The sequence below is a fragment of the Serinus canaria genome, chromosome Z (assembly GCF_022539315.1).
Source record: "Serinus canaria isolate serCan28SL12 chromosome Z, serCan2020, whole genome shotgun sequence".
Taxonomy (NCBI): Eukaryota; Metazoa; Chordata; class Aves; order Passeriformes; family Fringillidae; genus Serinus; species Serinus canaria.
Window position 1 is genome coordinate 68,259,021 of NC_066343.1, and position 60,948 is coordinate 68,319,968.

Consider the following 60,948-nt stretch of genomic DNA (forward strand, 5'->3'; position numbering starts at 1 on the left):
AAAACTGGGATGTGGGATCTAAGGTTTCTCCTTGCTTTGCAAATTGAGAATGATGACCAGCCTGGTTGTTTGAGAGATGCTTTGAGGAAAAGCATAAAGGATAGAGCTCCTTGCATTGCCTTTTTGTCTGATGGAGGCTATTCTGCCATGTGAGCTGTGGAGTTCAAGATCTCTGCATGCTGCTCCCTGCCTTCTCCCTATGAAGGGTGGTACCCTCTGTGTGTCCAAAACTTAAAATCTTCCATCAGGATCTCTGGGTCTCCTCCTTCAAAGCAGACTCATGGTTTGACTGCATCTTCTGGCATCTTCCCCATTAACCAGAGTACATCAAGGGCTGACCAGTCTTTCCCATCCAGCAGGGTGATTAGGGTAGATTTATAGCAGGCTTCTTGCCTAATCCCTGGTTTATTTGCTGGCAGAAGAGCTGTAATTCAGGTAATTGCACTCCTCCTGGTTTATGCCAGCAAAGCTTTCCCACCTACATTTAGAGACCTGTCTGAAGTCGAAGAGCAAATGCACTCAGGCCTTTTGTGTTGCACATTAAGGTGTAAAAAAGCACTGGCAAAGAAAGAAGGAGACAAGAAAGGAAAGAAACTCCTTTCCGTATATGAGCTTCATACCTGGTGCTCATAACTCCTCTTCTGCAGAGGAGTTCTGAGCACCATGTATGAAGCTCATACATGAAGCAATTTTCCACAAGGTCTGCCTAAATAGGCTGCCTTCAGTAGCCTTGTTTCTTCATGAGCAATTGCAACTTTTTAACATCCATGGTTCTTTCCTACCAGTCCTTACTGGCTACTGGGCTTTCATGTGTTCAGACATTGAGATTGAGATGGGTTGCTTTTATCTTGAGAGACAAAGCCAGCTGCTCAGTCTCCAAACATGCCCTGGGCACAGGGAGCTCAAGGTTTCCCAAGTGTGAGGTATCCTCTGCAATGGATACCTATTTTCTATTATTTTTTCCTGCTTTTCCTATTATTTGCTGCTGCTTCTGACTGGTACCTCCTTTGTACAGGGGTGTTCTTCTCCCCTCTGGAGTCTGGCAGCCCCACCACTCCTGAACCCATTCCTGCAGAACAAGGATTTTGCCCTTTTTCACTGTGCAAGGAGTTGAATCACACCAGAGCAGTAAGAAGCCTCCCTGTTAGATTTACTAGAGTCAGTAAGATGAAATTAGGGAGCAGGCTTCCATTAACCTGGTTAATGGCTGCATTGACTTCAATTCCTCAGAGAGCAGGTTTAACACATCAGAGTGATGCTTTATTGCAAGTATTTTATTAGCACTTTAAAACCGCTTTTGAACTTGGCTAGTATTGTGGGTGTATAACAGTTGACTGCTCCTGATGTCATGGGAGGTGCTAACCTGGGTTTCTGTTGGCTGGATATTCTTCCAGAAGTGGTTTTTTTACACAAAAACAGAATGAAAATACACCCCCCCCTCCCCCCGCCCAAACCAAAGCCAAAAAAATGAAAAAGCAAACCAAAAACCCAACAAATGCAAATGAAAAACAAAACCACAAAACAAAATGCTGTGGGAGGAAGGTTATTAAAATCAAAAGAATGGGGTGTGATCTCCCCTTAGGTGTGCACCACTGTCCCTGACTATTGTATCCCAGTGATACAATATTGCCTAAGAACTCCTAAATACATTGCATGGACTAAAAAGACTGGCAAAAATGTTGAATTACTTTTTTTTGACCTTCCTTGCCTTTCAACCCAAGCTGGATGCTCCTGAACAGCACTCTGTGAGCAGTGGACAAACAAAACCTAAAAAATGAAAGCTGAGGTTCTCTGGTCTCATCTGACCTGGGAAAAGAAATTGGAAGGAAAACTGGCAAACAGCAGATGTGAAAGTGGCGTGATTAAAAATTGTATTAGCTACTACCACAACAAAACTCTGTAGTGTCAAGGTACTTGCCACAAAAGTCTGGGTGAGCGTGACTTGAACTGGCTCCTTAAAGTCAAATTCCGTGGAGGGATGTCATGCGTGACACTGTATTTTTGTGTTTAGTGGAGTCCACTGGTGCAGGATGGAATTGAACACATGCATATCAAAGTTCAAACCTGTCCCTAAGTATCACTGTGCTCTTTTAATCTGCTGAGGGTTAAGTTTTCTACTGTTACGCTGAATGAAGCCAAATAGTGCTCACAGCTCATCTGATAAACAGCTGTAATGGTCCTGTGGAGTGGCTTCGGGGTATTTTTGCATGGCCCATAGACTCCTTTCTGAGGAAAAGCTCAGAAAGCTACTGCCAGGTGTAGGATGGAGGAGAGGAGGATGGGGAATGACCTCCTGAGATAACCTCTTGAGAAATGGCAGACCTGGAATTCCTCCTGCTCAAGGGAAGACCTTTGTGGGTGATCAGGGAGGTGGAGGTGGGAAAATTTTACTCTGTGGTTTCTGCAACCAAAAGGTTTGTGTATAACAAGCCAACCACCATCCACCTGCAGAACTGCCAGTTCTTACAGAGTTAATGACACAAATACCTTCATCACTAGGGATCACTGGGGGGAACACCACCAAACTCAGGTTTTGTGGGCTTGTCCCCTGCCTGGTCAGAATAATGTGCTGTGTGGCCTTTGAGAGGCAAACACCATGGCCATGAAATCTCTCCAAAGCTTGGTGGGGTTTGTTTGGGGAAAGGGAGAAACAGGATTCACCCTGGTTATTAACTTGCATTTATTTGCTCAGTTGGAGCTGCTCTTCCCTTGGTGGTTTGGGCATAGCTGTTTCTGTTTGCTGCCAATAAACAAATCTTTTCTGCCTTTGTCTTGGAGTCTCCTCTGCCATGGTTTCCCAGCTCAGTGGGGACATTGTAGGGGCTGTTCTGACTGCACCCAGTAGAGAGCAGTGCTGGCTATGCCTCCCTCACCAACGAGTTCAGCAGGTTCCTTTGTTCTTTTTACACAAGGTCCTTGTGTTGGGCACCTGGTTCCTTGTCAAGAGGCACGTATTCACAGAGTGTCCACCTCATGAATCAGCCTGCAGCCTCCCTGGCTACTCCTTTCCAAGCAAGCTGAGTGCACCTTTTGCTTTGTTAGCAATTCTTTAGTTGTCAAGGGTATGGGAGGGGATGAGTTACGTATGTTTTGCCTCTGATTTGGATCGTGTGTTGCTCAATGGGCATGTCCAGTGTTGGCTGAAGAACAGACAAGAGCAAACCTGGCCACCTTGGTGCCTTTTTGGTGGCTTATCCTGTAGGAGTTGATACCACCTCTGTGGCAATTGAGTAATTCTGGGATGATGGAGTACACGGAAGTAGAAAGTCTTTGTGGGGGCGTAGTTATGGGTATGTGGTCAGAAGAAATAAGTCAAGCCTTGATCCCTAGATTTGAGCATCTCATGAGCAGGCTGTAATCTCTGTCCTAGTTTAAGTATCTGCCAATGTGGTAATTCCAAGTGATAATACACCAAGGGTCAGTTCAGGTGGAGCTGGTGGGAGATACAAGCAAAGAGATGATCAGGTTTAGAGCTCTTTAAATTACATGTTGCATAGTGGAAAGACTTACCAAGACAGAAAGCCTGCAGCTGGATGACTGATGAACTGAATTGCTGAGTTAAACTGGTTTGAGTTGTTAAGGGTGACCATAGGAATAAGGGCTTTTAGGTGCAGTTGGGAAGAGAAGGATTATCCAGCTAGAGTGACCATCTTTAAGCAAGACCTTCCTTAGCTACTAGGAAACAGTTTTATCACCCCAAATAAACAGCTTTTATCTGCCAGAGTGTTTGGTTTGCTCCACCCCTGATCTTGGACAGAAGGCCAAGACTGGCTGTGCTGGTGGACTCTCTTGAATATGGACTTTTTTTGATGGAACCTGGAAAGAGAACTCCATGAATGGCAGGCTGAATGTGGCCTTCTTCAGTCACAGCTGTAGTTCCAGGCATTAACAGAATTGTTGCCTACCAATCTACGAGCTACTGTGCCAAACAATTATTAGTCTTTTTAACACAGTGGTACCCAGATCCCTCATCAGCACAGCTGTACTGTGAATATCTCAGACCAGGATGATATCTGGCTCAGCCTTCTCACCTGGCATCTTAAAATTAGATGTTTGAACAAAGAAAGCCAGACTCCTGTAGATCCATCTTGCTTTTAATTTTAGCCCTGTTTTTAGTCCATCCTGCCAGGAGATAGATTTGTCTATGCCCTTCTTCCCTTCCATCTCTAGAGATAATGCATAGATACTTTGACCAAAGATAGCAGCTGTGGAGGCTTTGAGTCGTGAGTGGACTATGATGTCCCATGAAGGTGTAAGGAGAGCAATTGCAGGCATTGGTCAGCAGCTGGCCCTGATGTGAAACAGAGAGGGTAATTTCAATCTCTTTTTCTCCTCCTAGCTCTTTGGCTGTGGCTCTGTTGCGCAGATCATTCTCAGCAGAGGGACTCATGGAGGTTTCCTGACTGTCAACCTGGCCTTCGGCTTCGCCGTAACGCTCGGCATTTTGATCGCAGGACAGGTGTCAGGTACGTGTGCTCCACGTAGGCTCAGTTTCACTTGTGTCAGTGGTTGTGCAGGCCTGCTTTTCCCGTGTGGCACTGGTTTGGAAGCTGGTGCCCCTGGCACAACTCTAGGAGCTACATTCTGCCCATAAGAGTACACTAACCACCAACTCCTCTGCAGGCGGACACCTGAACCCAGCTGTCACTTTTGCCATGTGCTTACTGGCCCGGGAGCCCTGGATCAAGCTACCAATTTATGCCCTTGCACAAACCCTGGGGGCTTTCCTTGGAGCTGGCATAGTCTTTGGGCTGTACTATGGTAAGTGTGGAAACCCTGTGTCTTTTTTGAGGTGAGACTACCGTGTTTGTGACTCACTGCAGGGAGGGAGGTTTCTGCATCAGAGAGGAGCACTTGCAGTGCAGTATTCCAAGAAACCTCCTTACTGTGTTTGTGGGATGGCTTTCCCATTCTCATGATGATGGGTTCAAGCCTCCTTAAAGCAATCTGAAGGCCACCCAGCATTGTCAAAGTGCAAGTCTTTGCCCTTGAGTACAGAACACTGGACCTCTGGATGGGCTCTTTTGTATTTACTGGTCTTCCAGAAAAGTCAGTGAAGCACTAGCAGTGATGAAGGTTTTATATCTGTTCACTGTTCTAGAACCATTTTCTCATTCTTGGCTCAAAAAATGGTCTTCACTGTGATGTCAAATGCATTGTCTTGTGTTAGCTTCAGATAATGTGACTTCTGGCAGATTTTGCTGCTTTTATCAGAGTGATTCCATCCCTTGGAAAGCACCTTACAAATCCAGTTCCTCATGCCTCAACTTCTCCTGTGTGCTTTTCATCATGTAGCAAGACCTTCAGCGGGCAAGAACTGAGTTTTTATGCTGGGCCTTGCTGTTCCCCTAATATCAAGTGTGACATTTGGACTCATACTTTGCCTCCTGATTGTTTCTGGCAATAGGAGTGATGTTCCCTGTATCTGAGTGGAGCATCTGGGTCACTGTTATTTCCAGCTGGAGGAGGAAGCTGCCACCCCAGCACTGGCTGGAACTTCTTTTCACTTTAGGAAGAAGCAAGGAGACCTACCTTCCTCTCAGTAAACATCAGGGCCACAGTTCAACACCTATTACCTTTCTTGTTTGTGGATTGAGGCCTCCTCTTCAAAAGGGATTTAACCCCATTTTACCTACCTAACCCATGGAAAAGCTACATTTAGAGGTGCCTGGTTTTGTTTCCACTCACCATGAAGGAAAGATAGACCATCCTAAGTTAGTTATTCAGCTTCTAGTGGTAGGCAAGGCACTGTTGGCCCTAAAGACAACCTTGGGAGTTATAACTTAGAAAAGTGAAAGGACAGCCCAAATCCTGTTTGCTGATCTGTATCACTGTGACATGTTTTCACACCAAGACTGATACCACAGGTGTTTGGTTACCTTTGGGAGAGAGTTAAGTCACCTTAGTGTTTGCTTCTTGACTCTCTTTCTTAATGCCTGACAAATAATTGTTAGGAGCAGGGATTAATGCCATCTGCTTCTGAGCCTGACTGGTTAAAAAGCTGGGGTGGATGATGCCCTAAGTTTTCCAAATAAGTGTTTGCTCTAAAGCAAATGTTTTTTTTTTTTTTTTCTCCTCTACCTCTAGATGCTATCTGGGCTTTTGACAATAACCAGCTCACTGTTATAGGAAAGAATGCCACTGCTGGTATTTTTGCCACCTACCCATCTGAGCATCTGAATGTTGTGAATGGCTTCTTTGACCAGGTAAGAGGGTGCTGGGAGGATGAAAATGCATTTGAAGAGGAGTCTTTTGGGTGGGTCTGGGCCTCACCCTTAGTTAGAAAATGAATTGCAATTTAAAGATAAGATTTCCAGAAAGGTTTTTTGGAGTTGACACAGATCTCCACTAGCCATAGGAAGAGCAGGGCCAGAAAGGACCTTACAGCCAGAAGGCTTGTGCCAAGGCATTAACAAGTGTTACAACACTGGTCAGGACACCAGAGAAAAGAATGCCATTTGTCATAGTCCCTGAAGAGCCATAGTGTGAGGAATGATAGCTCTTCCTCACTCTCACTCTGGTACTGTGGTGGTGGCACAATCCAGAGGTCAGCTGGGTGTGGGGTGGTGGTTGCTGTTGAATGTGACTGTCTCCTAAACTTGCCATCAACCACAAAAGGGACAGCTTCTACCCAGCCACGGTATGTGGGAAGGAGGCTTAGGAAGATGTTTCCAGCTTTTCTGGCTGCCTAAAGAGCTATTCATAACCCTTCTGGGGGTAGGGAGAAATGTGTGAGTTTGACTGAGGTTCTGGGCTGACATGAGTGTGCTCCTCTCTTGATAATCTCAAGAGAGAAGCACACTCCACTCTTTTATTCCTATGGCTGCTGTGGTCTGATAGTGTCATGGGATGACTTGGTACACCTCTTCCTTGTAAGAGAATTTCATCCCAGAAGAGTTAAATAACTTGGTTAGAAGACTAATCTGGATTAAATTCTTGTTTTCCTTCCCCATCCCTCTCCAGTTCATTGGCACTGCCTCCCTGATCGTTTGTGTCTTGGCGATTGTTGATCCCTACAACAACCCCGTCCCCACCGGGCTGGAGGCTTTCACAGTTGGATTTGTTGTCCTTGTTATTGGAACCTCCATGGGCTTCAACTCTGGCTACGCTGTCAACCCTGCCAGGGACTTTGGGCCTCGTCTCTTCACAGCCATTGCTGGCTGGGGCATGGAAGTGTTCCAGTAAGTGCTTGACGACAAAAACCTTGAGCATCAAGGGGAAATAAATTATGAATCCAAATAGATGGTAGCTCTGGCACTATAAAGAGTCTTGGAAGCCACAAGGCATCTTTGGATTGTCTAAATGTTGCTAAAAGACCCTGTCTGCTTTTCGGCTTCTTAAGAAATTGTGGAAGCTGGGCAGCTTCCAGTGGTGAGAGCAAATGACACAACTTTGCTATCAAAGAGGAAATCTAGAAGCATCCATGAGAATTTCAGTTGTGCCTTGAACATGAGCACATCAAGATTTTTATTGTAACACCAGGTCAAGATTTTTAAATGGTAGAAAATGAGAAGTGTTTGTTATTTTTGGAGACAATTAAGAGAGCCATGTTATCAAGGGTTGCTTTCCTGCAAGCAGTGGGAGGGAATTGAAAGTGCCTAGTGTAGGCACAACAAATGCTTCTCTCCTTTCATGGTGGAGAGACAGTCTTGGAAGTCCTGAAAGTAGCTGCTCTGAATTGCTTGTCACTGGGATTTAAAGTGCTTGTTTGTGTGTGTGTGTGGCAAGGTTTGCCTTGGAAGCTCTGCAGGCGTGCAGGTGCTGCTGTCCTGTGCAAGTGGGCGGTGATGGCTGCAGAGGGTCAGGTCTTGCATGGCTCCAGATCCAAGTGCAAATTTCCCGACACTCAGGCTGCTCTTCTTACCTTGTGCACTTTATTTTTGTTTTCCAGGGTTGGTAAGCCGTCCCACTGGTGGTGGGTTCCAATTGTGGCTCCTTTCCTTGGGGCAGTCGCGGGAGTGATTGTCTATCAGCTGATGATTGGATGTCACGACGAGCCTTCTCCACCTGCCTCCGAGCAGGAAACAGTCAAGCTGGCTAACGTGAAGCACAAGGAGAGGGTCTGAGGAAGCTGCCACCCAGATCTGGCAGGTATTCATTACTCAGGACTGCAGCTGGCAAAAAGAAGTAAAGAAGAGCTTCAAGAACAACAGGAAGAGTTTTTTACCTGTCTAGTAATTTTTTTCTTTTCTTTTGTATATCCCTGAAACATTTGCTTTTGACATTTCCCTGTGAGCTTTCCTCCAAATGCAGTATCATGTAATCTTTTCCTAATAGAAGGGGATTGAGGACTGTAGGAGTCAGGAGAGAAGTGGGCATTGCTGTCTAACACAAATTGGGTGTTCAGGAATTTGAAGCTCTTTTGAGCTGTGTTGCTGACATTGCCTGTGACCTTGGCAAACTGCTTCCCTTCAAACCTGCGTTCCAATCCGTAGAATGGGGATCATGCAAAACTTAAATTGTTTTGCTGGCATGGATTGGAACCTCCTACATCCTGGAGGAAATTTGCTTGTGATTCTGTGGATCAGATTCTGCTTGATGTTGCTCCAAAGTCAGTACCTTGACACCAGGAATTAACTAGTCTAGAGGATTTTTATTAGTCAAACTTTCATATCTCTTATGAATTGCTAGATATTGTATCAGTCAGCTGATCCATAATGTGAGTGCAGAGTGTAAGAATGCATTGGATTTTCAATTAATACTAAGAAAAAATGTTTACAAACAAGCACATCCTGGTGTTACAATAAAAAATTTTAGTATTGCCATCTCATAGAAGATCACATGTAGGAAATCCTTATTCCAACCAGGGCTAACCTAGACAGAAATCTTGGCTCCCAGAAGCAGCTTTTCTAATTAATCAGCTTTGTATATAAACTGCAAGCAGCTAATAGCCAAGATCCAGTGGAAACACAGTGTTGCTTAAGTTGTGTGTGTTCACGTAAATTCTACAGTGGTGTTGTTGGGGGTTTATTTTTGTTTTTTTAGTAGATTTATATATAAATATACTCCTTAAAGCTGTTACTAAATACCCAGGTTGGGATGAGTTCATGTAGAGATGTGCAGGAACTGCCAATTCTCTATCAGCTTTGAGATAATTTTGGGTTTTCCTGGGATGGTCTTGGATTATGGAATTGGGGTTTGTGGAGCACCTCCTTTTCTACCTTGCAGAATAACTGGGATATCCCTGGTACTCATGGCTGAGGGACTGAGGTGAGGCACCTCCTGTATTAGCAGTACTGGCATCTCAGGGGATCTCTGGCTCTCCCAATGCCATATTATTACAAAGTATTTGAAAAAAAAACCATTATTGGTTGTGAAAGAATTTGTAAGTCCCATGCATTAGAGAAACTTGTTCAAAGCCTGTTTCTTTAATGTGTGAATTCATTAAAAAAATGTATCTTTATACACTTTCCAGTCACTAAAAGGATGTATTCTTTTTTTTTCAAAAGGAAAAAAATAAAAGGTCAATACCCACACTGTAAAATGCTAGTGTTGGTTGTATTTTTAAGCAGCTATCAAGAAACTTCACCATGAAAAGGAAGTCATCTGTAGCAATAGCTTCCTCAAGCCCTTTTCCTCTTCAGCCTGAGCAAAGGGGAATTAACCCTTTCAGTACATCTACATGCTCCATTTGTGTTTTATGCCTTTCCCTTTCTGGGTGTGATTTTGAGGCATGTGGAGGAGATGGAGTAGCTGTGCTCAGTATAGTGACCATGGTATGGGCTGGGGGTGAGATTGTCCTGCTGTCAGGCACCTTATTCTTAAGGCAAAAAAACCAACTGGGTAAGTATTTGTCCTTCACCCTTTGTACAATTTAAATTCCCTTACTCTTCTTTCACTTAACATAGTTATGAATGCAGAATCCTACTCTGCCTTCATCTACTGTCCAGCCCCATCTAGCATATATTACACAAATCAACTTTGTTTTTCTATAGCTGTGCCAGGCAAGGAAAAATACAACAGACCTGAACACAGTGCTCACAGAATTAGACAAACAACTTACCTATAAATAAAATTCTTGTTGCTCTTTGGCTGGCATGTGTATTGCTGTATTTTTCCTGTATTAATTGTGCTGCCTTAAAATAACTCATCACTTCCCACATGATGCCATACTGAAGAATTCAGTAAGGTCTGGATGAATGTGGTTTCCGACAATTCACCAGCTGGGAGTCAAATGGCTTTTGGAAAGAAATTTCCCAGGTTTGTTTGATTTACTCTATGTGCAGACAGCACATTGTTCTTTTCATTTCTATCATGAAAGTTTATCCCTCAAACTCTGTGTAGCAGCCGTGTGTATTGCTGTGATCAACTAACATAGCTGCAGAATTCAATTCTCATTTCTCTTCAGGACTGTCTCTTTTTCTACTTTTCCACCACTTTGTATCTCCATCTTGATCAATACATGAAAGTCCTGGCTGCAGATCTTAAGGCTTTTGATTCAAAGTGTAGTGTGGGTTCTGTTTGTTTGGTCTTTCCCCTTTGTTTGTGGTTTTTGTTGTTGTTGTTACATTACTTACCAAATTACTCTTGCTTTTGCCTGACATGTAGTAATCAATGTTTACTATATCCCTGCCTTACTCTTGCATCAATGATGCATTATTTCCTTTATTAAAATGGCAATAAAGTGTCATATCAGTTTCAGGTTAAGTTTTCTGTTTTAACCACTGTGTTAAGCTTTGGCTTTGCTCTTGGAGAAGCACCAAGCACTGCTGAGTAGGTCTATCAACATGAGAAAATGGGGAGGCAGTGGATGGGGAGCTATGGAGAACACAGCTCTCAGAAGGATCTGGTCCACAGGAGACATGATTCTGTCTTTGCTAGCCATGTAAGGAGGGCAGTGCACAGCCCAGTTTGACACACCAGATTTCAAGAGCTCCAGAAGTGTTATTAAACTGTGGGGAAGGAAAGGTGTTTTCCCTGGCAGCAAACACTCTTAAATTGCTGCAAGCTGTGGTTCTGCTTGTTTTCAGTTTAGCTGCCTTGAGAGACCTTCTGGGTGTTATTCACCTGGCAGACCCATGCAAATCCAAACATTTTTCCTTTTTTTTTTTTTTTTTTCATCCATACCTAAATTTCAAAGGCAATGAATCACACTGTAGTGCCTAACTGGAGAGGTAAAACTCATCCAGCAAAATAAAGTTATCTGGGTTTTAGGTCAGGTGAACTCCAGCTGTCAAGCTATTGAAGTATGCTTTGTAGGAAGAAATAAATCTACAATTTAAACTATTCATGCTTGACAGGGAGAGTAATTTGTTGTTGGAACAAAATGCTAAAAGGTGTTTTGGATTCTCTATTGTGTGAGGTTTTCAAATTAAGACTGGCTGTCTTGCCAAAAGTTCTTTCAGTTAAACTGCAAACTCCAAGTCTCGCTGGAGGAAATTCCCAGACCTCTCCATTACAGGAGGTCAAGTTGACAGGATTTGTCCCTTCTGACCTAAAAACTTATGAAATTTAAAATGCAAAATGAAAGTGGCCATATATTCAGTTCCTCTGCATTCTTGTCTGGTCTAGGATTATTGCTGCAGGTGCTTTGACATTTTTGGTATATCTTGGGAAGCTCTTCCCTCTCTGTTTGCTCTATTCCATCTGTAAAATGGCAGCAGCAGTGCTGATTTCTTTCAAACCCTGCTCTGTTTCACCTTGTGGGAGCATGAACAAAGGCTGCTTGGCATTGCAGTGTGGATGAGAGAATAGTTTCCCTTTCTGCAGCCCTTTCATCTCAAGCTGAGTTTCAGCTCTCCATTTCGCAGTGGTGCCTGCTGGGGATGCAGGAGCTGGTTGCATTTGCTGAGCAGCTCTAGACAGGTCTGGTGGGGCTGTACCAGGGCAGGTTTCCACATGTACTCAAAGCAGATGAGCATTGACAGATCATCTGCTTACTGTCTTTCCCTCTCCTCGTCACCTACACCTTGGTGAAGAAAATAAGTGAATGGGAGGAAGACAACAAGGAGAATGTGCTCTCAGGCTAAAGATTTCTAAAACTATAAGAAGACTTCTGAAACTATGAGAAATATGCTGCCTGAGACGGTGGTTTTGTTGGTTGTAGGATCACTGATTGCCTTAGCCCTTTTCAGGGAATTTGTCCAGTTCCCAATTAATACAGCTCCTGCTTTCCCTCCTCCCCACTTGCATTCCATTAATTTCTGCTGCTGGCCAGGACCCAGCTTAATGAAACCTTTTGGGATCTGAGAAACTTTGTCTAAAATGTCCATCACTCCTCTACACTTCGTCTCAAATGAAAGTGTCTTTGACTTTTTTTCTTGCTGGCATGAAATCTTTCACTTAGAGCCCAGACACAGCTCATCTGTGTCTCAGTCCATGTGTCTGGCCCAGGACCTGCATGGCTGTGTGACACCTGGCTTTGCAGCTGGTGGCACAGGAGGGAACGGGCTCCCTTTGAATGAAGGCAACCACCCTGGCCCAAGGGCCTGGGCTTTGGGATGAGACCTTCCTTCTGCCTCCAGGACAGCTAAGAACATCTTACCTGCTGGCTCTGCTTGCCCAGCAGCCAGTGTCGTGCATTTCCACAACAGTTGCTTGGGTATTGGGATATGGTCCCTCTCATGTTGTACTCTGGTGAGGGCAAAAAATCTGCAATATGGATGTAAGATGTGAGACTCAAGTATAACTCATTAGACACTAGAACTTTCAGGGTGCTCCCATTTAAATATCTCCGTGAGGGAAAACACGTCCCTGAGTCCTGTAACATTCATCACATATAGCGTGTATGTAATGCCCAAGAAAAAGGTTGGATAGAGATAGTTTGAGCTCTGGTCAGGTCTTGTCCTAAAAACCCTTTTGCTCCTTGAAAAGTACTGTGTATAGAACAGCTGTGAACAGGATCTACTCTCATCCAATTTGGGACATTCTGCATTTACTCACTTCTCAATGTCTGAACACCACTAGCTCTTTAAATTCATCACTGTCCCTGGTGGAAACTCGAGATAAGAGAGTCTCCTCTATCTCTGAGCAACAGGGCCACAAGTGACACAGTGCCAGAGCTCTCTCTGTGTCTGTTTCTTTTACAGCACTCCAAGTGCTGAGCAGACATCAGACACTGCAGCCCAGCCCTGTGCCTTCCCTGATGAACAGCAGGGCTTAAGAAACATGCCACAGGGATGAACATTCCTGATACTGGGATGATAGTTGTCATTCCAGACAGAGGAGAGAGATGATGGTGTGTCCAGACTCCACACAAGAATGGTGGAACACTGAGAAGACTTTTGTGCTGTCTCTGGGGACCTAAGGGTGGAAGGGTGACTGTTCAAAAACCCACCAGAGGAGGCAAGGGCAGAAGCTCTCTAAGCTCTGCAGCATGAAACAAGCACAGGGCTAGAGGGACAAAGAGCAGCTGAGAGAAGTCTGGAAGCCCATGACTCTGCTCCAGCTGGCAAGTGACAACAGGAACTTCCTCTGAGACAGCCTGGAAAGGAGAACTGAATTTCTTCATTGACTGTGCTGACTATGGGCTCAAACTCAGATGCCTAGGTGCAGGGGTCAGGAACCATTTGAGATGCCATGGGTCATCCTGCCACTCCAGAGGGGCTGAGATCTCCTGCAGGTCCCAGGTCACATGTCCAAACCCCATGCAGATAGCTTTAAGAGTCCTATGTGTGTGCAACTGGGTCAAGTCCTGGAGATGACTGAACTGGAGTGGAATTCCCCCCTGGAAACTATGGCCTGGGCAGAGGAAAAACTCAACAAATCTGCACAGTTCCACTGCCTCTGTGGCAGTGTACCCATTTCCACAGAGGAATAGGAGTGGCACAGGGAACAGATGAGAGGTCTCCCTACCCCTGCACCCAGTCACCAGCAACAGCCACTTACACCTCCCTACCCTCTTTAGGAATGCCTCAACAGGGAGCAGCAAAAACCACACAGATGAGCCATCTTTGAGCTCCCAAACACTCTTGGTTTGTTTTGTGACAGCCTTCATTGGAACCAGCTCTCTTGAGGAGCTGGAGTAATGCTGCATTTACATAGTTACTGAAAGAAGTTAATTTCATTTATATGGGGAGGGGCAATCTCATTCCCTATCCCAAGGAGAAACACTGATGTTGTCTTGTAATTAATACTTATTTTTTGCTAATTTTCTCGCCAGAAGACAACTTTCCTGCCAGGCAGGTTTAACTTGTCCTAGGAGATCTGCAACTGTTTTAAATTGTATTTGGGAGCAAGGAACACTTTCCTGAAGAGCCTGTCAGGGAACACCCCAGATGTGAGGTTTCTGGCTGCTTTCAGTGGTAAATGGTCCCATGTGGATGTTCCCTGCCAGACACAGCAGCTAAGGCACAGCCTGAGATACTGGAGCTAAAAGAAATGTAGTTTGGGTCAAAGAGATATACTGGTTTCCTTGTCCTATCTGAACTGAGCACACTCAGGTGTCAGTCACACAAACATGTCATTTCACATGACAGGCTCTTATTAATTCTGTACCTGGTCGCTGGCCAGGAGCCACAAACTCAGAGCACTATTGCTAAAAGCTAATATTGGATGCACTCACCTCTCAGGTATGAGTCACAGGGACCACTTGTAATAGCTGTATTTTGTGACTTGACTGGTGCCAGCTTGGACCCTGAAAAAATTACATTTTCACTTAAACCTTCTGGGCTCTCCTGGAACCTCTGAACTCCACCCAGCACAGAGGAGCAGAGTTTCTGTTGTCCTTTAACTTTGCTTTCCCTTTCTTGCCGCATTGCTTTAGGTAATCTCCAGGCAAATAATTTCCCGAGTCCTGTAATTTACTTTGTGCTCACTCAGGAAATATTTACAGCTCTATTGGCCTTCCAGGAGGAAAGATGATCATGGGAGAGGAGAAGCCATGCTGACAAACTTCCTCTGGGCCAGTAGGACAGACATACAGGTCCACAGGAGAGCCAAAATCAAGTAAGTCCTAGCTCAGCTACTCCCAGAAATCTAAGAGCAGCAAGGCTGCTGCTCCTGCATGTTTGAAGGATCACTGAGTCCAAGGTGAGTCAAGTTGGAAGGGACCACTGGCTGGGTCATCTGGTCCAACATCTCTGCTCAAGCAGGGCTATCCTACAACACATTTCACAGGATTGTCTCCAGATGGTTCTGGAATACTTGCAGTGAGGAAGACTCCACAGCCAGGATCCCTGGACAGAAGAAGCTGATTTTTGTACCAGTCCTTCTGAGATTCATAAGCGAACTGGGGCTGTGAAGGGCTGTGTGATCCTGACTGCCTGCAGTACAAGGTGTGGGTAAAGTGGTCTTCTGCCCTCCCTATTTTTGGGACTGGGATTACTAGCAGGAAAATCCTGGTGACAGAAAGCAGCAAAGCAAGACAGACCATGACTCTGAAGGAGTGACGGCAGCAGTAGTTCAGCTTGATTTCAGTTCAGTGACTGTTAAACCTTGAATTCCATGCTCAATGAAAGCAGCCAGAAGGAAACCATTAACTTAAAACCAGGGTGCTTGGGTCTATCCTGAACTGTAGAACCAGGGAAAAGAATTGTGTTTTGTATGTATAACCAAGGGAATAATAACAGAGGATGGAAAATCTCAAGGGCTGCCCTTGGTCTCAGGAGATGAGAACTGGTTTTGGGAAGGGTGGATCTTCCTGTTTGTGCCATAGGGCACTTGTGTGCGCTGCAGTGTGCGTGCCAGGTGTCTGGGAGTGAGGAGTGGCGACGCAGAGCTTTCCCACGCCTGAGACCCTTTGCTGGTCTGGGCACAGGCCTTTGGGTGTCTTTAAAGTAGAGAGAGAGAGTGAGAGAGAGAGCAGCACCACCCTGCCCCTGGGCAGGCAGGGAGAAGCTGCACACTGAAGATGATAATGTCGCACACCAAAGGAGACAGCCTGTGCGCAGCATTTGCTATTCAATCATTTTGGTTAAGTGTCTTGGTATTTTCCCTTCCCATGACCTCTTCTCCACTCAGCCCTTTTATGTGTCTCTTCTGCATTTTGGTGTCTCTTAGATTAATTTGTCTTTCAGGATTTGTCCTGTTCCTCTCTTTCATTAAGGCGCTCTTCCTCCCCTTCGGTGGCAGAGTCCCCCCCGCCCAACACCATTTATACTTGTCAGTGATGGAGGCAGGGGTGAAGGACAAGCCTTGATAAAGCAAGCTGTGAATCTGGGGGCACAAGGAATGTGGGAGCTCTTGCTCCAGGCTAGCAGCCAGCCACATTTCTCTAAGGAGCTTTCATAAAATCTTCCCAGCATTTTATCAAAGAGGTGATGCTGTCATGGGTTTGTTTATTATTTCCCTTTGGGGCTTGGTCTCTTCATGGCTTTTTCCTTTCATTTTTGAGGAGGAAACATTTGCAGCTCTGTCAGCCCCTGGGAGGAAAGTAACATGCAAAGGGAGCAGGGGTAATGAGAGAGCCTTTTCCTGAGCCAAGGTAACACAGTTTTATGGTCACCTATGCCCTAAACATGTGGGAACTGAGCTCTTCCCTTGAGAAATTTAGGCCAAGAGGTGATCAATGGAAAAAAGAGCCATGGAAAGAGTTCAGGGGCACAGCCTGTGTGCTGTCCTGCGTACCCTCCCAGCTCTGTTCCTCCACCTGCTCCCCTTTCTCTCTCTCCACGGTCACTGACCTTGACCAGGCTTCCCTTCCTACTGAATCTTCCTCTCTGAGATGGTCTTAAGTGCTTCCTCACCTCCCAGCCAGTGCAATCAGTCAGACATTTCAGCCAAACCTTGGGAAAATCTGTTTAAATCTTTCCCTCCTCTTCCCCTCCTATTGAAGTCTACCTCTATATGGGTTTCACTGCACAGAGGTGGCCAGGGACTTTTCCATGGTGGAGGTTTTCAGAGGGACAGAGCCAGGTGAGTTTCCATCCCCTGGTGCTTTGCTCCACATGTACCATGCCACGGCCTTGCCTGGGGCACAGCATGAGCCTGGGACCAGAGCTCCTTCAGATGATGCCCTGGTTTGTGCTTCTAATGTACCTGCCTGCTGGCAGAACATTGGAAATTTAAAAAGTCCTGGGTTTGGGATAAACATTACTTAGCAACAACCAAAACATCAGTGTGTCATCAATGTTGTCCTTACACTGAAGGTAAAACCCAGGACTGTACCGGCTATCAGGAAAATTACTAAGAAAATTAACTCAGCCACGGACTTATCTAGGTGAAAGTCCACAGCTTGCAGACTAAGGCTTCAGCAAATTCAGCTGCTCATGCTATGTGAGCAAAGCTAAGAAAACAACATACTGAATCACAATACACTATAACTCTGTGGCTCATTCTATGTTAAACTTACTTATTTAAGCTAAACAACTAATATATCTCAACAGTCCTCCCTTGGTTTATATCAAGAATTCATGCTCGCATGCTGAACACAGCTCATGGAACCTTTCAAATTGTATGATTATTCTCCAAGATTTTATGTACAAGGCGACTCTCAGTAACAAGTTCAGCTTGGATGCGGCTAAAGCCAAGTGAAACATTGGCTAGGACTATTGCAAGAGCACTGCAACAGCAACAGCACTGCAACCCACATTTAACTATGATCTATAGTTAAATGCAGGTCTCCTTCCCTGATTTTTCCCACTGAGGTCGTATATCAGACCCAAGCTATTGGTTTGTCCCTAATCCTAACACAGAGGACCATGTTGGGTGTTCCAAATTCCTTGAGTCACTAGGTGGTTGTGGTTATGCTCAATTTATGCACAAGTGCATCAGCACATACACTATTTAAGAGTCTCAATCCTGTCCCTCTAGTGCCAGCTGCATCTCTTTTTTTCATCTCAAGGGGGCAAAGGTTTGCTCCGATAGCCATGCTCACCATCCCACATAGGATGTGTGTAGGAACAGTGAACAGGCCAGTTTGACTTAGAAACACCAACTTGTGTCATCAGTTCTACCAGTTTCAGTGATCATGAGGGATTTAATAATACCTACTGTCCCTAAGTGTTTAAGAGCATTTGTCCAATTTCAGATATTTGTGGGATCGACTCCTCTCTTATTAGCAGAGTGGAAATTGGATTCATTGTTGTGTTAGGGAGAGGGATTTTAGATGGTATCGAGTCAATTTTTCACAAGGTAAAGGAATTTGTAATCTGCCAAGTTCACTGTTAACTTCCACATTACACCTGAAATTAAGAACAACTAGTATGACTGGAACAATAATTTTTTTACTACCTCTGTCACAGTAGGATCATATGCCTTATCTGATTCACAACAAAAAAATGAGAATCAAGAATTTGGAACTTGAATGCTGTATACTCTTTGTAAATCTTTGCTTTCCAAATTATTACTTTTCCACCACTTGGAAAAGTGGTGAAAAATTCTTTATTTTTAGTTAACCATGCTCTAGTTGTCACCAGAATTGACAGCATCATGAGTAGAGTAAGATCCTAATTAATTTTTTCTTGATTTTCAGGGTTCTTCATCAATCAACTGGCTTGGTGGTGCAATACTTATTTGATGTGAGAATGGTGTATCCAATTTTCTTTTCCTAGAACTTTAACACCAAAATAAGAACACTATGACAGCATATAGACCCTCCCTTTTGAGTTCAGTTTTGATTTTCAGAAAAATACTTTAATTAAGACTTTGTCTCCAGGCTATTTATCATGTACTCGCATTTCAGGTGGTGTCAGTTGGCACCACTTGGGCATATTTTCTTTTATCTTTAACCCTTTTTGCATACATATGTCTCACTGGACGGGGACTCTAGTGAGTTAAAAGTCTCAGGTCATCTGTGTGCAGCTCCTTGAAAGGTGTGACAATGCTCAGGCAGAGCCTTCTTCTTTAACACATTAAATTTCATTCCATTCTTACTTCCTTACTCTACTTTCTCTTGCATGTTTAGGGGTACCATGAAGCATACCCCTTAGAAACCACACTTCAAAGACAGGAGGAAGCATGAACAAAGAAATGACTGAAAAGTGTGTGGGAGTCTTCTTCCATGGTGTATGTCCTTGCTGGTAGTTTTGGTCTCCTATTTTTCTCCCTTCTGGCATCAGAGATGTCCCATGAAGGGGACTGTGTGGTATCTCTGGGGGACAGTTTGTGTTGTAGATAAGCTCTTGGCCTTACCCAGTCTCATCTGCTGTGCACCAGGTAGATATGCAGAAAATTTTCACTATCTTCTCCTGTGAGGTTTTGTTCAACTTCTTCAAAGGAAACTCAGGAAAAATCTTCCAGAGTGATCTGTGTGCTAACAACCTCTCATCTTCAAAACAAGCTTCATCTCTGCCTTGGATCCAGAGCTCACGTGGTACTCCTCTTGTTTTTAGCATATGAGTGCTCTGCAGGCAGGGAAATCTACCCACACAAGGAGTCTTCTCTCCTGCAGGGGATAATTTTACTCTGGGAGACATACAATGAGATGATTATCCCCTTCTGTCTGGTTTCTCCAGGAGAGCAGGGCTATGTGATCATGCAGTAGGTGTGTGCAAGAGCGTGAGTGTGTGCCTTGCCTGCACTGCAGAGCATCTCTCCGCTCCCCTGACACCTTTGAAGCACTCAGCCCATTGCAAAAATGGGAGAAGGGCAGGAGTGAAGAATTGCTACAGATTCTATAACACGTCTCTGGCTGGATGGAGAAATTAAATAGTATTATGACCCTGTTGAGAGGACATTAGTAAGCATGATAGTTAAACTATGACAGCCTCCAAGGGCTGGAAGAAGGGAAGCAGTGACCTGTGATAACACGATCCCAGAGTTGAGATAAATATATATGTAAATTATTTTCAATTTTTTTTAACTTGGAAAACAATCTTTGTTTTGAAAACTTCTCTTGTTTACAGTAAAACCAGCACAGCTTTTCAGATAGAAAGGCCTGTTTTGGCTAAGCAGGTTACTCTGCATAAAACCCTGGGGGGTTAGACACAGCCCCCTCCACATTCAGCTGCTGACTGCTGAAACTCAGTTCTTGCTTATTTTCCCATGTCTGGAAATACATATATTTAAAAAATATTAAAAAAGAAAAGGAAAAGAGAGACTAAAGCCTTCTGCCTGTTTCAGTGTGTCATTGGGCAAACCAGGCCCAAACACCAAAACTTGACTCATTGCTGTAAGTCAACTGATAAAATGTCTGTCATTCTGTGCTGTTACTCGTTTCTAGGAAGACAATTATGTTGGTTTCTCTGGTTTTGAGGGAAAATGTGCTCTGCTCCAGGGAGCAGAGCTGGCTCATGGGAGCTGGGTGGTGTAAGATCCCAGCACAGCATTGCACCTGCTGCCCACCAGACAGTCCTGTTAAACACCTGAGCCTGTACCCTTGGCACTTGGGGGCCACGGAGCAGACTCCTCATCTTGCATGTTGTCAGTCATCTTTGTTATTTTCTCTCTTGTGAGAAAACAAAAATGAGCAATGAGGGCCAGGATCAAAGCTGCAATGCCCTGGAGGAGCTGTGGGTGAATCACATGGATGCTCTCCAGATATGAGGCAAACACAGTCAAGTCACCAGGGCACTACAGAGATCCTGCCGAGAAGGGGCCAGCCCTTTCGGGAAGTTAAAGTGAACTCAGAGCCCCAGAGTGGGGAAAGAAGGTAATTTTCTTCCAGGGCTGGTTCATTGTCTGAGCTGTGCTGGGATGCTCACCAGAGGTGCTTGGAGCTGTGGAGTTTATGGGCTGCTCTCCCGGGTTTTTTCTCCCACTGGTGTGAGTGCAGCTGGGGTAACGTAAACCTTTAATTTAGATCCTATTTACAGTAATGCATGGTAAGTATTACAACACTGCAGTTGCCAGGATATAAAAGCCAGGAACATAAACCACTTCTATTTCTCAGCTACATTTATAACAGAAAAATACTTTTATTGGGGGAGTGGTGTGGTTATTTTATTCCACACTTCTTTTTCCATTCCTGGATGCAACTTCAGGGTATTCAGTCTTTCTGCCCAAGGCATGAAACCTGTGATTTCCTGCTTTAGGGATTTTGCAACACACTCAGGTGTGTCCCACAAGCCCACAGTTCAAAGGGTAATTTGGCCACAAGGCTTTTTAAGTCTCTAACAAAAAGAGAAGTTCTGGAATGGGGAACACAACAATGCTTATAGTTAGTTACTTTGTGGCTGTTGCAGCCATGGTTCAGTGAGGACTTTAAAGAAAAGAAAAATGTAATCATCAGGCACAGTCCACAGGGGTTCACCAAGGGAATGTCCTGTTTAACTAATTTGATATCCTTCTATGATAAGGTCACCCACTGAATGGATGTAGTTTTTCTGGATTTTAGGAAGGCTTTCGATACCGTCCCTCAGGAGTGTCCAGCTGTGGGATAAGCAGGGTCATGGTGTGCTGGGTGAAGAACTGGCTGAAGCAGAGCTCAAAGGGTGGTGATGAATGGGCCCTCATCTGGCTGGCAATCAGTCACCAAGCAGTGGTTTATCTCAGGGGTCAATTTCAGGGCCAGTTCAATCATATTTATCAGCAATCTGGATGCAGGAGTGCACCATGAGCAAGTTGACGATTGCTGTAGGTTCCTTCCAACAAAAATAGTCTATTCTGTTTTCCTGATGTAGGGTGACAACTGGTGTTAGGGGAAGTTTCCCTACCCAGCCATCCAGGAGCCACTCTGGCCACTGCACTCGCACCCCTTGAGCTGAGGCCCCTTCCCACCTACCTGATTCACACAGCCAGACTGGGTTTGCTCACTGGCTTGATCCCAGGTTTCCCATAGAAGCAGAGTTTCAGACATCTTGATCCTTAAAATAGTTTAATCATGGTGCAATAACAGAATAACAGCTTAAGCTGTTGCCTCGGAGGAGGAGCCCCAATGGAGAAATCCCTGGGCTTTTATACCTGCACAGTCTAAGTGTGGGGGAAGCCTGGAGTCATTGGCTCCTGGTGTGTCCCTGAATGCCCAGATCCCTGCCCAGGCTGCAGGACCCTGTGCTCTTTGCTATGCAAAGGACCAACAGCTCACATCCTCTTGCTTGGGGCTCAGGCTCTGGCTGCTGCTCTCCAGAGCCCAACCTGCAGCTTGCACAACAACATGCCTGTGTCAAATATATTCCTCAGCACTATCCTCCCCTTCACCTTCCACTTTTTTTCTGTTTTTTCTTACCTGATCTCTCTTCTTATTCTTTGCCTTTCCTATAGGTGCAAGCCTGGCTCTGCGTCTCTCTTAGGTATCAGTTGCTATGGCTTCAGTGTCTTGTAGAAACTAACTGTGACATACAGACCCTGGATTAGAGGCAGCTATGAGATGACTCCTGTTGTGTCCTCCAGCCTTGTTGATGTTTGAGACAGGGCTTCTCCTCCTGGCATGATTTTGTAGGGGGCTCTAAGGGCCTGACCTGCAAGCCATCAGATTATGGTCTCCCTAAAGTGATTGTCCCTGGAGAGAATTTCCTAAGAAACACATAATTGGCTGAAAAGCAAGTTAAATAAGAACAGTGACTGATTGCGTTTGCCTCATTAAATGTTGGCTCTACAAACAAGGAGGCATTTGGATTCCTCCAGAGCTTGTTTTCCTAGAATACTTTTATATTGTTTTATGCATTGCTTCCCCACCTCCTCCTATTTGTTGCCATAATAGAGAAAAATGCCATAATTGTGGACATGGACTGCCCTGTGCCTCACTTGAGGACACAAGCCAGTTCACAGTGGTTATAGTTGATACCAGATAAGAACCGTAGCTGGATGAAGAGCCAGGGGGCAGAAGAAGGAAGTGAGACCTTAAGGATCAGGCTGAAAAATGATGCTTTGAACACAGAGAGGGTGTCAGAAGATGAGAGACAAGGAAAGTACCCTCAAGAATGAGGAGCATGGGATAAGAGATAAAAGCACATGTTTGAAAACCAGCAGGCAGCACAGGATACCTGGACTATCTGGATTGAGACTGAAACCACTGATGGAATCCCATGCAGGATTTGACCAATTGAAGGAAGTGCTCACACATCCTTGTGATACAGCACCCCACCAAACCAGTGTCTGATGAATCCTTCCAGCTTTGTGCTGAGTCCTTGGCTTGATCTTTGTCGAGTTCCTTGAAAGTGCAGTCAGAAGGGAGCTGCCATGCAAAGGCTTTGCTGAACTTGTGAGGCACCATTTGCTCACCACTGACTTTTGCCCCTTCTACCCTGCTTCAGACACTTGTTTCTTGAGAATCCAGCTTGGAGAAATATTTCTGGAGCCATTATTAGCACTACATAGTGCAGCTTTGCTGTTGTTGGCCTATGCTTTTTGTCTGGTAGCAGATGTGGGACATGATGAGAATTCAGTATTGCTGATTCTCCTTTCCCTCTTGGTTCACTCTTGATGATGTGTATGTGAACAGAAGCAACCAAGATATTACAACTTAGGAAATTGTGGGGAGCTGCAATGATTGTGTGTTCTCAGTCTGTCCCATCTGTACAGATATCTGTAACCAATTAATTAACCATGGATCCACAACACTTAAAAATTATCCACTACTCCTGGGTTAATCAATGCTATGACTCAAAAGAAGGGAAAAAGAAGAGAAACTGACTTAAGCTGAGGAAGGTGTGAGACCAGAAACACACATTTTGTACCTTGGTGATATTCCAGATGGAGCCAGACACACTGCAGGTCACAGACACTGTAAGACCTACAGAACAGCCTTCACAGGGCAACTCAGAGGCTCTTCCCACTCCTGCTTGCACTGCAAAGACCTTTCCTGGAAGAGCCTTCTTTTTCTGGAAATAACCTCCCCATTACCTGTCCCCAGTGTGGTTGGTCCATGCAGGTGAGTGATATGCAGGTTCTAATCCTTCTGTTTCTTGAAGTACTGCACTGTCATGAGCAGGAGAGAGCATTATCACGCCCACTGATTCTCAAGAACTGCAATGTCAGTCAAGCTAAACAAAACTAAACAAAGAATTTTATATGACAGCAAATGAACCAGAAGAGATTAGTGTGTTGGAAGAAGAGACAAATAAGAGAAAAGCACATTTTGTACTAGTCATCCCACAGCTGGCCCTCATCACCTCTCTTACTGTGCGCCACACAGCCAGCCCAGGACCCCTTTCTCTACCTGTCCTGTCATGCTTTTCTTAGACAAGCTGTGCAGCCTTAACTTGTTCTTCATGGAAGCAAATGCATATTTCAGTATTTATCACTCTTTTTTACCAAAACTAACTGTGAAGTTCTATTCAGATTCAAGCCTTGCCTCCTCTCCCCACAAATGAGCTCTTTCATAACTGACTTGATTAGGAGGTCTGTTGCCTGTGAAATTACTTACACTGGATTGTTACCGTAAGGTGAGGCAGGGCTTTTGTTCTCCTACATGCACTTGCACATGAGGCTCATTACATTCTGAACTGGGTCTGACAACCAGTAAGTCAAGGATGATTTGGCTGCAACTGGTCCCTGAACTAGGTTTTGTGGGCTGTAATCTTTCCTTCCTGTGCAACATAGGCATTAATCCACCTCAGTCAGCAAGACAGCAAGCTGTGTTAATCCCAAAACACAATTATGAAGCAGAGGCTATTTTAGATTACCAAAGGTATTTTGTTGGTAGTGGGGGCAACTCAGAGACTGTCTGCTGCTGACTGCTCATCTCAGCTCTCAGGCTGTGATGAGCTCTAGGAACACCTAGAATGTATCTGCCTGAAACAGATAATAATTTTCTGGTTTATTTTTCAACTAAAACAACTCAATGAACCTCTCTCACTGAACCTCACTGAACCCACACAAAAAGTTGGCAAAGGTGGTGGAAGACTGTACCCCAGAGGCTTTGTCTGAAGACCTGCACTTCAATCTCCTGCTCAGTCTAGATGGGCTATCCCCAACATTTTACAAAGCTGGCCACTTCATATACATTGATTTACCTGTGTTCTGAGGATGGAGATAACTCTGGTGACCAAATCCAGGGCTGGTCCTTCATCCCTGCTAGAATCTTAGATGCTGGCAATTTTAACCTTTCTGTGTTTAAAGGCATAGACCCACAAAAGAACACTGCATTTGATCTGAAGCCATGGAACAGGCTTCCAAAATTAATTGATAGTACTGAGATTATGGGTGTGTAGTTGGTTAGAAGTGTGTAATATCACAGGGTGGAAAACTTGGAGTTTGGAGTTTTAGAATGTAGAAATATATATGAAGCAAGATGGAAGTTTTATCGTGGAGGCAAGTTGTTCTTCTTTACCTTCTTCTTCCTTCTTCTTCATGGGTTTGGGTGATGTTTTGTAATTAAACAGAAAAGTCTGCATTGTGGGCTTCGAGGGATCAGTTATTGAGTTAAAAGGGAAAGTAATATGTGTCCTTTCTTAATTAGATAATTTAGTCTTAAAAGACCTCAAGAGATAGCCATTTTGTGCCTTGCTAAAGAAAGGCTGCAAAACTCATATTCACGAGCCTGTTTTACTGATGAGAAATAATAAACACCTGAGTCCAAACATGAACTACTGTCCCAAGTGCCTACAATCCCAACCTCGAGAAATTTATACATCCCAGCTGTTTAAAGTGTAAAATAGTGAAGAAAATGCAAAGCTCATATGCCATGGAACACACAGGTGGAAGCATGGAAAGCAGATGGAGGCCTTGTGTTTTGTGTCACTGTGGCATTGGTGCCAATTGGTGCATGGGATTATGGAGTGAGGCATAGGCTGTATGGTCTCATTCTCCTTCCCCATACCCACAAATATCAAGTACATCCCTTATCAAGAAATATTCTATACAACATGCCCACAAAGAATGGAAGATCTGACCACAGTCCCAACCACAGTCATTTGCACAATAATGGTTAACAAGGTATAAAATTTACCCCAGTTCTGCATCTAACCAGAGGATCAGAACTGGACATGAAATTGCAGGGACAGGTTGACAGATGGGTTCTCTTCACCCTCCCTGGAACAGATACCTTTTGGTAAGCTCTGTGTCCTCAGCTGTGTGAGTGGTGACATGGGATATTAAGTTTGCGATTGCAATTATACTGCTGGTGCTATGTGTAATTGCTCTGCATTATCACCAGCAAACCTGACATGTTGCATTCAATAAATCATGATTTGTGAATCCCATGATTCTGGCTCTTTTGAATGTGATTCAACATATAGGTCATTGACTATTTTCACATCCAGTTTTGGACCCCTAGTTATGCTTTTGCAACACCAACTAAAAAGTTTTTCCTCAAGTTCACCTCCAGTGGACCTCCCAGAGTTAATTTTGTTACTCCTTATATCAACTGTGCCTGCTGAGAACAGCTCCACCACCGTAGTTCAACTATCTGTTGTAGATTTCCCCTTCAGACTCCTCTTCACCAGACTAATTCCAGCTCTCTGGAGTCTGTCTCTAGGACACGTGTTCTGTCTCCTGGTATTAGCAGCCCTTCTCTGCTCCTCCAGTTTCTTGGTAGCCCTGCTGAACTGGAGACCCAGCAGTGGAGACTGTGACTCCTTTGCTCTGCATGCCACAAAAGTCCTGACACAGACCAACACGTGGTTTGCCCAGTTTGCAAGGGGAGCACATTGTGGGCTCATCATCAGTCTGACATTAACAACAGGAGCTGGACTTGGTGATCCTTGTGGGTGCCTTCCAACTCAGGATATTCTGTGATTCTATGAATTTGGTAAGATATCACAGTCAGGGCAGGGTAGGGCAGGAATATCCATCATCAGTACCTGCACTGATGATGGACCCTTCCCAAAGACTCAGCAATGTCCGTGCTCAGTTTGCACACAAAACATGGCTCATGTTAAGGGACTGTTTTCCAGCCACCTGAGAATAAAAAAGCTGTAGCAGCAGATCTGCACTCAGAGAGATCTCAAATGAAAATTCTATTGCTTTGTGATAGAGAGGTGTGATTTAACTCCTTTCTCTGACTTACTCTGAAGCCCAGTGTCCCAAAAACATCCTAACAAGCAGTGTGGGAAACACGTTAATTTTAAATAATGACTGCATTGCATGTGGTCTGTAAATATCTCATCAGATATTGCTGAGGATCTCAGCTCTGATACCCTGGGAAAGTTCCAACATAGATAATTGCCTCCTGCCTAATTCAATTCAGATTTAATAGAGTGGCAACACTCAAGTGATTGCCCTGGGGTGAATAACTGGTGGGAATCAAGAGTGCACAAAAAGCACATTAAGAAACAGAGATGAAAATCCATTGAAAATCAATGTTTGGGGAAAAGTCCTCCTCCCTTGCCTCAGGAAGTCTTGAGCCAATTTCCCACTTTCAGCTGAACAAAAGGAAAGACACCTTGGGTTGCTCTCCTGGAAGGGTGATGAAGGATTACATTGAGGGTGGTGCCATGAGGGGTGCCACAATTCTTTTTGCAAAAGTCTTAACAAATCTCATGTTTTCTTCAAACCTTGTCAATAGGTATTATAGGGACCACGGACTTTAGTTTCTATGCACTTCTGTCCCTCCTATGGAAAAAGGAGGGCATTTTACTTGCCACCACTCTTGTAACGTGGTCTACACTGTGCATTCACAGCTGACACCATTTACGTCCTGTGTCCATCTGTGCCCAGTATTTAAACATGCCATCTGCAAAAGAAAAACAGACATATTGCTAGGACAGCTAGAGACAGGCATGTCAGAGGGACAAGAAGGCCTGTCTGGTTTAGACATGGCTAAGCTGACACTTGCTCCTGTTGTTGTTCTTGCACAGTCTTTCCTCACATGAAGCAAATGAAAATTGGTTGGTTTTGCTGAAGAAGAAGTCGCTGCCCTGGCAGAGGCTTCTTTTTCTACTCTATGTCCTTTGAGATTGTATCTGTGAAATTTATTGTCTCCTTAGTAGACTGAGAAGTTTGCTGGGCTCCAGGTTTCTCCGGGGCAGGTGCTGCATGTGCACCTTGCAAAAAATTTGTCAGAGATCCTACAGCCCCAGACAGGTGAAGGCAGGACAAGAAACAGCTGCTCCATGTCAGGTGGCCATCCTTGCATGGAGGGACAGGGGGATGCAGCTTTCCTCCACCTATCTTTGCTGTGAAAAATTGCACCACTACAACTCCACAATAAAAATCTAGAGATCTCAACTTCCTTGTGGTGCTGAGATCCTTCTGTTTCCTCCCCTGGGAGGCACCTGGCTCCTGGTGGTCTTCCTCCAAGTGTTCTTTCCAAAAATTGTGCAGTGTCTCGGGGGTAATCTCAATCTTACATTTTACAGTCAAGTTCTGAGTGTCTGAACATCACCCCACTGCAAAACAGTCCTTCAGAGAAGGCCCCAAGAAGAAGAAGAATCATAGAATTATAGAATGGTTTGGGTTCGAAGGGACCTTAAAGACTGCCTTGGTCCAATCCCCCTACTGTGGGCAGCAATGACTTCCACTAGACCAGGTTGCTCAGAGCCCTGTCCAACATGGCCTTAAATGCTTGAGGAATGAGACATCCACAACTTCTCTGAGCAATCTGTGCCAGTGTCTCACCTCCCTCACAATAAAGATTTTTCTCCCAATAACTGATCTAAACCTGCCCTCTTTCAGTTTGAAGCCAGTCCCCATTTTCTTGCCCTACATGACCTTAGAAACAGTCTCTCTCTCTCTCTCTCTCCCATCATAGAATCATGGAATTGTTTGGATTGAAGGAGAACTTTAAAAATCCTTTAGTTCCAACCCCCAATGTCCTTTCCACCTGTGCAGACGGGGATTCCCTCTCCCAACCCTCTTTTAACACTAAAGGAATCCCAGGTGGTGTCCCTGAGCCAGCACCATAGCAGGGAAGCTAGCCCAGAGCCTTCAATTCATCTCTGATCCCTGAAAACAGACCTGCTGTAGTCTGAGCAAGTACAGAAGCAGAAAATTGAGAGTAGGACCCAACGAGATTTTTCCATTTCAATCTGAATGGAATCAATTACTCACCCAACTGTGCTTTTCTTGTTATGTACTTAAGGGATATTCTCCCTTAAGTGAATTCTGAGCCAGAGACTTTTCTAGAGGGTGTGTTATAATTCAAATAGCAAGCTGGGGCAGCTCTCCCTGGCAAACTGGAGGTATTGAAAGGATCTTGGCTTCAGTAGATGAAGATAATTGGGCAAAGGAGAAAGAAGTCAGGAGAGAGAGCTCATTTCATCCAGTTATGTATACAGATTGTTAAGTAATCACATAACTTAGTAGTAATGATTCATCTTGGTGATGTCTTGTTAAAGCTCTGGGCTAGTTGTGTCTTGCATCCATGCTCCAGGCTGGAATGGGGACAAAAAACCTTCCCTGGCTTAGAGTGCTGGTTAGGTCTTGCATAAGGGACTCAGCTCTCTTTCCTAGTGGATGCAGAGGCTGGCTCTGAAGGGATTAATGTGCCCCATGGGTGGGGACTTTTGAACTGACAGGAGCAGACCACAGGTGGAGGAGGGTATCTGAAATGAGGGGAAATTTGCTTCAAGGCAGAGGAAAATATGGGGCTTTGCCAGCAGGCTGCTCTTGGCAAAGTCTGCTCTTGCCAACTGTAACCTTGGCAGAGACCACATACAAATCATGCCCATGCTAATTCTGCTGATGTTAATTAGACAGCCATTTCCTTTGAGGCTAAAGGCATTTTGGATAAACAGGCACTGGCCTATTGTCCAGGATTACCCTGGTTTAATCCTGGCTTTGGTTTAGGCAGGTTTTTTCATCCCCCTCATGGAACCTCTGTCTGCAGTCCATAAGAGGAATATGTTTTCTTTGACCATGACAGAACGGGCCCATAGTGCAGAGAAAAAGGAGGAGAAAGAACCTTTGCCCTTTTGGTAGGTCAGTCCAGCGCAATAGGGGACCCCATGTTACAGGCACAAGGTATTATTGGTGACAAGCTCAAGTGTCATGTTCTTAGCTTTGAATCCATAGCAAGCCAGACTCTGGACAGCCCGGGGCAAAGGAAGGTCTAAGAAATGGGAGTCACCAGATCATTCCTGGAATGGGGATGTCATAAAAGACCTATGGCATATTTGAGTTTCCAAGCATTGGGTGATGTCAGTTCAGCCCCATGTGATGAGGAATTAATTTTTAAGCTTCCTTTGCAGGATGTTCACTGAGTTTTTCAGTGCATGATGGAGGTGGGCTCACATCCCTGAAGCTGAACCACAGATCCTGCAAAAGGTCCCAGCAAAAAGTCAGGGACTGTGCGACTGAAGGAGGGGTTGTGCTTCCCTAACCCTCTCTACCAGGTCTGTGTGCTTCTGGGTCATGTTACAACACAGATTTAAACCAAAACAGGGTTTGAGTTCTGAATAAATTTAAATTAAATTAGCCAAGATTTGTAAAACAGAATTTAGGCAACAGATATGTTTTTATATGTGCCTGATCAAGCACATACACAAAGTTGGTGTGTGGTTCCCTGCCAGGGTCAGCCAAGCTAAATGTGGACAGCTACAACCTTGTCCTCTCTGTCCTTGCCAGCATGGCCTGAACACATGCCCTTTTCATTGCTGGATGGCTTTAGATCTGCTCCATGAACTGCCTTCCCAGGGGAGCACAAGACTGCTAGGGAGGAGGAAATAGGAGAAGGACGCACAGAACAGATAATACAGGAGAAGGAAGATGTGATCTTGGTTTAACTGGCATGGTGAGATACTATAAGGGCTTAGTGCAGTCAAACAACACCTGATTTGACCTAGAGACAGCAAAGTACAGTCTGTGCTGGGTCTGATCCAAAATAAAGCCTGCCAGATCAGAGTTAATCCTTGGAATACATTTCTGTCAGCAGTGTAAACTTAAGTTGCACCACGGCTTTGCTTCACATGGCTACAGCTTCTTTTTCTGGCACTAGGAGCCCCTGGGATGCATAGGGAGAAGGCAATAGTTTTCTGCTTCCCCAGCTCCCCACCAAAGACCAATTCCTCTCTGACATGCCAGAATGGCAGGACAAAAAAAATCTATTCCTTGGCACAGACAAAAGGCAGGTCAAGACGTGTATTCCACTGCGATTTTCTGCCTCATAAATTGCAGATCTTGATGGCTGCAAACCCACGTGAAGCACAAAAGTGATTCCCTTAGCAACAGGTGGTATAACAAGAGATCAGAGCAGCTGGAGCTACCCCCACAGGATGCTGTGTCTGGAGTCACCTGCACATTGCAGCACTGACTCTGCTTTCAGAGTCAGTGACGTTTCTGACTGTCTCCAGCCCTGCCACTGAGGCTGTCTCCATGGTGGAACTGTCCTGGGGAATGAGTGATGCAACTACAAGTAGCAGGTACTCTGCAGGGTTGTTTTTGGAAGGGTATTTATGCTGTCCAAGAGAACTCACTTAGCTCACTTGCTGTTACACATGAGTGTTTGAAATCACCTAAAGAATCACCAGCAAAGGTATCAGTAAAAACCAGATTTACTACAGAGCAACAGCATGACAAAGTTCACTGGCAAGATTCACTTTTACTATTTACTGGACAGTTAAGGCACACCAAGGAAAAACAAGCAACAACAAAATCAAACAAAATTCAACCAATCAAAACAGAAATGGGCCAAGAACTATCTATATTGTGTGTGTGTGAGAGACAAAAGGAGAGTGAAGGCAAGGATAAAAAGGAATATGGCCTAGAATCTTATCAGCACACAATAGTACTTAGGCTTAAATTACAACTTAACCTTAATTTATACCTTAAACTTAACTTATAATTTAACCTTAACAATTTAACAGAGGAATAACTCTTAACAGTGTTTAACTTAACTTGTAACTTCGAAGTTAAACTTAGCATTTTAGCAAAAGAACAAGCACTTAGCAACCTTTAACTTAGCCTATAACATATGACTTTGCCTTACTTACAGGCCTAGCTTAGATGTCTAAGATACTTAAACATCTAAGAAAGCAGCATTTCTTCGAGATTTACCCTATCATATGCACACGAGCATGCACACTGACAAAGAGCTGGTGCAAGGAAGGCACTTGTGAAAGATTCCCCTCTAAGGTAGGGAAAGACTCACTTTGGATGCCTTTGCTCCTCCCCAGTGGTCCAAGGGCTGGCCCCTGAGGAGTAGAGGTGCTGGTGTTGGCCTGGGATTTGTTGTTGTCCAGCGATTCTCCGAGCACAGCAAACATGAGAGTTGGCTCTGAGAGGCCCCACTAAGAGGGAGATTGCTGGTCACAGCCTGCTGGGGCTCAGGAGAGCTCCAGGGGTCTCAGTTTGGACCATTTCTTACAGAGTCACAAGACAGTGGGCTTTAGTCATAAGCATGTTTCATCCCAACCACAGTCTGGGTCAGCACTTGCTTTGAAAGTGTGACAACAGGGATGTTTCTACTACTCAGGGAAGAAATATAATTTCCAAGGCTGTTCATAAAGAAAACAGGAGCTTGTTAGACTGCAGCAGCTCCTGGGAGCAGTCTGTTTCTAATAAGCTCCAGAAGAGCTGAGCCCAGCTGAGTTTGCCAGCGAGCACTCCTCAGCTGCAGTACAGCCTGGAGAAGGCGGGGGGATGCACCACCACACCTGAGCTTAGCTCTCTTCACTGAGGGGTTTAGGACCTGCTGTTGCCTCTTTCCATGCATAGACACCGTGCTGGCATTACTGGGTGTGTTGCAGTTAAATTTCCCCAGGGATTGCATACACACAGTGTACACAATGTACATACACACAGGGTATGCAAACACACAGTGCATACACACAGCGCTGGCTTTACTGGGTCTGTTGCAGTTAAATTTCCCTAGGGACTGTGTCATGCAAAGCACTTCCAGAGTGTCTCGTGAATCTGTGGGTTTTATAGCTTTGGATCATCTGATCCGGGGAAAATTGTAGGGGTAATGCAGTACCTCAGCTCCTCAGATGGGATTGATCTTGCAAGCTAAGACTGCAAATTGGGCAACTAAATGCATTTAGGCAGCATTTTAATCTGAAAAAGCATTTCAGATACTGCTCCACAGTATCTGAAAAATCCCTGTGTGGCTGTCAGGCCTGACACAGGAGCTGCAGCAGACCCCTAGGAGCAGCTTCCCTTGGCCTTTCGAAGGCAGCATTCAGCAGATTTGAGTGCTACATCAATGGCTCTGCTTGGAGTCCCATGCTTCTTCAACACTTTGTGCCTCAGAACTGATCTTCACCCACAAAACTGACAGGGTTTGGAAGCCCAGATCCCAGTGGTGGGCTTTGCAGTCTGTGCTTCCTTTATTTCTCTGGTCTTGCGTAACGTGATAAGAAGAGTGTGTCTTTCCCAGCTTCACCTTCATTTTCATCTTCAATTACAACCTTTTTTGCCCTGTAATCTAGAGCGAGGTGACCGTCATGATGAGGTTTTCTGTGAACCAGTGAATGTAATTTTGCCATTCCTTATATTGAGATACAGACATTTTCAAGTCCTCCTTAAGACCAAGCAGAGATCTGGAACCAAGCTGGACTCCTTAACCTTTCCCTGTATGTTCATGCAAAAGCTGAAAAATAAAGATGACAAAGACTTTCTTAAAAAATATTACATTAGTGATTTTTCACTTATATGTAACTGCCCTAGTCTTTTAATAATCTTATAATCCCTGTTCTAAATATCTGCCTTTCTTCTTTCACGTTTTCATTTTCTTTCTGTATCCACCTGATTATAATTTCCATACATTTCATATCACTGGGGCTGGAATTTCCCATGTCTTATCTATGTGGCATTTAAAAAAAAAATTATTTTCTCATTATACTACATGATTAAGTTGTTATGTAAAATTCTTTTAATCTGTTTCCATAAAACCTAGTGTCTCTGGGGCAGGCTCATTAAAATCTTGTGGTTTCCCAGATGATTGCCTGAGGCCTAAAAGACACACAAACACCAGCCATTTGTCAGTATATCATCCCTATCAGGTACATTTGTAACATCCCAGGCTTGAAAAAACAGGGCAGACTGATTACAGACCACATTTGGAAGGGATTTTGTTTGCATGTATGTCACTGATAAGTTAAGAGACTTTTTATTAGGGATATTCCTGTTGTAAAATTTTAATTTCATGTAGCCAGGGTATCTGTAGCCTGATCTCCTGACTTGCTGAAACCAGTGACTTTTTGGTTATAGGAGAGTGAGGGCCTATCTGTGAAAATGTATTCACTGTCATACATTATCCTGGAGAGAGCTCCTTGCCAGAATGCTTTTTATCCCCACAACCAAGATGTTTGTTAGTGAGTGAGAAATCCTGGTCCATATCCTTTCAGTATGAGTAGGTAAAAGCATGACATAGAACCGCAGAAAGAATTACTAAGGTTGGAAGGGCCCTGCAAGACCATGATTCCAATTTTCAACCCACCACCACAGCCCATTCATCACCAAACCATGCCCTCAGGTGCCACATACACATGTTTTTTGAGCACCTGTGGTGTGATGACTCCACCACTTTCCTGGGCAGCCTGTTTCAGAACTTTATAATGCTTTTCAGCAAAAAAAACTTTTCCCTATTTCTAATCTAAACCTCTCCTGGCATGACTTGAGGCAATTTCTCCTTGACCTGTCACTTGTTGCTTGGCAGAAGAGATTGACCCAAACTGGGAACACCCTCCTGGTCAGGGAGTTGCAGAGGGGGAGGAGGTCTCCCCTGAGCCCCCTTGTCTCCAGACTAAAGAACCCCATTTCCCTCAGCTGCTCCTCGTCACACTTGAGCTGCACACCCTGCCCATCTCTGCTCCCTTCTCTGCAAATGCTCTAGCACCTCAGTGTCTTTCTTGTAATGTGAGGCCCAAATCTGATCACAGGTTTCAAGGCACAAGTCATGAAAAAGTTTGATTATCCCTTGCAAGGCCATTCAGGTGACTTGGTGCATTCTACCTTATTCTTTCCAATCTGTGCAATACCAAGGTCATTTGTCTTGTGGCACATAGCCCTGGACACAGGCCAACAGCAGCTGACACTGGTTTCAGGGCTCTCCCATCACTGGTGAAACCAGGTGGGAGGTAGCTGTGTGAGCACCTCCATGCCACACTGCACAACTCCTTTTGCTCTGGATCCTGGAGGCTGGAATGCCATCCCATACCCAGCTCACAGGACCTGAACCCATGTCTCCACATGGTGCTGTGTCACAAGCTCTTCCAGCTGGTGCTGAGCTACCCCAGGCGCCTCCATGCTCGGTGCTCTGGAGTTTTGCTAGGATCTCTACCCCTGTTAATCATCTTTGCTGTCTCTGGATATTTATCTGATGTTTCCTGTAATATTTGAATGCAGAATCACAGAATAGTTTGCGTTGAAGGGACCTTAGAGATCATTTTGTTCCAACTCCTCTGCCATGGGCAGGGATACCTTTCACTAGACCAGGTTGCTCAGAGCTTCATCCAGTCTACTAGTCCTGAATTCTTGCAGGCAAGGGCTTCCACAGCTTTTCTGGACAACCTCACTACTAGTTCCAGTTCCTCACTACCCTCACAGTGAAGACTTTTTATTTTGTGTGGGTTTTTTTGGTTTTTTTTTTTTTTTTTGTAATATCTTATCTAAACCTACTCTCTTTCAGTTTGGAACATCCACAGTACTACAACTTGTCAAGCAGTTGTTTTGCCTGAAGGCTTGTCTTGCCCAGAGCAATGGATGCATTTCCTCATGAATGTGTGAGAGAATGAAAGAACAACCAGTCAAATCCAACAACAGATTTTGCTTTCTGAAGTGACTGATGATTTAAAAATGCCCAGACCAATGCAGGCTTTAAGCAAACATGATCTTTGTAGTGCTGTCACACTCATTTGGGAATACCTTTATTTTATGATGCATATCAACCAATGAATAATGTTGGATTGGAAAGTGATGGAGAAGATGAGCATCACTTGGAAAGTTTGGATCATGTCTCCTTGTGCTGCAGGGCATGGGTTTCTGGGTTCTTCCTTATGCAATGTGTGATGCTTCACAAAAAAGGCCTGGCAAGAGAAGACAGAAACTGATGCTGAAAAGCAGGTAACACCTGGGCTCACTGTGGATGATGTGTGCACACTCAGGAAAAGTTCTGCAACAGAAAAGGATGTCATCGATGCAGTAACATCACACTTCTGAGAGATGGAATGCCAGAAATCGTAAGGAGGGTTCAGTCAGTTCCAGATCACTTCAGCTTAAGAAAAAGAGGTAAATGAGGTTGTCTGGATCTTCACACTTCAAAGATCTCCAACATAAACAGACAGTCTGCATCTGTGTAAAGGTTCAAAGAAATGCCTGCTTTCAAATGTTTCCCACCATGTGCAGAGTTTGTTGCCACAGCATAGCCTTTTGTCTCAAGCCTAGTGCTAACAATTTACTTTTCTTTTTCTTGATTTGGCTGTATCTGTCCACTTCCAAGGCAGGTTTTACTCACCTGTGACTCCTGCTTTTCATGATAAAATCTTTTTTCCTGTTGCTGGGACTTGGTTAGTAATGACTGAAGACAAAGAAAAGGTGGAAAACTGATTGAGTGATATTTTTCAGAAAAAATGCCTTTGTCAATTCACATCTCCTGTTTCCAAGTATGTAGTCTGTTTTAAGGAGGCTTTCCATGCCAGAGGTGTGCAGATGGGTGCAGTGGATAGCCAGATGGAAGGAGTGGATGAGTGGCTGAATGGATCTTTGTCCTCCAAAATCCCCCAGATCAGCCTAGCACCTGCAGTGTGTCAATGCCTCATCACCAGGCATTGTCTTTGGCTGGCTCCTTTTTTCCCCCCCACAAAATTAGGCTTTTAAAAGAAATGTATAGGTTCCCATTTTTCTCACTAATTCCTTCACAAATTCCAATGGGATGTAGAAGGCTGTCGCTTGTCCATTGCCTTCCCAGGCCTGGGACCTTCATCATCAGCTCCAGCTGTATGGGAGACTTTTTGTGCAGAAAGCAGGAAAAAACAAAGCCATCTAAACACATTAAATCAAGTTGCCAGGGGCTTGGGGTCAGGCCACTTTTTCAAGGGACAAGAGCAGATCCAGGTTACTTGAGAGCCCACTTAGACATGATTCCTGAAACACTGACTTTCTATTCCATTCTGAGATTCCTAACCACTCCCATGAACAATAAATATAATGTGTAGATATTATTATTATATTAAAAAAGTTCATCTTATGTATTCATTGGGGTTTTTTTATAGCAGACCATGCAGCATTAACTTTGGCTTGATGTACCAGGTAAAACTGGTAAACTGATCTGCATCAGCTGCCAGCCTGGAACTTTCTCCGTGAATGAGCTCTGATGCCAGTAAAGTTGCACATTGGAGAAGTTCACCAAAGAGGAGGCTGAAATAAGAATGTCTAATAAGAGGTGTGAATATCTAATTAGGACATACTTTCTACATCATCCACCAATGGATTAAACAGGTGCTGTCTTCTTGAATGCTCAAAGATGACTCATGCTGGAACAGGGAGTTTATTGAAGACACTGAAGTGCGTACAAGTTTTTCTTCCTTCAGGATATTTTTAAAGCAGTTGGATTCCCTGGCAATTATTCCTGCTGAAGAGGTAACTACTGGCCAGGGTGCCAACAATTCACCAATGTTAATGGCCTGAACGGCATAGTGTCAAAGGTAAAATAAAATGTCCCTTGCACTCCTTAAAATGTCTTGATCTCTTGAAGGAGGAAGTTTCATGATTTGATAGTGTTCAGCAATTTGATTTCTGTGTATTTTCTCAGGAGTGTTGCTGCACAGGTGCAATACCATGTTAACTACCATGTTTTTTAGCCACAGAAGAAAGGATTTAAGCAGCTTTATGTTATTACATTAATATTATTTCTAGCCTTCAGCTTCTCTTCCCCAGTTCACAAATTCTGCCAACAGGAGCTCTCACCTTAAAAGACTGACCTGGCTGGCTGGAAAGCGAGCCCTGAAGGGTATTTTTAAGACAGGCAGATCCAGCACTGGCTGTAAGAGGGAAGGAGCCCCTGTATGGGGAGAGGTGGAAGGAGAAGGCTCAGTGCAGCCACCTGGGACCTGGCACTGGCACCATGCCACGTAAAGTCCACATGGGAAAGTAATGTGTGAAAATTGGCACCTATTACAGGAATGCTGCTCTTCCAGACACACAGTATTTCCTTCCTGACAAACTCTTGGTTCTCTGACTCCCATGGAGCCACGGGTGTGACTTTGCTCCCCTGAACCATCTGGGTGCCACCAGTCTTCCCTCCCCAGGTCCTGCTTCAAGCACCAACCCCACATCAGCTGTAGGTGGGGAGAGGCAATAAAATTCCCTCTTTTCTGGCCGAGAGTTATTTGGTGAAGCAGTGGGGGGAGCACAGCTGAGGGGGCATCTTGAGAAGCTCCATATCAGGAGTGGCAACTAGATTTATGCTGACCTACCCCTTGGCTGGTTTATTTACTTGTGCAATCACAGCTAAGACAAATGACTGTCAAATTGACCTGGTCTAGTGGAAGGTGAGAGAGGGTTGGAACTAGATGGTCCTTAAGGCCCCTTTCAATCCAAACCATTTTGTGATTCTGTGAAAACTTCCTCAGCTATAGTCAGCAAGCACTTAGTGAGACTTCGGCTGCTCTCACTCACCCTTTGGGGCAGATGCACTAACCCTTGCATGAAGTGGTTAGAGTTGCTGTGTTATGTTTCCTTGCCTGGTTAACCAGACTAGCAGTTTTTGCCAATCTCTGTTCTGGAGAACTAGGAATCAGCTCAGAATATGGGTGGATTTGAGTCTTCTATAGGTTTTCTTATGGGCTGGATGAATTCACCATTGAAATGTCGTAACACATTATGGTTCTGTCTTCTTGCACCATGGTTAACTGGAGGTGAGGAGACACCTTTGCTCTACTACTCCCACAGAACCTGTGCCTGGGCTTTTGGAACACTGCTCTTTTATTGGAGGTATTACTTAGGCATGTTCTTTCACTGTTGGAGACGTAAAAGGTCCTGAAGTCACAGAAAGCCCCATGTTAGCATAGCTCAAATGTTAGCCCAGTGAGGTTGGGAAGTTAGCACTGTCTTCTAAAGAGAAGAAGAAGAGGAGACATTGTGGTTAAAAATGGCTATGGTGATGGTCCCTCCAGCCTTTTCCAGGACCTATGTCCTGATTATGTGGGTTAGGGGCAACACCTCTGCTGTGGCTGCCAGTACTCTGGATGACCCTTTGGATGCAGCTGAGCACTCCAGCCTTGTGTACAGGGCTTAGTCCTGACCACCAATTTGTCTGCCAGTTGCAGAAAGGGCTTTGAGGCTTTGGGCTGCTGGGAGCCCTTGTCCCAGTGCTGCAATGACTGTGAGGGATGAGGGCTGGCAGCCACTCTGGGCTTGCCTGGTTCCAGGGCTCTGTTGGATTCACCCTTCATCCAGGTGCATCCTCTCCTTCTGGCTCCTTCTCAAGTGTTTCATCACAGGAAGAGAGTGCTCCTCTTAGCCACAGCTGATCTCACCATCAGAGGGTTTATCCTTAGCTCTGACCTCACTTCTTCTTTTTTAAAGCCAACATTGTAAGTCTTCCTTAGGATCCTCCCTTTGAACGCCAGTTAGGACTTTGCAAGGCTTTCCTCCAGTATCTCCTACAGGAACCATTCACTCTTTCTAACCTTTACTTTCTTTGTCACACTTTTGTCACTTTTATTTCTTTTTCAGAGCTTTCTGACCTGGGTTCTTCAGCTGTGATGTAAATCTGATATATTATTTTCATGCTTTGAAGACGTGCCTTTGTGTTTGGGTTCTTGGAATGAGAGAAAATAGTATTAAGTTGCGCCATGAGAGATTTATAGTGGATATTAGGAAAATGTCTCACAGAAAGGGTGGTCAAGCACTGGAAGGGGCCACCCAGGGAAGTTGTGGTGTCACCACCCCTGGAGGTACTAAGAAGATATGTAGATATTTCATTTAGGAACATGGTTTATTGGTAGGCATGGCACTATTGGATTGATGGCTGGACTCAATGTTCTTAAAGGTCTTTTTCATCCTAAACAATTCTCTGATTTTATGAAACCCACTGGAATTTTCTGCTACAACTTTGCAGGACAAATTCACATATGCTTTTAGATGCTCCAGCATCTAGATAGATGTCTTTCTTCTGCTGATCATAGAATGACCTTCCTTTTCATTTTATCCCTTTTCATCTCCCCTTCCTACCAATCCTATTTTCAGGGTTGGATTTTTAACTTCTCTGGTCTCACAGATTTCTGTGACCTCCCCAGCCTCTGTCTCACCTCCCTGAAGAGTGTGACTGCTGTGTTATCATCCTTCTCTCCTTCTGGAAACATGGGCACGCTACAGATGACAGGCACTTCATGCACACCATGAAATTAAAAGAAAAGAACCAATTTAGAAAGAATCTTGAGAGAGAACATCTAATCCATCTCTCAGCCCTGAAGCAGGATCCTATCAACTTATATAATCCCCTAATAAATCTAGTCTGTTTCTCCAAGCCACCCAGGATATAGGACCCACACCTTCCCAGGCAATCAGCTTCACTATTTGAAGTGAAGAATTTCACTGTTTGAAAATTCCCCCAATACCTAATGTAAACCCCCCATGACAGTTTTTCCTATCCAGCCCTGTTTTTCTGTAGACCTATATGATGTGACTGGGTGTCCCCTGAGCCCCTTTATTGTTTTTGTATCCTCTGATAAGTCTTATTTTCCAGGTCTCTTATTGCTGCAGATGGTGCCTCCTCCTTGCTGTGCTGGGTTTCATCTCTAAAAGAGCACATGAAAAGGCTGCAGCTTCACACCCTCCCTCCCTGAGAGGTAGGAAACAGGTGAGTTTTATATGATTCAGTGAGACTAGTGTGGTCATGTTCAGGGAAAGCCGCCAAGCACTTCCCTAATCATTTTAAATTAAAGGGTGCTGTGTTGTGTTAAGTTGCTCTGCTTCCCCCTCAGTTGTGGATGGTTGGTTCTGTTTTCCCCCCTTTAGTTTATATGGTTCAGGCCTGGCTCACTCCGCCCGCCTCCTCCCTGCAGGTCACCCCTATTCCTCCCAAATCCCAATGTATCCTTCCTTAAACTCCTCCCTGGTGCCCTGCCTGTCACTCGGCGCTCCCTCCCTTCCCTCTAGAAAGTTCTAGCGGGAGCATCGAGTGATTGGCTCTGGGACCAGGGCCCCACCCCCTTGTTATTCCTATTGGTTCTCCCCTTATGTCACTCCCTCAAATGCCACTCCCCTCTTTGTTCCCATTGGTTCTGATGTTGTCTCCACCCATGTTCTCAGTACCCTGTGTAACCTCGTGTGAGGCGGAGGTCTTTGGCTTCAGCTCCAGGATTTCCCAGTGTTAAAAGCTACTACATTCCTCAGTTGGAGGATTTCTTCTGCTGGATTGCTGCCGCGAGCCCCATCCATTGCAGGGAGCTGTGCCCGCTATAACGTGGGGCAGTTCTCCCTAGGCGCCCTCCAGGCTAACCAGGCCCAGGAGAGTGCCCCTCAGCTGCAACCAGTGCGGAAGGCTTGCCGGGCGACAGGAAGGTACGAGCCCTCCCTAGGGACTTCTCGCTGCTTCAAAAGGGCATGAAATTAAAATCAGCTGTGAGACAGTCGCATCTTCTCATCTTCCTGTTTGTAACTGCAGTCCCACATTTAGTCAAATGGCAGAATCACCCTGATCTTGGTACCCCTGCCTGACTGGGGACATGATTTTATTCTTTGTGAGGTTTAAGACCAATAAGAAATTAATTTAGATCCTGAACAGGCTGCAGTCAGGACTTTGATTTAATTCTAACATATCTACTGCAGCATGAGACCATTTCTGAGCTGAAAAAGAATTTCTGGGTGAAGATACAATTCTCCCTGGTTTCCTTGTGATATCAGCTTTATGGGCAATGGGTGACCAAGGCTCTTACCCAGTGTGATTCCTATTCAAATAGCACTGCGGGCTTAGCTAAGAAGGGGTCCAGCTGGACTACTCAGTGTATTGGGAAATGTCAAAAGACAACTGTCCTTTGAAGAGGTTAGTCTCTAAAGGGAAAGGAGCATGAGGGCACTTAAGTTCTTCCCATCTGTCAGTGCAAAAAGTCCTGGAGGGTCTGTGTCCAGTATGGTGCAGGACAAGAGGATATCTTCAGAGTAGGGTATGGTTTCAATGAGGCAGCACGTCCTGATAAAACCTGCACATGGGGCAGGGAGCCAGTGGGCCAATGGCAAGTTGGTCACTGCTACTTGTCATTAGCCCATCATGAGATGCCAAGGCATAGAAAACTGCTATAACCTTACCTAATGTGGGACCAGGCTGTCTTGCAACCACATTGATGCTTTCTCTGTGCTGACTTGGTTTAATTTAAAGCCCAGAAGCACAGTAGGAGACTTCCTTATCAACTGCCAAGTGTTTTATATCAAAACCCAAACCCTAGAGTAGTGGCTTTGCTGCTCTGATGTATTCAACCTGAGAACCCTTGACTGAGCCTGCTCCAAGATGTGCTTTGGCAGTCACTTGGCAAACTGAAGCTGCACTTTAGCTTGGAGAGGAACTTCACTGCTTTGGCACTGCTGCTTTCCTGCTGTACTGTGGGCATGAGAGCACCTGACTCTGTGGTGGGAATGACAAAATGGGAAACCAGCCATCAAAAACTCAACCACAGGAGCAGCCAGGAAATTCCCACAAGGGAATTTCCTGGCTGCTCCTTGCTATACTTTGTTTCTTTGGGCCTAACAGTGAGAGGACACCAGGGCTTTTCAAATCATTTCCTCTCCATCATCCATATGGATAGTGGAGGCTGAACATTGTTCAAAGTCTTTACCAGAGACATACCTGGTATCACCAGGAAAGGCAGTCTTACCCCACAGGATGCAGATCTACACAGGGGAAAACCAGACAGCATCACTCGTGTCAAGAAAAAGGCAACACCTGTGCTTTAAAAGAAAAAGCAAACACTGATGTTAGTGCCCAGCAGTATATATATATTGTTCAGAAAACTTCCCCAACTTCTACTTCCCTAAAACACTCCCTTTCCTTCCAGTTTATAAAGCCCTTGTGGCACACAGTGCTTTGTTGAGTGAGATTTGGCAGCTCCCTGTGTTTATTTCCCATCAGCATGAGGGTATCCCTTGGGCTCAGTTTCCTCCTGGCTCTCCTGGACCCAGGTGAGTTTTTCACTGTGGGGTTGTGAGACACGAAAGAGGTGTGGGAATGGAGTGCTTTTTGTGTGAGGCAGTTGCTGCCATCTGAGCCATGAACCCCCCCTCATTTTGGGGGATTTGCACTGCAGAGGGGTGGGGGTGACTGGTCTTGGGGGGATCTCTGATCCTATGAGCCAGTGTGCAGATAAAGGTGTTGGCATTTGCAATGTGAGCTCACAGTCTGATTTCTGTGGTGCTCACTGGTGGTATAGGCAGGACAGGCATCAGAGTGACTCAGGTTGCCCTGAGGCAGACAGACCCTTGGTAAGCTGAATCGATCTCCAGGCTCATTTATTTTACTCATGTTGAGGGCTGTGTGACATTTTGGACATAATGTCATCTCAGGTGTCCTTCAGCTCTGCTTCAGAAGAGCACAGCTGTCTGGGAGGTCTTGGGATACAGCAGATGGCCATGGCCTTGCAAGGTGCCTTAGCTGGCACCTGGATTTAGGCAAGTGACACATGCCCTGGACCTATTAATCTACATGCTGGACTCTGTGGGGCTGTGCCATGGAAGGGATCTGTTCGCTCTCTGTTGGAATACATGCTATTCCTTTCTAAGTGTATCTGATACTCTGGTCTGCTCAAAGTGTTCCAGCAGGTATCTGGTGAGGTGGTTTCCCCTAATGCCTACAAAGAGATAATGCTTACAGAGAAACTCTGCAGTTTGTACTGAGTAAGACAACCTGCTGGCAGCTCTTGTTCCCCAGCCACTTGGGTGCCCTTATTTTCTACATAGAGAGGATCTGGGGTCTGTGAATCCAGGAACAACTGAGTGCCCGCCAGGATGAAGGAGTTTGTAGGGCTGCTGTCATAAGCAACTCTAGAAAAGCCCAACAGAGATTGCACAATGAAACATAAGGGAAGAGAAATGTGAAAAGTGCTGATCAATGCTGAAATCAAATATCAGTGAAAGAGGAAGTGAGATCCCTTATGACTGCTGCTCAGGAATGTGTCTCCCTCTCCCTAGGGACCTGTCTTCAGTGTGAGATATGTCACAGCATGGGAAAAAGCTGCTCTGGCCCCATGAAAGCCTGCACTGGTGGTGAAGACACTTGTGGCATTATTCTGCATGAAGTCCTAATAGGTGAGACAACCTCTAAGCCAGTGTGGCTTTCGGAGTGGGGCTGGCTTGGGGACTTGTCCTTCTCTCCCTGCTTCTGTCACTGGTAATACGGTCTATCCTTGGATAACCTGTTCATTTTTCTTTTACTGACATGACCCAGAGATCAGGATAGTCTGGGGTAGGAAAAGCCTTTTATTCTTCTATTTCGAGAAGCAGTTTTCTACTGGAAGGGTTTGGTTCTTACTTGTGGAGGGAAGGACCAAAACCTCTTAGTGGGAGGAGACACTGGCTTTTAATTTTGGTGAGGGTGAGTAGTTGAGTCAAGAAGTTGGGAGACTGAACCATGTCTTACACTAAGGTGCTGACACCTAGTACTGGAGATGCACTGGTGATGTGTGGAGAAAGAAGCTTGCCTGTCCTCAAGTAGGGATGGGGACACCATGCAATCCTGGAGTGCCACCAGGGCTGAGCTATCACTTTATCATAGTGATCATTGTTATGAAAACGAAGGAGGCCAAATTTCAGGAAACGATTGAAAAAGGCTCTTGTTTATTTAAACACAAGCCAGAGAGAACAGAGGATCTGGGATAAGCCCAGATCCCCACACAACACCTCGAAAGAGGAACAAAAGAACTCTCCAGAACAGAAAACTCCCCTTTTTATAAGCATCCCTGGTCCAGGACTGGTGGGTTTTGGATCCGTGCACCGATTGGTGGAATTTGGGCACTTTTATTGGTCCTTACCAATGTTCATTCTGGACCAATCATTTCTCCAGTGCGTCGAGTGATTGGTTGGTGCTCCGGCCCAATCACTCTCCAAGTTGTCCACCCTCTACCCCCACCAAGTCCTGGACACTTTCCCTTCCCCCACAACAAAACAACTCCCCATCCTTTCCCCAAACATTTTAACCACAAACTCATAACAACCATCATCATCATCAATCAGTTTAGGTTGGAAGAAACCTTGAAGATCATCTAGCATCAAACCCCCTGCCCTGGGCAGGGAGGCCTTCCACTAGATCAAGTTGCTTAGAACCCCATCCAACTTGGCCTTCAACATTGCCTGAGATGGGAGACATCCACAGCTTCCCCTGGCAACTTGTTCCAGTGTCTCGCCACTCTCACTATTTAGAATTTCTTCTTGATTTCTAATCCTAATCTGCCCTCTTTCAGTCTGATGGCATTCTCTCCAGCCCTATTAGTTCATGTCCTTGTCAAAAGCCCCTCTCCAGCTCTCTTTAGGAACTGTAGGTTGCTATGAGGTCACTGGAGGAGCCTGCCCTTCTCCAGGCTGAACAACTCTTTCAGCTTGTCCTCACAGGAAATGTTGTCAAGCAGTAACTATGCCCCTGTAGCTGATAAGTCAAAGCTGGTGCTGGGCCCTGACACAGTTGGACACTCAGTTGTGTTAGAGGCATGGCCTCAGTCATTTCTCAGCCTTGGTGATGTGATTTTTGCCTTTTAGACTGGAGCCCGGCTCATACCCTACCAGCTTTGGTGCAGGCAGCGCCAGTGCCTGCCTTCTGCTGCTGCTGCACCCACCTCTCATCCTTCAACCACTTCAGCAGACTCAGTTTAGCTGTTCTGCTCCCCTTTACACCTCCTGGGCTTGGCTGATGGGGTAGACCAGACTTGCCCACGTCAGGATGCTTGTGGCTGGGATGGACTGTGCACTCTGCAGATTTTACACAGGCTGAGCAAGCCTGGGCTATGGGTCAGAGGCATGTGTCACACCATCATCTCTGCAATGTCCTGGCTCACTGGTGATGCTTCTCAGAGGGCTCAGGGGACCCTCTTAGGCCCTGGGACAGCTGCCTAGAAGATGGTACATGAACCAACGGGAGGGGAAGCGAGTTACTTTGTGTTGAATGACTCGGCGTTGCCTTCTGCTTCATGACAGGGGGTATGGCCATCTCTTCATCCATCAAGTCCTGCCTGCCATCCCACATCTGCCACCTTGGTCCTGTCACCGTGAACTATGGGAAGGTGAAAGCAAAGAGCCACTTGGTTTGCTGCACAGGCGATGACTGCCGGACCACCTCCGTGTCGTGTAAACCATTTATTTTCCTTATAGCCCATCCTCTCTCTATCTGATCCATCCCATGGTGGGGCCATCACCTGTGTTACTCCTTTCATTCCCTTATTGAAGCCAGCTACAGCCCGTGTCTTTCATTCCAGTGCCACCAGATAATGATGTGCCCAATGGATACCAGTGTCCTGCCTGCTACAGCGTGGACTCCTTTCAGTGTGGTAGCGAAGTTGTAAACTGCACTGGCTCTGAAGACCAATGTGTTGACCTTGCTGGGTTAATGAATGCCGGTAACTGCTTATCATTTGGGGCTGTTTGTCATCTTTTTGGTAAAATGGGTGAAACTAGTCTAAGATAAAGCTCTACTGAGATAAGAATGGGCAAAAGGTGTGAAATAAAAAAAAGAGGAAGATACAAGGAACTTAAAGCTGAAAACTGAAAACTTCAAGCTGATCAAAGGGCAGGCATTGTTTTCCTTTCCTTCTTCCCAGTCATGCATGGATAATTGCTGGAATTCTTCATAACACAGCATAACTGAGATCAAGAGTGGAACTGGTTTCTTGGGGCAGTCTGGTACATGGGCGTGTAACAAACTTGACCAAGCCCCTGAACCTTCTGTCCCGAGCGAGGATGTATGAGGATGAGTCTGGATCAAAGCCAGTAGCCAGCTCAGTGGAGGTTCAGATGGAGCTTTGCAGAGACACTGCTTTCCCATGGTGTAATACCAGCCACATGGGACAAGACACTGTTGCAGTGGTGCTTCTGCATGAGGAAAGCTGGGGCCAGATCCCCTGCCTTGAAGAACAGCCTTTGAACAGCTCCGTCAGACATCTTTTTCCCACTTCAGGTCCTGTAATTAGAGAGAGGAAAGTAGACAGCAATTTTTCTGGTCACTCTCCTTTCCACCCCTGCTGCAGGTGAAAGACTTCCACCTGTCATGGCACACCTGTGCTCCAGCAGGCAGGACAAAACCCATGGAAATAAAGGGCAGCAACAACAGCTGTAGGAGCAGACTGAAAAACAATTATCTTGTATATGGTTATGGATGAAGTTCCTTTGAGTTGATAATATTGCTAGGTGATGATGTGATGCCTGAAGGTCCTTCCAGAGACTTTATTAATGTGCTGTCCAAACCCTGAATTAGATCATGTTTCACAGAGACAACATGAAGGAAAATAAGAATTTTCATAGTCACAGCAATGAAAATAGAGTGGCAAAATTAATTCAGTGTACGACTGAAATAAAAAATCCTCCCAACTTGTCTTAACTTGATTGATCACCCACTGTGAATGGAGAAGGCCTGTGCAGTGTGATAAACTGTGCAGAGAAAGCAGCAGTGTAGGGGAGCACAGCAAGGTGAGGAGCTAATGAAGTGCCTTTACCTGTTATTTGTGTTTGAGATAAAATTGTCCAACAAAGTATTCCAGATCTCTGTAATCTGCACAGCAGAGACACATGAGCAGCACTAGCAAAAGCAAGCAAAGGAGTAAGAATATCTGAATGGGGAGTTAGGCACTCAGCACCTGCTCAGGTCTCCTCTTGCAAATGCTCCAGTGGTGGCAAAGGACAAGTTCAGGTTTCGGTGGGCCTGCCAGTAGGTTTCTCTCTTTGTTTGGCTAAAATCCTATAAAAACTTCAATAATTAATTCCTCTTAATTAATACCTCAGGCTGTATTGTCATTGAGACTTCTCAACTCCATGTCAAATCTGACTGAGAGAAAAGTCATCCAGTTTGAATGTCATGAGAGGGTCAGAGAGAGAAGGAGACAATGAATACCTGGTTTCTTTAGGAAGCCAAAGTTTGGGTAGAAGAATCTTTAAATGTGAGAAAGAGAACTACTTAAGACATTTTCACTTTTTAAATTTAAATGCTTGGAATTTTTAGAAGTCATCTTTATTTAGCAGAAAGAAAGAAGGCAGACCTTAAATCACTTATATTTCAAGTCAACCAAGTTGGCCTTGGTGTTTCCTCAGATTTGTTCAGCAGATGGCCTTGGTGTTTCCTCAGCTTTGTTCAGCAGACAGTGCTGGTGGGTTTGGAACCAACTGGATGTAACAAATGGGCAGTTCTTAGCTTGGAAAAGGGGACTGCACTGACCAGGGTGGGATTAATGTTGGGGATTGGATCCCTTGATACATGCCATGTATTTCTTCTATTTCCCCTGCACAGGTGGACTGTCTCTGAAAGCTGCCATGAAGGGTTGCACCACCATTTCTGAGTGCAGTATGGTAGGAGATGGAAAAAACAGCCTGGGGATGATGGACATAAAGTTGAAACGGTTCCAATGCAGACCAGCTTCTGCTATGTACAGCGTGGTGTACAGTGCTGGGGTTGCCCCTCCACACACAATCTTCCTTCCTGTCCTATCAGGATTCATCCTGGAGAAGGTACTTTTCTGAGTCTCACTAGTGCTGGGTTGAGCAAAACCCACAGCAAACCCCAGCAGTGGTTTGCAACTTAGTCCTTTTTGCTGTAACTTCTTCTGCATGGGGATTTTATTTTCAGATTAGCTTTTCTTTTATATTTTCACAGAATAAAGACAGCACTTACACTTCTTTTGTTTCCTCATTGATTTAATCTCATTTAAACCTTCATCAACCAATTGTGGTTGGTTTTGTGTTGCATTCTCTCAGTGCTTTGTCCATACTGAGACCATATGAGACTGTGAAAAGCCTTCAAACCCTTCACAAGAATTGGGTGCTCTTAAGCCAGCCCTAGAGTCTACATCCACTATCTCAGTATAAGTGGCAACTTACAAAAACCACTTTTCCAGGCTCTGAAAAGGTCTGGACATGAGCTCCTGAGAGGTTCACTCCAAGTAGTGACATTTCCAAGTAGAAATGTCACTTGCCCCTTTTTCCAACCCTTGTATCTAGTTTGTCCAAGTAGGAGGAGTCCCTCATTTCATAGGGCTGCTTCTGCCCTGGGCTACAAACTGCTTCAGAGTATAAGACCCTGCAATAAGCAAGCTGCACCTGGCAAGAAGTTGCCTTACTAGATACTCACCAGTTTAGTCTTAAGTTTCATGATTATATGGAATAAATGCTTATGTGGAGAACTTCTAATTTAAGGTAGCTTTCCATGGTGACAGATGGCTGGGAGTCCGACTAATGGGAAACTTCAGCTTAATTCTTATTTTCTCTCTGTTGGCTGAACTACACCCACAGCTTGTGCAGCCTTCCCACTTCTACATTTGCCACCCCCTGACTATTCTGCCCCAGCCACGCCTTGCCTCATGGGTATCCTTGGGCTGGTATCACACAAAATCACTGAAGAAAAACACCTCTTCAGGCAGCATTCCCATACCTGGGAGTTAGTGCTGGCTGTGGGCTAGAGGATGGAGTGGTGAGAGATGCTGAGGTATACAGTGGTGGGTTGTTAGCAAAATTCAGCGTCTCCCTGTGTGTCTGCTCCCAGATGAACAGCCCAGTTTGGAGCAGACTATAGGACTATTAAGCAAAGTTCATGGTTGCATCTGCCCCTAAAAGCCCCAGCTCAACAGTGCAAGCACACATTTTGGGCACAGAGTTCCAGGGATCAAGCAATGCAATTTTATCTCCTAGTTCAGTGCTAGGAAAGCCTTGGCTGCTGAAACCAGACCACAACATGTGGCAGTGGTGAGATGACTACGCCTACATATGTATGCATGAATGTATATGTGATCAGCTTATAACTTGCAGCATGGGGACTGAATGTTCTTGCAGTTTTTGTCTCCCCTGACTTTCCCTTCTCTCCAAATAGGCAGAAACTGTTTTCTTTCCGGTATTCCCACCAAATTATTTGGAATAAAATGTCACATTATCTATTATAATAAAGGGGTGTGGGTCTGAGAGTGAAAATTAATTTTTGAGGTAGGGAGTGAACTGATAATACAGATTTAATGCAGGGAAAAGAGTCTGGTTAGACTCAGTTTATTATTTGCGGAGGCAAATTACACAATTACAGCCTGGATGTTAGAGAAGGAAAACAGCTCCCTCTTCATGGTGAGCCATATACTGATACTGCAGTGACCCACTCATTCAGCATTTTTCCAGATCTGATAAAATCCTGGAATTAAAAAAATTCTCTGTCTATGTAAGTCCATTATCCCTGAACACATCTGCACACTCACGTGGAACATTACATTACTGTCCATGGCACCCCTGTGGCAGACCTCGATCCGCTTCAATGGCTCGGCCCTTCACCTTCTGCTCATTTCACTCCAGCCTGTGATGTTATCACGAAGGAAAAACTGAATGGATCTGTTCAGCCTGGTCAAGACTTGGGTGATACACATCCAGAGAGCCATGGTGCTTGGGTGGTATTTTGGGAAGGACAAGGGGGAGAGCAGACAGCAGTACTTCTGATGAGGGTTTGTGGTGCAGAAAGCAGCAGCTTGATTTTGACCTCTAACTCACTGTTGTGGCAAACAAAGCTGTTGTAATCTGTGGCTGCATAAATGATGGAGTGACGAGTGGAAACAAACCTGCATCTTTATGACTGATAGCCTTGTGTTTGGTCCTGTTCCAAAATCTGCATTTTAAAATGCTTTTACAAATGGAAAACATGGAATAAAATGACTTGCAGTGAAAGTCTTCAGGAGCATAATCATGTGATTTTACTGAAAAACAAAAGGCAGGGATGTGCCTTGTTTACAGGCTATTACCACACTTATGTGGAATTGATAAGATCTTAAAGGGCTCTTTTATACACGGGAGTGCAGCAGTAACCTGACAAAACCAAAGGAGAGAAAGCAACACCATCACTGTGCACAGAATGCAGCTGTTAGACCAAAGGTTCTTCAGCTTTTGATGTCTGAGACCTAGAATGAAGACTTTTCAGAAATGGATGCAGACAGGTTCAGGCAGAGCTGGTGGAAATGTGATGGACTGGATGAAGGTGATAGGATGGTGAGCCTTTCTGATTTCAATTTCTGGCTTCTGCGGAGGGAGATGATGCTGAAGTGTGTTCAGATAAAAGCCACACAAAAGATGGAAAAAAATCCCTGGTGACGCCAATTTACTAAACCAAATCAAACACAGGCATCTCAGTGTGTTGATCAAGGAGAGCTGAATGATCAGCACTTGCCTCAGTAACTGCAGGCTGTGGCAGCAGAGGTGGGGGCATGTCCAGAGATCCCCTGTAAAGCCGCCACTCTGGGAAACATGGGAAGCCCCACTGCTCACAGGGTTAAATTGAGGATATGCAGCAAGGAGCAGCTCTGGAGGTCATAGGCATGTTGGGGAAGGGCAAGGAGAGATGTGTCCAAAACCCACCACTGTATGTGGAATGACTCCTGCTGATTTTAATGGGCTCTGAACCAGGCCTTAGACACCAAAATGGGTTGTTTCCCTCTCCAGCTTCTCGTTGTAATATATACAAACCCTACTCCAACACAGACGCGCACATGCAGACATGCGAATCCCAGATCCTCCCTTAGATCTTGCAGATACTTCAGCCACCAGATACACAGACACTCACAGCACTGCATGGCTGGAGATGCCTTCCTCAACCTCAACACGCATCATGTCAACAACAGCCTTTATCTCCCCTTTTGTAAAGCCAAGAGGGCTCAGGCCACTGTCCTGTCTTCCCAGACGGTGGAAAATTGACCATGTCCTGCCATTCCCTCTCTCTTCTCAGGAGTTTTGTCACTTTCCCAAAATGCTGAGCCAGCCAGAAAGCCTTGTGGCAGACAGAAAACTCATAGCAGATCTGAAACAGGAAGATGGTCATGCAAGAATTTTGCTCAACAGACTGGCGATTTTGTAGGGTAGAAGGAAGGTGGGGACACAGCCCTGAGCTCGATGGACTAGAAAGGAGCAGAGCAGGAGAAGTTAGGGAGATGGGCCTACATCTCTGTGCAGCCATGCTCCATGCAAGGCAGTTCTTTTCAGATACTGAAACCCCTTGGCTCCTTCCCAGTATATCTGTCTGGGAATGGTTTTCCTCTTTTTTTCTTATGTTTCTTATTTTGGGAAACATTCCTGCCTCCAGCTGTTTCACACCTGGAGCTCAGAGCATCAAGATCCAGTTTATCTGACCAGAGCTTGGTCTGGGGTTGTATTTGTAGAGGAATGCAAAATTGTTCCAATTTAAAATTTTTTGTTTAATAAAATTACTGTGTTTCCCATAAGGAAGTTTTTCCAGTACCTTGGGCTAGCAGGTTCAGTGGGTATTTTGGGGCTCACACTTCAAAGGCAAAGTGAAGACAGACAGAGGGTGAACAGGAAGGCTTTATTGCAGATAGGGACATGTGTCCTGCTGCATACCAGACATCATTTTTTCCACCAATTTCAGGAAAGGATAGGTGGGTTTTGAGCAATCTGACCAAATCTGGGCTTCAGCAAAGGGTCTGCATATGTATTAAATTCCCAGAGTGGTTGAGTCAGCACTGCTCTTGGAGATCAGCCTCTAATTGAACTACACATTCTTATTTGCACTCTGAGATCCACCCCTGGCAGAGGCACCTCCACCCCAGACAACAAGTGATGATGGGTGGGAAGGATCCCAGGTCCAGAGTGATGTATTTTCCTTGGAGAACATATTTTACCTTAAAGCTGTGTAGCACAGAGAGCAAAGGCTCCATGGGTCAGGAGTAGTTGATAACCCTGTGTCAAAGCCTGCATGGTCTCACCTCCAAACTCCTTGGGTACCTCTACTGGATGAAAACCTGCTGTTCCCAAATTTTCACAATATTTTCCCTTTTTTGGGTTGTAAAGGTAAAGAACAGCATTTAATACCTTCTTCTATTGCTGACACGTGGAAGAAGCATCTCTCCCACCCTATACATATTTGAACTATGGCAGACTGTCTTAGGATCAGACAGAATTTAGATTGGAAAAGACCTCTACGATCACTGAGTTCTCTCATGTGTATGAGGGAATGAAAACAAAATTTACCCCTGCACCTAACTTGGAATCACCAAATAAATGACTCCAAGCATACTTGTAAGGCTTACCAGTTATTAGGGCAAGAGCTGATGAGCAGGTGGTTGGACACTTGGATGCTGCCACTGCTGACACATTTGTGTGGTTTTCAGATGTCACAGATAGCAGGAAGGGAAAGTTTCTTTTCACAGTTCACTGTTACCATCCCGTGGTCATACCTCATGTCAGGTTTCACATCCAGGGAAAAAACTCTTGAACATCTTTCCCACAAACTTGTGTTGGGCAGTGATGGATTCAGATTTTATTCTCAGAAGAATCTGATGGGGAATATCAGACTCTTTTCAAGCAAGATTCTGCTGCAAATGGTGTGGCCTGTTAGAGAAAAACCTGAAAACTATTGGCAGATGATTTCCAAAGGAGGAGTTGGTTGTAGGTATTGGGCTCTGTGCTGGCTAAAGGGAGCTGTGAGGTTCCAGCTTGAGGAAACTACAGAACCTTTTGTGGGGCCCAGATGAAAACCTGTCTCACAGGGCTGGTTGGATTCAGAGAGGTTGATGCAATTTGGGAAGTAGCTTGTCACAGCCCATGCAAAAAGTCTGATTGGAAATCTGGTCTTGGTGCAGGAGCTCTGGAGGGGTGGCAGATAGTGTTGCAGGATGCTGAGCCATAGAATTAGTGAGAGGCTCAGTGTATGCCTAAGAAGTCAGGCTTTTCATAAGTGGTTAAGTTCCCACACAATGTGTCTGTAAAAGGATCGGTTTAAGATGTTTTAATTGGATTTTTTAATTCCTCCTCCTTTTTCTTTATTATATTGCAAAGGCCATGACTGAATACTCACATACAGTGAGTCTGAAACACAGCCCTGTTGGATGGAAGTTTTTGAAAAGTGTGATTCAGACTGGTTGGTTTAGGACTGTAGCTGTGGCTTTATTTATCTGTCTTGTGCCCTCAGACCTCGATGGGTCACCCAGGAAATTTGCAGACATGAGCATGGGAAACTGTTTTTCTCATAAAATGGGAGATGAAATTGTCATTGCTTGCTTGATAGCAAAAGGGACATGGTTAGAAATTAATTACAGTGTTATGAGGTCCTTCAGATTACAGGAAGTGATGATCATGATGCCAGTTAAGTGCTAGATTTGCTATAAACTGCCAAAACTGCTAACAAGTACCGCAGGTCATAAATGGCCCCAGACTGAATGCACATGGTGCTTAGGACACTAAGGACCTGTGGGAAATAAAAAAGCCATAGAATTATAAATCATAGATTCATAAAGGCTGGAAAAGCCCTTCAAGACCATCAAGTACAACTTTTGAACTGAGCACCACCAAACCCACTGTACCATACAATGGAGTGCTGTGTCTCCTTGTACTGTACATGGCAAGCAGACCTGCTCACTGACCAACACCATGAAGGTGTTATCAAGTAATTAACCACTATCATTCCCCATTTCCAGCTTCTCTTCCTTCCAGTTTTCTGCAAAAACTGCTGCCTGTGGGCTTTGTTCCCTTTGCCTGGTGAAAGTTGAGGGGTAAGCTGTCAGAGGCAGCTTTGGAAACTCCCTGTTTGCATCTTCATGGTTGGTGTTCAGCTCCTGCAGAAAATCCAGACAGTCTGGACCAAAACCAAGATGAGCATGTGGCATACGTCTTTCTCAATCCTTTTTCATAAAGAAACTTTGGTGTTTCAAGGCTAGTTGAGCAACAAGAATGGTGAGTCAGACTGTGCAGAGGGAGACCTTCAAGCTCTTTAGGACAGTTCTGAGCAGGAGAAGCGGAAGAACTGGTGGGGGGATCAGAAGCTACTGGACTCTGACGCACATTCCTGGTACACATCCATGCTCTCCCATACCTCCATCTGCGCTGGTTGTGGCAGTTCCTCTCTCTGCAGCCCATCTGCAGCACATGAGGAACTGCTCACCCACCCTTTTCAGATATTTAGAGGAAGATGGTGTCTGCCTGGTGGTCTGTGGGACATGCTGGAGCCTTGCAGCTATTTCTGGCACAGGCTCTTCCTTCCTCTGCATCTAGATATTCTGCTGTCCAAGTCCTGGCTCAGGAGCAAACCCTCCCTGGCTGAGCTGCACTGCCATAAAACCTCTAAACCCACAGCAGCTCAGCTTTTCAGCTCTCTGATGCCTCAACACAACCCACAGAAAAGTATCAGAGAAAGGAAGGCTGGTTTTAAATCCAGGCATTTATGCCGGCTTATATTTTCTGATTAAAATGAGAGCTGGCTGGCAGCTCATCATGGGGAAATAATGCGCAGGAAACCTCTGAGAGAGGCAACAAAGAGAAAAACATATTTTCTTCCTGAAAAGATGCTTTTCTTCTGTTATTGTTTGCAACTCTGTGGGAAGGTTCATGCCTCAGTTTCCCAACCTGCAAGAAGGAGTACATCTTCCTTAAGAAGGATTCTTTAGGAAGACATAAGCTGGCACCAGAGTCACCTTTTTCCTCTTCATTATTGGCTTTTGGGTTTCAATAATGGGTGGATTTCTTCATCAAGGCATGAGAAAATTCAAAAATACAAATTGAGCTTTGATGATGTAAACTGTGCTAGTCATCTCTTAGTTATTATGTAGACAGGCTAGAGTGACATAAATCAAAATGAGTGAAATAAATGGAAAAAATTCACTAGCAGGGGCAAATACATGTTAAAATCAGAAAAAAAATCAAAATTTGAAACAAAAATCCAGCCTCTCAGAGAAAATATTTTCTGCTGTGAACTTGGCAGTTTGCAGGTCTTGATGCCACTCGCTAAGAGTGCTAAAGGTCCCTTCCATATTCTTATTCTGCTTTTCCTGATTGTGCTCTGGATCAGTGCAGTGAAAGACATGGTAAAAACTGGGAACTGCAGCAGATGCAGAGGGTGGAGCTTTCTAACATAATTTTGGCTATTGCCTCTTTTAGCATTTCAGAGCTGCTTTTCAAAGATAAAGGTCCAATGTTTCAGGAAAAACCATAGTATCCCAGAAAAACAGGGATGGAGAAATCTCACAAATCACCAGATATTGCACTCTTTTGCAGTGCAGCAAGTTGCAATTGTTTTCCTCTGCAGCTTCTCCAGAAAATTTTCACCCAGGGAAACCAGATTTCCTGGGGGACAGGGTGGCCTTTTGATGGGGTCACACAATACCTCTGGTGGGGATGTAATCTCTTGGCAGGTTTTATTACTGTATTTCTTTTCTCTTTCTCCCTTTCCCTCTCTGGCCTTTCTGATATTCACTCACACTTGCTTAAAAATTGAAATTAGCTTGATGGTGACTTTAATGAGATCAGAAAATCAGAAAATCTTTTAGAAGTTGCAGCAAGCATGACCTCACACTTCCACTGTATCCCTAATGGATACTGCAGGTCATCCTGTACCAAGTCAGTGTGCAAAGTTCATAGTATTGTCATTTGTCAGTATTTTTAAACCTAGTTACTGAGGAAAACAAGGTGTTGCACTTACCTTTTCCCTCTATTTGTTTCCTCTTTCCCCACGATTACCCCAAAAGTATGATTTCTACCATACTTCTCATCTAGTAAGAGATGTGCAAGATTTTAATTTGCTCACAGTTTTGTGCAAACTGGGAGCTGTATAGAGCAGAAAGATCTGTATAATTGCTGCTCCCTGCTCCTTCCACACAAGCCAGAGGCAGAGTTCTGCACAATATACCTGCTGTTGACCAACGGGCACTTCTGTCCTGGACAATGAAGCAATTCAGATACTGCTCCAAGCCAGCCACAGCACAGAACCCAAATCTCCAGCCAGACTAGTAGCAGATTCTGGAAGGAACTGCAGTATCAGGGTGGAGTAGACTGGAAAGGAAACTGTAGGAAAGGTCACCTTATTAACTCCGTTGGTCACTGAACAACTTATTTTTAACAGTGTCTTTTCCCCACAGGAATAATTTTCATAATTTCCAGATACAATTCTCATGTCTTTAGCAGCTACATCAGCACTGGATTCTTGGACACTGCTTCTGGAGCAGGGAGTGCTCTGCCAAGAGCGGTCATAGGCCACAGGGAAAAGCCATGAGAGGGGAGAAGCTGCTGCTTGGCAGGACCTGTAATGGATTTACAAGAAGAGGGGAGGCAGGGGAGGAAGCTGGCTTCCACAGAAGGGCTGTAAATGCCCTCTCCACTACTGGAGGTGATCCTACAATTCCTTTTGTTGTTGTCTCTGGCTTCCACTAGAATCACTGCTTACCCACATGCACTGCAAACTGAGAGATTAGCAAGAGGACAGCAGACACCTTTTGAAAGGCCAGCTTTTTTGACCCTTCTTGGCATTGGATGCACAGCTACTTTGAATATCTGTTGGCTTCTTTTGTGCCCGAATGGCAGGTGATGAGTTTGAGAAATCTGCTCCAGCTCTGGATACTGGGCAGATGCAAATTATTTTCCTTTATTTGTTTCATCTGTGTTTGCCCAGATGCTGCTGCACACCCTTGTGAGGTTCCACTTATTTCCCCCTGAGGTGCAGTGTGCCAGCAGAAGGCATGTGGCTGTATTCCCTGTGCAACAAGTGAATTTTCCTTGCAATCCTCAGGCCTCTTGGTCACTGTAGATCAGACTGGTGGGAGCCATGAGCAGCATGTAAAGGGAAGAGGACAGTACACGCAGTGGGAAGGGGACATAGAGTTCTCTCTGTTTTTGCCAGCAAAGCCAGTGAGTCATGTCTTCCTACAAACAGTTGTCTTGTGTTGCTGGCTGCTTTGCACAGCCCTCAGCTTAATCAGATAACACAGGTTTGGATGCAGCTGCTGACCAAAAGAGTCTCTTCATCTGAGACTTCTTGCTAGGATATGTAATAAGGATGAGGAGATATTTCCAGAAATCTGAAAATGATTTTCTCATGTTGCAGTGTACTATTGTGACTGGGAAAGACCTTGAAAACTGCCAAAGCCTAATTCATTTGTTTGGGCCAGGGTAGTTTTTGGCCAAATCTCACAGTTTTATTACAAGTTTGGTTTCTTTAAAGTTTAGGTTTTAAATTTCATGTGTGGAAATAGGTAGAAACCTCTGAATCTTCACATCTTTCTTGACTAATATGATTGCTCCATAGAAAATTAGTCTGTAACCAGCAGGATGCCTCCATTTCTTTGCAGTCTGACTATGGCTAGCCTCTAACAAAGACACCTCTCCTACATTTCCTTCCCCATATTCCCATTCTCCTCCACCCATTTTAAAAAGGAGAGGCTGGGATTGTTTCCTCTTTGTCCTTGGGAAATCAAGACAAACTTTAGACACCATTACATATGGTAGAGATGGCTGTAAGTTATGGCAAGAAACCCCCTCAAAAATCTTAGACAATAAACTGGAACCCAGGTGACAATTTTCATTCTAGAATAATGCCTTATGAATATACACTTGGTTGGCTGTTGTGAGCTCATCTCAGTGAAGAACACTGTACTCTCCAAACAGTGAGGAGCCAGCTCATGGAAAGTAGAGAAGGCTGACATTTTTATATTTTTAAAGCCTGAGCAGTTGAAAAACTTTGTACTCCCAAACTACACTTTCCTATCTCTAAGTGAAATGCTTAATTAACACTTTTCCTGGGTAAAAATTTATTTCAGCTGAAGCTTGGCATAGAAAAATTTAAACTAAGTGACTTTTCTGGGTCAGCTTGACAATAAAATCCATATCCATTCAAGTCTCCACAGCTTCTAACAAGCATCACTTCAGGCTTTTCTTGTCTCTATTCCTACTAATCAGTTGGGCTTCTGGCACAGGTGATAATGTCACTGTGGTCTTTGACTGTTTGGTGCAGTGAGTTTTGGGAGATGGTTTCAGTGACAGTTTTGGGCTTTCCAGCTGCTTTCAGTGATGCTCAGTCTGCCCCTTGCATGGACAGGGAGGTTGTGGAGTTGGAGCAGAGATTGATCAGGAAGTATCTGAGGATAACCTAATGAGGATGGGAATGAAAGGAATGTTTCTCTCTCCCTTTCCAAGCTGTGACTCTTGTTGGAAGTGTGTTTCCAGCCTCAGATGGAGTTCTTTGGTCAGAATTACGTTCTCACAGGTGACTCTAAACCTGAACCAATTGCAGATGGGTCAAAGACAGTGAGCCTGGGTGTAAGTGATCCCACCCCCATTTGTAATTTCAGCTCACAGCTCTTTCAGAGCTATAGCAGTTTGTGGGAAAGATCAGTTTGGATAAATGAAGGGCTGAACTGACAGTCCGAGAAGGGATGGGGGTCAGCTACCATGTGGGCACAAGCTGGGAGTAGGTGATACTTGATACTTGTTTAAAAACTGTTTGAAAATTCCCAGGAGGAGCACTTTGAATAGCTGCAACTCTTGTGAGAGTAACAGTTGTCCTGTGCATCCTCAAACAGTTCAACAGGCAGGATAGGTTTAGAGGGAGAAGGTTTGTGCAGGGCTCACTCCTGTCTTTGAACCACTGTCTGGAGAAGTTTCCTCAGCTCTGCTCTGCTAGTGCCTGGCAATCAGCTTGGGTTTCTGACAGCTTCTGTCATGCTATGCTTAAAATATTGTTATGTGCCAAGATGAATTATTAAAATCTTAAGAGTTAATAAATTATTATTAGTCCAGTTGCAATGATACGAACACTTATAATCCAGAGTAATACAGAAAAATCCTTATTAGTCATAATGCTCTTAAAACTGCTACAAAGAAAAGTTGCAGTATCTAATCCTCCTCTCCAGTGCTGTCCTCACCTTCTGATGTCCCTGAGTCTTGTGGCTGGTGGCACCAGCCTCCTCAAGCAGAGAGGTGGAGGCGACTTAACTCTGTATTGCCACCAGGACAAGCACAAAATTCATGGTGGTGCTCTTTGCTCCTCAGGCCTGCAGTCTGTTTGGGGCAATTTTTATGTTTTTTTCTCATTACACTCTTTCTCCTTTCCAGTAGTTTCCAGGTAAAGTTTAAAAGTTGCACAACAGCTTTCCCCAGCCTCAATTATCCTAAAGGGCTATTTCTTGTTATGCAGTGACTAAAATGCTTACCATTTTACCCTATATGGTAACACAGAGATAAAGTCAGAACAGGTTATACAGAAGTTATTTGACCACTGGCAATTGTTAATGTAAACTAACACCAGCCCAGGTCAAGATAAGCCTGGATGCCAAAGCTTTTGTCTTTCACCAGCAATTTCAAGAATTATATTTACGGGTCTATATCAGTGCTTTGACAGAGGCAGACCTCCAAATATTTTTGCATCCTATGGCAGGAGGAGGAGACTCCTAAACACAAGAAGCCACGTGAAAAGAGGTGACAGACTCTGCTTAGTGACACATGCTTGTTGGTGTGCTCAGGTGAAAGTCTCACCATTGCAGGTGGGATGGTTTTTTTTGGTCCCAGACAAAAGCTCTGCAAGGAGGTTTTGTCTATTGCTGGCTCTCTTCATCCTTTTCTCCACTGTACGTTTGTCCTGTTGAGGTTGTTTTGTATCTGAGAGAAGGACCATGTTTCCTTCTCTTTTCTTGCTTTTACTAACAACTGTGAATTGTTTTCAGCCTTTAGTCTCTGAGGTGGCTGGAGACAGTCAACGCAGCTGATACTTCTGCAAAGGTTTTTGTAACAGGTAATGCTGTCAATTTTCCCTTGGGAATAATGAGAAGAGTCTTAGGGCTCTTTTCAATCCCAAAAGTAGTTTTCCCCCTCTTTATTAACTTGAAAAAATTAGCAAGATGCAAAAAAGTTTAAAATTTGTTTTAATGTTTTTTTCAATACATTGTCCTGTGCCTGATATTATGGTTGTCTACAGTGCTAGGCCTGCTGCAGCTGATGGTCAACTTAGAGATGCTGAGGTTGTCTGAGTGGGTGGGTGTGCATTTGCTTTTCCCCTGGGTGTCAGTCCTTCTGTTCCAAGGGCAGTCCCTCACAGGAGTGGCTTCCCAAAGGCAGGGGTGCTGCTGCCACCTCTTGGAGCTGGGAATAAGGAACTAGCCCGGCATGGGAAGCACTGTCATGGTGCACTGGAAGAGGCCAGCATGTGGAAAGCACGGGGTGACCACCTCTTGGTTTTGGTCATGCCTTTCACATGGTAAACTGTGCTCTGTGAAGGCCAAAGATCTGAAGCAGGTGAGAATTTTGCTCTTGTCTAGGTTCTCAAACAGCACAAGATCGTCCATACAGGTGTTTCATTTCCAAAAGACATTTTTTCAGTTCAGGATATAAATGAAATGTGATGTGGCCCTCTGCAGTTTCCAGGGACAGGTCTACAGCCTTGTAATGAAAGTCATCTTTCTGAAGCTATTATTGACTCTAAAATGCTGTTAAAATTCTTCACTGCTATATGTATTA

At 44.8% G+C, this 60,948-nt stretch overlaps 2 protein-coding genes across 2 annotated transcripts in view; both read left to right on the forward strand.

Moving 5' to 3' along the window:
* Positions 1 to 9,484, forward strand: part of AQP3 (aquaporin 3 (Gill blood group)) — a 14,028-nt gene extending 4,544 nt beyond the window's left edge. The window contains exons 2-6 of the mRNA XM_009095379.4: positions 4,340 to 4,466; positions 4,624 to 4,761; positions 6,088 to 6,206; positions 6,964 to 7,181; positions 7,892 to 9,484. Coding sequence (XP_009093627.1) covers positions 4,340 to 4,466; positions 4,624 to 4,761; positions 6,088 to 6,206; positions 6,964 to 7,181; positions 7,892 to 8,066 — 777 coding nt within the window. The 3' untranslated portion in view covers positions 8,067 to 9,484. The remainder of the gene's footprint in view (positions 1 to 4,339; positions 4,467 to 4,623; positions 4,762 to 6,087; positions 6,207 to 6,963; positions 7,182 to 7,891) is intronic.
* Positions 9,485 to 42,555: 33,071 nt separating this feature from the next.
* Positions 42,556 to 48,378, forward strand: LOC103820662 (phospholipase A2 inhibitor and Ly6/PLAUR domain-containing protein-like). Its single transcript, XM_009095381.4, has 5 exons — positions 42,556 to 42,693; positions 43,699 to 43,815; positions 45,694 to 45,843; positions 45,972 to 46,112; positions 47,993 to 48,378. The coding sequence occupies exons 1-5, from the start codon at positions 42,645 to 42,647 to the stop codon at positions 48,220 to 48,222; spliced, it is 687 nt and encodes a 228-aa protein (XP_009093629.1). The 5' UTR covers positions 42,556 to 42,644; the 3' UTR covers positions 48,223 to 48,378.
* The last annotated feature ends 12,570 nt before the right edge of the window (positions 48,379 to 60,948 follow it).

Bases quoted from the DNA above. Each gene is read 5' to 3' on its own strand.
- LOC103820662 (XM_009095381.4), top strand. From the start codon at position 42,645: ATGAGGGTATCCCTTGGGCTCAGTTTCCTCCTGGCTCTCCTGGACCCA. The intron at 42,694-43,698 runs GTGAGTTTTTCA...CCCTCTCCCTAG, and splicing joins CCTGGCTCTCCTGGACCCAG to GGACCTGTCTTCAGTGTGAG. The intron at 43,816-45,693 runs GTGAGACAACCT...GCTTCATGACAG, and splicing joins TCTGCATGAAGTCCTAATAG to GGGGTATGGCCATCTCTTCA.